Source organism: Neltuma alba, unplaced genomic scaffold (assembly GCF_004799145.2).
Source record: "Neltuma alba isolate B1F8T4 unplaced genomic scaffold, ASM479914v2 tig00001263_pilon, whole genome shotgun sequence".
NCBI lineage: Eukaryota > Viridiplantae > Streptophyta > Magnoliopsida > Fabales > Fabaceae > Neltuma > Neltuma alba.
The window spans coordinates 4,779-76,867 of record NW_021632399.1 but is presented as its reverse complement, the minus strand read 5'-3'; the positions used below and the strand labels follow the sequence as shown (position 1 = coordinate 76,867).

General features: G+C 32.9%; 5 protein-coding genes and 1 pseudogene across 7 annotated transcripts; 5 read left to right on the top strand and 1 right to left on the bottom strand.

Annotated features, from left to right (window-relative positions):
* Nucleotides 1–13,230: 13,230 nt before the first annotated feature.
* On the top strand, nt 13,231–15,353 carry LOC114754488 (cysteine-rich repeat secretory protein 38-like). The gene is made up of 3 exons (XM_028943258.1): nt 13,231–13,293; nt 13,853–14,193; nt 15,023–15,353. The coding sequence occupies exons 1-3, from the start codon at nt 13,231–13,233 to the stop codon at nt 15,351–15,353; spliced, it is 735 nt and encodes a 244-aa protein (XP_028799091.1).
* Nucleotides 15,354–20,771: 5,418 nt separating this feature from the next.
* Nucleotides 20,772–26,211, top strand: LOC114754440 (putative receptor-like protein kinase At4g00960). Of its 3 annotated transcripts, XM_028943205.1 has the most exons (9): nt 20,772–21,028; nt 21,056–21,216; nt 23,086–23,501; nt 23,615–23,749; nt 24,210–24,337; nt 24,454–24,667; nt 24,831–25,062; nt 25,360–25,516; nt 25,675–26,211. In XM_028943205.1, exons 1-9 carry the CDS (start codon nt 20,834–20,836, stop codon nt 25,996–25,998), a joined length of 1,962 nt encoding a protein of 653 aa, XP_028799038.1. In that variant the 5' UTR covers nt 20,772–20,833; the 3' UTR covers nt 25,999–26,211. The 3 variants fall into 3 exon arrangements, with proteins under 3 accessions (XP_028799038.1, XP_028799033.1, XP_028799042.1); XM_028943200.1 differs by having other exon boundaries at nt 20,772–21,216; XM_028943209.1 differs by lacking the exons at nt 24,210–24,337; nt 24,454–24,667 and having other exon boundaries at nt 20,773–21,216.
* Nucleotides 26,212–40,643: 14,432 nt separating this feature from the next.
* On the top strand, nt 40,644–45,086 carry LOC114754481 (cold-responsive protein kinase 1-like; annotated as a pseudogene).
* Nucleotides 45,087–45,951: 865 nt separating this feature from the next.
* On the bottom strand, nt 45,952–47,810 carry LOC114754473 (protein DJ-1 homolog D-like). The gene is made up of 2 exons (XM_028943235.1): nt 47,412–47,810; nt 45,952–46,387 (listed from the first exon to the last, which is right to left on the bottom strand). Exons 1-2 carry the CDS (start codon nt 47,808–47,810, stop codon nt 46,199–46,201), a joined length of 588 nt encoding a protein of 195 aa, XP_028799068.1. The 3' UTR covers nt 45,952–46,198.
* Nucleotides 47,811–50,621: 2,811 nt separating this feature from the next.
* On the top strand, nt 50,622–52,614 carry LOC114754466 (beta-catenin-like protein 1). The gene is made up of 2 exons (XM_028943224.1): nt 50,622–51,831; nt 52,492–52,614. Exons 1-2 carry the CDS (start codon nt 50,719–50,721, stop codon nt 52,612–52,614), a joined length of 1,236 nt encoding a protein of 411 aa, XP_028799057.1. The 5' UTR covers nt 50,622–50,718.
* Nucleotides 52,615–65,854: 13,240 nt separating this feature from the next.
* On the top strand, nt 65,855–69,430 carry LOC114754457 (cysteine-rich receptor-like protein kinase 3). The gene is made up of 5 exons (XM_028943214.1): nt 65,855–65,918; nt 66,476–66,812; nt 67,706–68,124; nt 69,057–69,184; nt 69,323–69,430. Exons 1-5 carry the CDS (start codon nt 65,855–65,857, stop codon nt 69,428–69,430), a joined length of 1,056 nt encoding a protein of 351 aa, XP_028799047.1.
* The last annotated feature ends 2,659 nt before the right edge of the window (nt 69,431–72,089 follow it).

The window sequence follows — 72,089 nt, the reverse complement described above, 5'->3', positions numbered from 1 at the left end:
ACATATAATTGGCAATCACTGCCGCGCATTTAATTGGCAATCACTGCCGCGCAAATAATTGGCAATCACTGCCGCGCATATAATTGGCAATCACTGCCGCGCAAATAATTGGCAATCACTGCCCCATGTTTATAAGCTGCACGTGGTCACGGCTAAAAATCCATGCAAGGAATTAAGGATTACATGTTCTCATGCTTTAGAAAAGTAATATGGCACAAACAGACATGCAGCAATCATACACAAGTGTAAGGTAGGAAAGAACTACTACCTGGACGGCCTCCCTCCAAATCAAACCTTACCGTTCTCCTTTCTTTCTGCTTCTTGGTGGGCTTGAGCAGATATCAAAACCTATTATTTTAGTAAGGGTAGGTTAATGCTTGATCCAACATAATTTATAAATTAAATAACTCTCTTTAAATCCCAAATCTTCTTTAATCTCTACCCTTACGTAGCAGTTGATCATCCTGGACAATTTTTCTTATTCAAACTATGGAGGGTTTCCTTCAATCTTTAAAACTTCCCAATCTAAAACTTCTAGACTTCTATATATCTCCAATCAATACACACTTGTAGCAAACATATATAATATATCAATTATGTTTTAATCACCCATTCTATAAACCTCGCAGCCTAACCTCCTCCTGGAAAACAATTCCATATTCAATATTTTCCATCCCCAACTTCCACGGTCAAAACAGACAACAATCAATTTTATATATATTCGCTTATATAACCCCCAAAATTCTCACTTCGAACGGCCACAAATAAACTACTAAAATTTCCAAATTATAATTATATAACCCAAAGGCCATTCATCTATTAAGACCACATTTAAACATTCTTTAAATCATTATCCTATTACTTCAAACCTTTGTACCCCTTTATTTTATGTCTGAAAATTTTCCAGATTTACTATAACTACATGTTCTAATTCAAGTCCAATTCCCCATGTTCCTAGCTACCTTTATAATTCTCACATTTAACTAATTTAATTTAGACTTTATAATTACTTATTAACTCCATCATTGACTTGAGGCATTCAAATTTAATTCCGTAATCCAAAATCATTGCTCAACCTCTAGAATATTAAAGAATGCTCTCTCCATAACACATTGCCCTGCATATACTCGTATCCCTCAAGCTTCCAAGTTCAAGAATAATTCCTACCCATTATTTAACCATCTGAAATTAGTGTACAGCTCTTGAAAACATGGAATATTCATTTTCAAACCATTTCCAGCTTCCTCAATATGAACCTCAGAAAATGCAATCCCAAATCTTCCAGCAACCACGACATATATATGAATGTATCTCCCAAGTTCTAACAGCAATAATAACCGTGTGTATACATATAATATTATACTCTTCCCAACTTACAGAAACAGAAGCTACATATACCGAAACTATATATATATCAGTTCGGTCTCCTCTCAAAAACCAGTCACCATCTAAACCAGCGACTATCATACACACACACACAAGTTTGGGTTCTCCCCTTTCATACCGATCCAAAAATCACCATCCCACATTTAACACACCTAGCTAGATATACATATATATATATTCAGAAGTCGGCCAACACAGAACATATATATATACTACTCCTGCACGTTACCCTCAAAGTCAATAACACGCATGAATATATATTTTGCATCTTCCTCGATCTCTTCCTCCAAACCAAAACCAACCTTAAACAGAAGATTTCCCCCCGTTTAGAATCAGCAGAACCAGACTCCCCCAAGCCTTTAACCCCTGTTCGGCCAAGTCAAAAACAGAGCAACCATTTGGTACACTCATACACACATATACATACATACATATACTTATTACCTCATACTAGCTTCGTAACTTGACCTTGAAAATTCACTACCCAGATTTGAACAGCCATAACCAGAGGGAAGATGAATCATACAATTCGAAAATCATCACTAAACATTTCCAGACACACACCCCCTGTTCGGACAGCAGCGCAAAGGCAAGGAAAAGCACATGCAAGATCAAAAACTACTTCTACCCACTTCTATCTTACCGACAAACACCATTTCACCGATCCTTTTCTTCCTTTCTTCACTTCCTCTCACTAACCAAATTCTGTCAGTCTACCTTTGCACCTTATTAAGCCACAGACCGGAGAAAACAAGAGTGGAAGGAAGTTCAGGAGGCTCACCTTAATCAAGATCGCCGGTTGCATGCAAGGAAAACTCCTTCGATCACCACCTCCGGCACTACTCCCTCTCTCGAGTTCTCTCACTCGTTCTCCTTCTCTGTTTTTTTTTTTCCTCTTTTAGACACCGAATGAATGAAGCGTAACGCGTGGTGATCAGCTGATACATGGAGAAGTGAATCAGACGCGTGGATGACCAGCTGTTGAATGGAGAAATAATTCAGATGTCTTGAGGAGAAGGCAGCACGTATATTGTATAATTGCTGTACCATTTTGCCCTTCTAAATAATTACTCCTCCAATCCTATCCCTTCTCCTATTTTTCTGAAATATAAGATATATCCAGAAATTAAACCAAAATACTCCTCCGGTCCTTATTATAAGACCCAATTTGACTTTTTATTTGGTCCTAATTATAAGACCCAATCCATTTTCTCTCTTATATTTATGTATTTTTTTCCAAAATAATCCTTCTAATAATGATAGTTTTAGCCAATATACTTAATTAGCAAGGATATTTTAAGAATGACAATACTTATTTATTATAAATAACCAACTTAACTTACTTCCTTAATCTCCTCAAATAAGTCAATTGGGTCTTATAATTAGGACCGGAGGAGTATCATAAATGGATTTTTCTTATCCATTAGCTTCTTTGACCCATAAAATAATTTTCCTAAGAAAATAACCCATTTTGCTATGAAAATAGCTTTAAAATCATTTAAGCCAATTTTTCGGGGAATGAACTTTTCCAAAATATTTCTAAACCTTGAAAAATTAATATTCCATAATTTTTCCTAATTGATTGAACTATTAAATAATTTTAATGAACTTTCTCTTTTCTGCTCATCCTGAGTCAGAAAATTCGGGGTGTTACATTGTGCAAAAGGATTTTAAAAGAGATGTCCAAGGATTACAAAAGTCAAGTCAGCACCAGAGAAAACAGCAACTCGCCCATACAGCAATGCAGAACACTGAGGCGAATGAAAGCAAGAGGACATAGAAACCAGCAGCAAAATTCCCAAGCAAGAATCACTCTCAAATCATGCGATGCAATTCAAAAATCAACCAATAAGGCAAAGAAGAGAGCAATTATAGCAGCAATACTTAGGAAACAGGAGCAAATCCAGAGGCAAAAATTTTTATTATTAAAAAAAAATTCAGCTCAACTCAACAACAATCCCTCCCCCACACTTAAATTTTGCATTGTCCTCAATGCAAAATCCAAGGGCAAGGTAATGACAAGAGAAAAAGAGGATCAATAGGGGAGTAAACAAAAACAAGGTTACTTTTCTACTAGACTAGCTCCCCCACACTTATCCTCTTCAATAATTCAGTTAAGCACAGTTAATTGATGCAAAGTTAAGAGAGAATAGGTGAGGAAAGAGACAACCTTGTGCTTAAAACGCCTTAGACTCTTAAAAGAGAAATTCTCATCAATAATGAGAAACATGAAATTTAGCAAAAAGGATTACTCTTGATGATTGCATTTTCTTGGTGGTGGCTCAAGGTCAATTGAAAGAGGTCCAAGAGCATATGGTGGAATTTGCTGTTGAGGAGCTCCCTTCCAATTATGTGCCTGCACAGAAAACAAGCTAGCAGCAGTACCAAATCCAACAATATAGACTTCGAGTAATTTCAAATAAAGTAAAGACATTTTATGATCTAGGCTCTTCAAGTAGCTACAGCATCCAAGAAAGTCAATGATACTCCCATCAGTAGGAGTCAAACAATCATTTAAAGTTTCAAAACACTTAGGTTCATGTGACGTGGAAACTGAAGAATCCAACTGACAGTTATTGGAGTACAGCACATCACTATCACATTCACAAGAGGTGGGAGGTAAAAGGGTGGATGCAGAAGAAGATTCATGCAAATTGTGATCATGCAATAAAATAGTACTATTTACATAACTAGCTAAGTCAGGAGGTAAGTCACAAGACAAAATTTGTTGAAAAGACTCATCTACATGCATAATTTTGTCAGTCAAAATTTCAAAGTCTTTCTCAACAACACTAGAAGCTACTAACTTAAAGGAATTATCATGCAATTGGTTCTCAAGGCAATGATCATTCTCACATTTGTCATTAATAATTGCACTCAAACAAGATTTAGCAACCTTAATGTTTTCATACTTATCAATAACAGCACTTTCAACACTAGGAAGAGAAACATGGTTGGCATGTGAATCATCACACAAAACAACATCTTCATCCAAATCACTACCACTAAGAGCAACAAGATGAGTATTAGCATGTTCAAAAACATGAGGGGATTCACAGAAAATTTCTTCATCCACCTCAATATCACTCATATTATCAAAAGCTTCAACAGGAATAATAGTTATAGCACAAGGGTCAATATCCTTAGGAAGAGGATCAATATTACCTGATATACGGCACAAATCCTTATGAGTTTGTAGATGTTCCTGCTTCATCTCGGCTTCTTGTATGAGTAAATCCGGGCACTTTGGCTCATTCTTCCCATTCTCAGATTCAATTTGAGCTATATCACTCAAGATCTTCTCCAATGCACTCTTACATTCTCCTAACTCTTCCTCTGATTCCTTTGAGATTCCAGATATCTGTGCTTCTTCAAGTAATCCGTGGTAGTATGAATTTAAGCGGTCATAAGCTTCTCTTAAAAATTGTATCTGGCCCTTCTTAGGAATAATAAGAAATTGGTCAGGTTCATTGAATTGATGTTCATGAGATTGGGGGAGAGAATGGTACTTAGATTGAGATGAGGGTTGGTGATAGTATTCATATGGAAAAGAAGGTGGTTCTTGGTGGTATGTATACGGTGGAGATATATGATTGAAGTATGGTTGGTGAGGTGGGAGTGATGGGTTAGGTGATTGATGTGGAGGATGGTTCATCCAAAAAGGGTTATGGGTAGAGAGGTGATTAGGCATTTGAGACTCTAGCTGAGCTTGGAAGGAGTCTAACTGTTGTAACAACTCTTCAATCTCTTGAGAGCATGTTGAATTAGAAGGTATTTCATTCCATGAACTATTTCCTGCAAAAAAGTGAGAATGCGAGAGTAGATCATGATTGTTATTAAACCAAGCTATGAGTCACACAATCAATTCCTTACAAGAGCCAATCTAAAGAAACTCAAAACAATCCTAAAAAGCTAGAAAAATCAGAAAAATAAAACAAAAAGACACAAAAAGAAAAAAATCTGGAAAAATTCCAGAAAAGAAAGAAAATTAGAAAAAGTAGGGAAAACATTTGAATCTGGCCAAAATTTGTTGGGGCTAATAGCAAAGCTATTAGTCTTGCTTAAAATGCCCAAAATCTTTAGAATACCAATTTTCAGAATTTTCTGGGCGAAAATTTTTTTCAGTTCCAGCAAACTGAATTTTTTGAAAACTCAGATTTTTGCCAAATTTTGGATGTAGATCCAACATTATGATGCAAAGACATGCAAGTGTCTATATCTATATGCAAAAAAAAAAAAATCAAGATATTTGGTTGTATTTTTGAAAAATTTTGATGCAAATGAAGGAAATGCAATGAAAAACTATGAACCAATGCAAACTACCTAAAGATGCTAAAACTAACTACATGCAAAAACTAAAAACTCAAGGACCAAGTCAACCAAAGATTGACACTTAGTTACTTGGGAACCAATTTTTTGGCTCCCCGGCAACGGCGCCACTTGAAGTTAACTACCCTTAATTTGTCGCTTTGGGGTTACTCCAAAAATTAACCGAATAAATGCAATATAGTGCACAATCCGGGTCGTATTCACTTTGAGGAGCCGAAAATGAAATTAAATCCTAGTAAATAAATGCAAGTAACCTAAACTATAAAAAAGGATTTTTTATTTTGAGGAATTGCTAACTAAATGCCTTAAATTAAATTGAAGTTAAAATACCTTTTTTGTGTGTTATTTTTATATAAAAATGATTGAAAAAATGAAGATGAAAAAAATGAAAATGAGCACACGAATAACAATGATAAAAATCAATCCTCCAATTCAACAACGCAGGCAATCGTCACTCTAAAAGATGTGGGAGTTAATATAATGAATTAAGAATTATAATTAAGTTTTTAATCCAACAACCGAGCCACCTCGAATTGCCACAAAATATTTTTCCAAAATTTCAATTTACTAACTGCAACCAGAATAGTAAAATGGAATTAAAGATACTAAAAACCAATGCTTAATTAAACTCTTAAATCCAAAACAATAAGATTAAAGCTAGCAAGAGACAATATGATCCAAAATTCCAAGCCACCTTAGAAAATCACAATATATTAACTCCAAAATCAATATAAATGTCATAACCACAACATTATAATTGAGATCAAAACTATAAACAGCCCAATGTCAAATACTAAGCAATAATCCAGTCACAATAATCCCCAAATATAATCAGATTAAGCAATACAATTATCCCAACAATCAGAAAAACTATCCCAAGACTTAGGAATTGTTAAACAATTATTGAGCAGGAAATTAAAGCAACTAACACTCCCCTTTGATGATCCCAACTCTCGCCATTATTGTTGAATTGGAAGATTATTAAGCTCTAGCCACGGATTGCCATAAGGAATGCCACAATCAGTCTTCTGCTATGGGCTGCCATGGAGAACACAGTGGAGATATCAAAGATAGCGACGGAACAGTACACACGGTGAAGACTGGTCCTTCGTTCTGTCAATCTCCCTTGCCGCTGGTCTCGTTCACGCTGCTGCCACTCTGTTTTACTACCAGGTCCCTCGCGCCGTCCAGCTCGTGAGCTGTGTTTGTCTCAGTCGCACGCCCCTTGCCACCAGGAAGGTACAACGGAGAAGAATGAGGAATGCTCCTTGGACTTGCGCCGTCGGCCCTCTGGTCGCTGGTTCGTGCATGCGCCTCCTCTGTTTTTTTCCTTCTCAGCCGCCGTCCAGCTCGCCTTCTCCCGGATGAAGAAGATGGTAATATTAGATATTAGGGGTGGAGCAAAACGCAGCGTTTTGCTCCCCCTTTTATTATTTTATTATTTTCTTTTTTTTAATTTATTTTTTTCTTTACTTTTTTTTTTCAAAATCTTCCAAAAACCTGCAAGCAAAAATTTAAAGATAAGGTAGCATTAATTATCCTCAAAAATCAATTAGTCACAATTAAACCAAAATATAACAATTTTGCCCCTACAAAATAATAATTCAAAATAAAACATATTAAATCAATTAATCAATAAATTAAGGTCAAAAGTAGGGGTGAGCAAAATCAAACCGTAACCGAAAACCGAACCGAACCGAATTTAATTTCGGTTTTTCGGTTTGGTTATTTTGGTTTTTGGTTATATATTCGGTTTCTATTTTTTAAACAATTCGGTTTCGGTGTTCGGTTCGGTTAGTAGAAAAAAATTTCAGTTATAATCGAATAACCGAAATAAATATATCATATATTTATATTTAATAAATATTATTATAATAAATATATATGTGAGTATATGTGAACTTTTTAAATATATTTATATTCAATAAATATGGTTATAATAAATATTATTATAATAAATCATATTAGATCATGAAATATTTATTAATTAATAGTTCTAATTGTGTTTTATTATTATTTTTAATTTAAAATTATTTTTTATATTTATATATTTCGGTTAATCGGTTAACCGAACCGAAATTTTCGGTTAATTCGGTTTCGGTTAGTTCGGTTAATCGGTTTCGGTTCGATTTTTAAAATTTATTCTATTCGGTTATTCGGTTAGTTCGGTTATCACCGATAACCGAACCGAAAAACCGAATACTCATCCTTAGTAAAAAGGGACTAATTAAGTTGACAAAACCCATATAAAAGATATCAAAATATGTAAAAATAATTGAGTTTATCACTGTTCGCACGGCCGTCACTGGTTCCGCCACTCTGTTCGCGCAGCGGTCACTGGTCCCTGCCCTCAGCTCTGTCTCGTGTGGCCTCCAGCTCGTGGTCTTTTGTGTGCTCTCTGGTTCCGCGTTCAAGGTCAGCCGAGAAGACGAAGGTGAAGTGGCCGATGATGATGATTCTCGTGTTCTCCCTCCCTTGTTGCTCTGTTTTTTCCTTCTCAGCCGCCGTCCAATGTCCGCCTCTCTGTTTCGTCTCCAGCTGCGCCTCCTCCTCTTTGATGGTAATAATAGGTTATTAGTGGGGGAGCAAAACGTTGCGTTTTGCTCCCCCTTTTATTAATATATTATTTTTTTCTTTTTTTTATTTATATTTCTTTTTTTATTTTTAAATCTTCTAAAAACCTGCAATCAAAATTTAAGGATAAGGTAGCATTAATTGTTCTCAAAAATTAATTAGTCACAATTAAATCAAAATATGACAATTTTGCCCCTAAAAAATAATAATACAAAATAAAATATATTAAATCAATTAAAGCAAAAAGGAACCAATTAAGTTGATAAAACCCATATAAAAGATATCAAAATATATAGAAATAATTGAGTTCGTCAATACTTTAAGTTGACTCCATCTAAAACCATTAGTCCCTGTAAGCTCAAAATGACTTTTTGGACCTATCCCACTTAAATTAGAGGACTTACTACACAAAAGGCGGCAAAGATTTTCTGACAAGTATTTAACGTCGTTACATTCCTATGAATCGAACTCAATACCCTTGGTAAAACTGATACAACTTCTGCAAGTTGAACCTGTCACTTTGTGGTTATAACAAAATGACTTTGCTAAGGAAAAATTAAAAAAAAAAAATCCAAGTTCATGAGAGAGCGTTTTTTTCATTCTCATTCTCCTTTCTATTCCCATGTTATACCAAATGAGTCCTAATAAAGCATTATATATTTTATAGAATAATAAAAACTGAGGTGAAAAGTAGAAATTTGCATGATATAGTATGCTTCTAATGTTTGATCATATAAAGAATATTATTATATAAATATGAGAAGTATAAATAAATATGCACCTAGTCTTTTTCAAACACCTTCCCCTCCTTTTTCTATCCTCCATCATTATCAACGACCCCCTTCAGTTCCCCTCTATCATTATTTGATTCATCTTCCTTCTCTCCATGTCACACCCCAATTTTTGGAGGTAACCGGCAAGGAATATGAGAAATCTCACATTCCCGAGCCTTCTCTTTCACTTCAATTAGTTAACAGGCAAAGGTTTCTTGCTAACCCAAAACATACATCTGCTATAAATAAATCATATAATCCAAAATAATAAAGCGTTTGTAGAAATTTTGGCAAAGTCTTCATCGTAAATCAGACTTCCCGAAAGTTCTACAATGGGCTGCAAGTTTAGAACAGTATTTAGAGATCTACTCCTCAGTTCAGGTATATACATAATTACATACCAATTTATCGCAAAAGACTAGGATTTAACTATAGATTTCGTGGAGCATATAACTATAAAATTAAAACATAAGTAACAACTACTCAAAATAGATTCACAGGTTCTGGATCTTCAATGAGACTCTTCACTGCTCAGCTGGAGGGACAAGGTTTGTGGTGCTATCGGAAGCCAAAAATAATCTACCAGTGAATAATATCCCTTTATAATATTTAATAAAATATTAAGAACTGAATAAAATAAATTTAACTTTGAAAGATAAATGGCAAGAATTAAAATTTCTATAGTATAGAATCCTGAATTAAAAGGATAAGCATATACTTGAACTCATTAAACAATTAAATTAAATCGAACTTCATAATAAGACAACTTGATGCATGAAAATGATATAAAACCTTATTCTATTTATTATTATTTTTTCAAATCTTGTCTTTTCGTAGGACCTCGACAGAAGAGATAGCAAGCGCAGCCTGAAACCACAAATACAAGCGTGGACACCCAATCCACGAGGGTGAGTAACAAATCAAGTGCAGCCGAAGCCACAAAACAAGCGTGAGAACGATGCCACGAATATCAAACGAGCTCGAGATTTCCATGGCGCGCCAAGGACTAATTGATGAGAGCCTTTGTCGTTCGCCTTGGGGTTCCCAATCAAAAATAAATCCAAACAATGTAATATAGTGCAAAACTCGAGTTGTTTCACTTTGAGGAGCCTTTATTTGAAATCCTAAGCAAACTAAGTATCAAAAATAAAGAATTGACTTGAAAAGGAATTGATTTTCTTTTTAACTGACTAATTGGCAAAATTTAAAAGGATGCAAAATGAGTAAATAATTTTTGGATTTTTAGTTTATAAAATGGATATGAATAGAATAAGCAAAGTGAGTAAACAAGTGACAGCAAATGGAAAAACAATCCTCTAGCACAATGATTAAGGCTATCATTATTTCGATTAATTTGGGAATTAGCTAAATTCAAAAGACTCTAAGGGCCACCTCCTAGACTCGGTTTAATTAGAATAATCAACACCAAGCCACCTTGCATATTAATTATTCACAATTAAACTGTTTCAGCACAATTAGCCAAAAAGAAAATCAAAGAAAAGAAATTAACATTTTTAGTCCAATAACCAAGTCACCTTGAATTACCACTAAATGTTCACAATAATTTCAAAACATAGTCTGACCCAGTACAATGTAAAGAAATTAAAGCTAATCACAGCATAATGTTAAATGCTAATCAAAGATTCCAACAACTACCGCCAATCTCAATACAAATATAAATCATCACAGCCCATTCAAACATTATAGAATTCATTCTAAGACCTAGAAATCACAATTATAATGAAAGAAGTAAAGATTAGAAGAGTTGAAACTTCCCTTTGAAGCTCTAAGTTCGAGTCATAACCATTGTTCTAGAGAATTGGAAGGATTTAGCTACTCCTAACCATCACCACAGCTCCACCAAAATTCCAATTCGGTTCAGCCATGAAGAACAATGAAGATGGAATCTGGAGGAGTGATTTTGCTGTGAAGCTATGGTCCTTCGTTCTCTCTTCCTCGCCGCTGGTCTCCTTTTTTTTTCCTGCCGCCAGTCCGCCTCGCTTCGCTCCTTCGTGTGCGCTTTTATTTTTCTCTGCCGCCCAGCGTCCCCTGTTTTCGTGAGTTTAGCATCCGGTCCCCTGGTGAATTATAGTATATTAGGGGTGGGAGCAAAACGCGCGTTTTGCTCCCCCTTTTATTATTTTATTATATTTTTTTTTCTTTTTTTTTATTTTTTTTATTTTTAAATCTTCTAAAAACCTGCAAACAAAATTCAAAAATAAAGTAACATTAATTGTCCTCAAAAATCAATTAGTCACAATTAAAACAAAATATGACAATTTTGCCCCTATAAAATAATAATTCAAAATAAAATAAAATAAATCAAAAAACTATCAATTACGGCAAAAAGGGACCAATTAAGTTGACAAAACCCATATAAAAGATACCAAAATATATAAAAATAATTGAGTTTGTCACTAATAGTACTGCTATTAGTTATCAGCATTCTATATCCAATCCTCCAAGAAAAACTCACAGGCAGGCATGAGATCACTTCATCACTAACTTAACAAAGGAAATATATATATATATATATATATATATGTATGTATATTTCTAATAGTGGAATCCTTTAAAAAGTATTTTGTAACAATTGATCCCAGCATGAAGGTTCTCAAATAACATTTTTAAAACTCCTTTTCAAATTCCAAGCATAAATATTTATTAATAACAAAATGCTGATTAACATATCTCAAGTGGCAATTTATTCAACATAAGAAGCGAAAGTATTTCTCTAAACAATAAAACATCAAGACATTAAATAATTAAGATTGAAAAATGATAAAATTTAAATTAAATTACCTAGATAAACTATTTAGTAACGAAAATGATAATTTAACTAGATTAATAACAAGTAGTAAAAGTTTTTTAAAAAAAAAACATAATAATGGGATGCTATTCATTCACCTGACAAGTTCCCAAAATAATACTTAAATTTAATCACGCCCGTATTAGAAACTCTCCTCAATCCCCTAAAGCCCAAAAACAAAAATATTACTACTCAAGTCAAAATTTATGTAAAAGTTTTCACAATAACTAGATAGATAAAAACTTCAAGAACCATCTAAAATGAAAATTCTAACACTAGAACTCACTATTTTGACTCCCAAATTCTAATGGCTCTTATAGGATGGGCATTACACTTTTAAATTTATCTTACAAGATTTACCGTATTGGGTGCCAATTTCAACATAACATCCTCGTCAATTTAAAGCCAAAGGACATGAGAGAAATTTAACTTGGTCCTTAAATGACAAATCAAATGTTTCACGTTGAACTTCAATTCTCCCGTTACTTGGATGCCATCAACATTGCAAGAATAATCTTCAAACTACTCACGTTACAACCCACAATTCACCATTATCATCAATCATTCAATCCATCAAAGACCATGTAATCATTCAAACTCATCCATCAAACAAGCATCTTGGCTCAATAGACAAAGCATGACTTCTGAGCAAACCTTTTTCCTAAACATTTCTACAAACACCTTCTATGCAGTACTACTCCATCCCTTATTATAAAATCCTTTTAACTAGATTGTGTGGTTTAAGAAAACAGTTAAAATTAGTTAAAAGCAATTAATATGTAGCAAATGTAATTTTTTTCCAAATATACCCCTATATATAAATGGGTAGATGTGAAAGAGAAATAGTGAGATAAATGAAGAAAGAGAATGCATTAAATGCATTAAACTAGGGATAAAATAGGTAATAATGTATTAAATATTTAGACAAACTTAAGAGAGATCTTATAAAAAGGGACAAACATATTCAAAAAATTAGATCTTATAATAAGGGACGAAAGGAGTAATAATTAAACATGATGACCACATATATTAATCCGTCGTTCCAACATTAATAAACTTCATAACAGCCACAACAAACCAAAAATTTCACTGCCCAGCACAAATATGAACATTAAATTCCAAAACAGAGGAATAAAATGCAAGAGGACTAACTTATCTCCATTACCGATAGTAGCAAACTAAGAATCTAGAGGAGAGGAAGATAAAGATCGCATCAACAGTCACACAAGAGTAAGAAAAGACAAACTCCAAACCTTCTAACCACCAAAAATCGAACAGAGCAAGCAGGAAAGATGGCACAATGAAGCTGGAAAACTCAGAACCGAAGCAAGCCAAAAGAATTACAATGCTGTGTCGGCGATGGCAACTCTGACAGCAAGGAAGGTGGGGGGAGCGACGAACCAAAGGAGGGAGAGTGGAGAGGTTAGGGTTTAAAGTTCAGGAGTCATTCTCTCCAGTCTCTCATCTCTCTCATTGAACTGAAAGCACCGAAAGAAAAAAAATATCCTGAAAGTCTCTTTTTTTTTCTTTTCTTTTAACATGGGTATTTAAGAAATTTTCTTATAAAACTGGAAAAAGAAATTAAATTCTCCTTTGAACAGGCTGGGGTTTGAACCTGGAACCTCTGACCTTCTTAGCAGCCTTTATTACTATCTATCTCCAAGCTCTACTTAGCATTCAGGCTACAACAATTAATATAAGTATTAATTAATTTATTATGAAAATTTCAAGATTATTACGCTCCATATAAAATCACATTGACCCCACTTGCATGTTAGTGATTGATCAATCATTCCATTGATTTAGAGCCGCTTGACTTGACCTTTGCCATTTCTATCTTCTTCTCTACTTTCTCTTCCCACAGACCTAACCCAATACACACACACACACACATCTCTGATCTCTTTTGCCAAAACTCCACAAAACCATGCTTCAACCTATTACTTTCTTTCCTCCCTTGTTTATTACCTTCATAGTCTAGTCATGCTGCTCCCTTGACGGCGTCGTTTCAGACCCTCAGACCAATCTTCTTGGTCGAGCCTGCCTCCAATATAATAGAGATGAGTACGGTACTAAGTCCTTCAATGACAGTGTAAGCGCAACGTTTCACGATCTCTCATATCAGGTGGTGAATCAGATCAAGTTCTTCGCCACGGCGCAGCAGACCGACGGAAACCTCCCCGTTTACGGTATTTTTCAGTGCAGAAGCTACCTTTCCGTCGCCGACTGTGCCGCCTGCTTTACACATGCCGCCGCACAGATCTTGAACTGCTCCGCCGGCACTAACTTTGCTCGTGTCATCTTTGACGGCTGCTTCCTCAGGTATACGGCCACATCGCTTGGTTTCTTCTTCTTTTTTTTTTTTTTTTTGCAAAATACTACCTTCGGTCTTTAATATAAAACTTTATTTGACTTTTATTTTGATCCTAAATATAAGATCCCAATCTACTTTGTCTCTCATATTTATGTATTTTTTCTAAGGTAGTTCTTCTAATAATATTAGTTCTAGCCAATACACTTGATTAGCAAGAATATTTTAAGAAAGACAATACCTATTTATTACAAATAACTAACCTAATTCATTTACTTAATCTCCTCAAATTAGTCAACTAGCTCTTATAATTAAGATTGGAGGTAGTATGTAACATATTTTTTCATAGAATATTATGTGATAAACTAGATTTATCATAATTAGTTATAAATTAAACATATTATTATTATTTTAAGTAAAATTTTCTTTTAGCTGGTGTTATATATGATTTTTCGATATTAGATTTTCATTTGTTGGTCCAATAATGGGTATGCCTTTCTTTTTCGTGAAATATCACGATACGTCATCTAGATGGATATGATCGACTAGAGAGATTCAAGAACAATTAATGGCTCCTGACGATATTGTGAGAGAGAACTGTTTCTTGTCTTTTACATTGGGTATAATTATTTTTTTTAAAAATGCTTCAAAATGACACTACTAAAAGGGAAAAAAAAAGAAGTACCTCATCAGAAACATATATAATACTCATTAGCTTTTTAAAAAAAAAATTTTAGTTTTTCATACTCAATTGCATTTACTTAAAGTAACAGGACCAACAAAATAACAATATTTCACTTAATCTAAATAAGAATTTTTGTTTCTATGGCATATTATTAGGTATGAGAGTACCAATGTACTTGAGCAGACAACAGGAATTTTCAATACTGCATCGTGTGGGAATCAAAGTGTAAAAGTAGCAGCCGCTGCATTTACTTCAGCTGCACAACAACTCCTGATGGATCTTCAAACCACAACGCCCAAAATCACTGGTTTTTCTGCAGCAACAAAAACTCAAGTCCCTGATAATAATAATGATGATGATGAAACTATTTATGCCTATGCTCAGTGTACTGAAACTATCTCACAAAGTGGGTGTGAGGATTGCTTGAAACAAGGGGTCAACAGAGTACGGACTTGCCTTCCCAATTCAGATGGTAGGGCAATTTGATGCTGGCTGTTTCATCAGATACCCCACAATTTCCTTCTTTCCTGATTAGCACACCATTCATATCAGTAATAATCCCTCCGTTAAACAAGGTGCAGTGAATTCAAATACTTCAATATTTAATTGCAACATAACATTCTGGTTTATTTATGTCTAATTCTGAATCTTATGTTATATATGTCATATTTCAGTGCTTGAGTATTAAAATATATCCTGTAAATATGCATATGTGTCATAGAAAATGACTGAAGCGAGGGGTTTGGCTTATCTACATGAGGAATATCATGTTTGTATTATACATAGAGATATTAAGACTAATAACATCCTTTTGGATCATGATTTACAACCTAGAATTTCTGATTTTGACTTAGCAAGACTTTTACCTAAAGAAAAATCTTATCTTAGCACGAAAATTGCAGGAACATTGTAAGTCTGAATAATTTTATTCTGTAATTTATTAACTTCTATTCTAATTCTTGATTATTGAAAGGCTTCTATTGCACCAATATATTTATATTGCACCAATATATTTAACTACTTTTTTTGCCTTCGTACGAGCATGAATACTTCAGGATATTATTCATAAGTGGAACATCGTACAATAATTTGTGTTGTATATGACAATTTTAGATTTTTCTTTTGTTCTAAATATTTTCATTTATGTTAGCTTGAGTCGTATTCTAGTCAATGACATCATTAATATTATGCATTTTGCAGAGGATATAAAGCTCCAAAGTATATGTTACCCATGGTCAATTGTCAGAAAAGGATGATATCTATAGTTTTAGTGTTGTTATCCTAGAGATTGTTAGCGGCCCAAAAAATAATGAGTTAAAACTTGATGGCGATGCTGAAGGTGAATTCCTCCTTAGAAAGGTGATGAAATTTCCTTGACCATTTACAAACGACTTTTTTTTTTCTTTTCTTTTCTTTTTTCAGGAGATATAAATATATAACTTTCTTATCAATGGAGCTTGACTCCTTTAGGAAAAGCTATTCCTCCTATATCATAATACAATTTCAATAACTATTTAAGAAACAGTAAAATAAGTTTTGCTGTGATCTTTTTTCTAACCTTCTTATTACTCAATTACATTTTAATCCTACTTGGTAGGCTTGGAAACTATATGAAAGAGGCATCCACTTGGAGGTGGTGGATGAGACCCTAAACCCTAATGATTATGATGCAGAGGAAGTGAAACAAATCATAGAAATCGGTTTGCTTTGCACCTAAGCATCTGCGGATTTAAGGCCGTCAATGTCTGAAGTAGTTGTTTTGCTCCAAAAGAAGGGTTTATCCAATAACGTAAAACCCACAATGCCTATTTTGATTGAAGCTAAGTAAAAGTCCATTGGGAGATAATTATGATTTGCAAGAAACTCACAACTAAGTGTGACTTTGGAGTCTCAATCACAAAATTGAAAAAGGCTAAACAGAAGAAGCATAAAACGGGAAACGATCATGTCTTTTATTCCGTTGTTCAACATTTTGTGTAATTATATATCAATCTTAGAAATGCAAAGCATGTTCATGAATTGGTGATTATTGTGGGAGCACCATTTTTAATAAACTTTGTTAATCTCTCTTGAACATTGGTTCGAATAATTAAATCTTATTTGGGCTTTTTTACCAAGATCCTACAAACAGTAAAATAAAATATCAAAAGTGCCATACTTTGAAAAATAATTACAGAGATGCTACATTTACAATCGTTCAGAGGGTGAACAAGTTTACAAAGAAGACATTCCTAGCAAGAACAACTTCCTATGTGTTGTTTTATTTTTACAATCTTGGTTTATGTTTTCCTGCAAAGCAAAAAATAAAAAAATTCTTCTGGTCCTAAATATAAACCTTTTTTACCATACAAACCAAATATACTCCTCTAGCCTTGCTTATAAAGTAGAGAGAAAATATCTTTTATTCTATTTAAGTCATTTCATTTAATTTTTAGCATATTTTGATACTTATTTATGAAAAATAAAGGATAAAATAGTACATCTCTACCAAAAGTTATCTCATTAAATGTTAGCCTATTTTTATACCTATTTATGAAAAATAAAGAATAAAAAAGCAAATATCTGCTAAAAACTATTTCATTAAGTTTTTAGCATAATGAGATAACTCCAATAGGATTAAAAAAAAAACCCAAAGAAGGAAAATGGAAAAGGAAAGGAGAAAATAAGAAAGAAAGCAGGGGCATGCGCGATGCGGGTCCCATGTTAAGGATTGAGCAAGAATAATTTGAGAAGGGGAAGAATGCCACACTGCGCACTTGAGGGTTGGGGCGTGCGAGAGGAAATAAAAAGAAAAAATAAAAGTCGGGGTCAAGATGGGAACATGGGGTTGTGTGATGATGGAAGTTGAAATCCTGTCAAAAAAATAAAATATCATATAGGAAGTTTGTATTTTCAAACTCGTTCACTCTCTGAACGATTTTAAATATAACATCTCCCAATTATTCTTCAAAGCATAGCATACTGGTATTTTATTTTATTGTTTGTAGGATCTTGGTAAAAAATTCATCTTATTTGCTCTTCATTTTAAAATTGAAACCCGACAAATATTCAATTCTGTTTTTAATTTTTAAGTATCAACTATGGATATTTTGTGGGGAAACCTTTCTGTCCCTTGCTTATACTTTTTGTGTGTGTGTGTGTGTGAAAACAATATATGTGTAGTTGGAAGGAATTCATTTCCATTCTCATCATCGTCCGTAAGATTAAATTCGAATAATTCAGATTTAATTTTTTTATTTTAATATTAACGACGATTTCTTATTTTAACAGACGTATGGAATTGGAAAGTCTAAGTTAAAAATATTATTCTAATTATTAATATTTTAAAAAAATGAATTTATTAACCAGGAAGAAATGTAATCATGAAAAAGTTTCATGCATAAAAAGTGAATAACATGCAATAATAAATTCTATGGTTAAGGTACCTTTGGCACGGATGAAACTGGTCCACTTTTAATACATTATGGGTGAAATTGCAAAGAACAAAATAGTTTACAGAACTGGATGTATCCGAAAAGAAGTTCAAAGTGCTAGATCATGCACCTTAACACTAAATTCTACGATAAAAAATAATAACAGATTTATGTGACTCGCTTGTTTTTGGAATTTTTTAATGGCAAATGACAATATGAGCCCTGTGGATTGGTGGGCTCAGTCATTTTCTGGGGTGAAAACATATTACGGGGCTGGGCAATGGTGAAATTATTTATCTCACGGGAAGTTAAAAAAAAAAAAAAAAACAAATTTAGCAATTGGTTTACTTTTGCATCCAAGGCAAACAATCTCTGAAGTTATCAAATAACATAAAATTTACAAATTACAAAGCCTATATTGATTGAAGCTAATTAAAACCGAAAATCATTCTATTCCCCAGTATTTTTGTGTAATTATGCATCAGTCTTATAAATAGAAAGCATGTTCATCAATGGGTGATTATTTTGGGAAAACTTTTTTTTTAAAAAAAAAAAATACAATGGGGGCACCATTTTGAACACTAAAACCAATCCCTATGGGTGGAGAAGTTGGTGGGCTAAAGTTGGACTTAGAGTCTGGATTATGGGCTCGACCCAGTAGAGACATTACTCATCTTTCGGCCCAAATCAACCGCATGGAACAATTGTTCAATTAATGCTGACTATTTCACAATTATAATTTACACTTAGTAATGTAACTATCATTAATGTGCTTCCACGCTGTAAATTATAACTCCCTTCAGCCTCCATGGATTGCAAAAATTATTATTTTTTATTTAATAAGGTGGTTGAAAAATAAAACACTTTTTACATATCCGTTATTTTAAACAAATTTTCTATTTTCTTAATTTTATTATTTGTATTTTATATATAAGACAAGAGAAAGATAATATTTATTGTGATTACCTGTTTTAAGGATGAGCACTGGCAGCTCATAGGTTTATGAAGGTGGGAAACATGCTAACATAATTTTAAAACCATGTTTCCCTCGTCTGGCCAAAAAAAAAAAAAGTCTCCCTCGTATTTAATAATTTGCAAAATTCGACTCTAATTAATTACGACCTAGAGTTACACTCTTAAACTTTTTCTGTCCAATTTTTCGCAAAAGCAAAATCCAAATTTAATGATTAGAGTTGTGGACTAATGCGAGCCGAGCGCGAGCTTCTGTTTCGAAACTAATGGGTTTCTACCGGAATCAAAAAGAAATTTAATTTTAATTCCACCCCCCCCCCCCAATTTCCTAATGTACGTCCTAGTTGGCCGTGGTACAAGTCAATCTCACTTGTTTAATTTTAATCAAGGACCTTATTATTCTACATAGGAAAAATGACAAAAAAACAAAACTGAAAATTATTAAATCCCAAATTATGTTTAGTAACAATACTTTATTTACCGTTGACAACACTGAATTTGTAAATAATAACAAATTTTTTTTAATATTCTTTATTTGGTATCTAGTAATTTTTAGCTTCTTTTTTTTTTGGTTATTTTCCCTTCTACATATCCTAGATTCTACTTTTAAAAAAAAATCTAATGACTGAAATAACTATGATGAAACATATAGGAAATCTAAAAGTCACGCACATGAAGCAATTTATACTCCCACTAGTCGTTATTATAAGGAGTTATCTAGAAGAAAATTTTGGTTCTTTTTATAAGGTATTAACAGGGTCATTAATGAATTTTTTTCTAGTTTACCCCTAGTTACAAATTATTATTACTCATGTAAATAATTTTTCACTAGCTTCCTGAAATTTGTCATAAGGGTAGGATTAAAAAATTTTATACTTTTGAAACACATTTAATAATATAACTGTTATTTCTTGGTCTATGTGAATGAGCTTGTTGACCCAAAAAGTAGTCATATAAAGAATATTCCTTATGTATAAACTTAACACTAGTGCTAAATTTCTCATACATGAGTAAATGGGATAAATTAGTTATCTCATAAATATGTCGGTGATTAATATTACACGTCTTTTTATTTTGAGTAAATCAATGAAAAGTTCTGATTCCAAAATTTTGTTAGTGAGAAGGACCTGGATTTGAATATCTTTATTTTCTGTATTTGAAATCATATATAGTATTGAAACTTTATGTGTGTAAAAACATATCGGGTCTTTCTCACCAACAAAATTTTTAAATAAGAATTTTTTACTGACTTTTTTAATCTTTATTGAAGAATGTTGGTCCTACATGATAATTTTATAAAGAAAGTCCTTATATAAAAACGACTTGTCCTTTCTCCTCCCTAGTCTTGGCACGAAAATGAAGCCTCATTTTAATTAATTAGTCGTTTTCAATCACCTGCTCCTCTAATTCTTTTGCTGAGCTGTAGAAGTAGAACCTTTTTATTTTATTAATATATCATTTCGCCTTTTTCATTAGGAAAAAAAAAAAATGATATTCCTATAGTTAACTGAGAGACCCATTGACTTAAATGACCTCTCTTCATTTCTTTCTTCATCTTCATTCTCTCTCCACAGCAGCACCATGCTCACGCTTCAACCTGTTACTCTCTTTCTTCTCTTATTTACTACCTTCATATCCTGCAACGGCGTCGTTTCCGACCCCCAGACCAATCTTCTCAACTCTGGCTGCTTCCAGTACAACAGATTCGATCCTATAGATGCTAATTCCTTCAATCAAAGCCTAAACGCAGCGTTTGGAGATCTCAGAGATCAGATCGCTAACCAGAGCAAACACGTCGCCAAGGCGCAGCAAGCCAGCGGAGCCACCCCCGTTTTCGCTCTTTTTCAGTGCAGGAGCTATCTCTCCGTCGCCGACTGTGTCGCCTGCTTCACCGTCGCTGTCGCTCAAATCCGCAACTGCTCGGCCAACGCTGCTCGTGTCATCTACGACGGCTGCTTCCTCAGGTACGTATCGCCGGGCCCTCCGCCAAATTCAAGTTTCCCTTGTTTTCAAATGGTTGATTAGAGATATCTTTCGAAGGATAAAATATCTATTTGAATATCAGGTTAATATAATCTTTATACCCACTAAATTTGGTCTCTTTAATCCCTCAAATTTCATAATCATATTTTCATTCCTCAAACAACAAAATGATCCAAATAAAAATTGTAAGAACTAAGGTTTTAAATTAAAAAAAAAAAAGCTTAAGAGACTAAAATCTATAGGTTAAAAACCGGAGAGATCAAAACTAAACTAAAGTGAAAGTAAGGGCTAAAGTTGATATTAACCTTTGAATATTATATATATATATATATATATATCTATATAAAAAGAAGTTAATATTCCCACGGACTCACGGAAAGCCCGTCCACGTGTGGGTAATATAAATATGTGTGTGTGTGTGTGTGTGTGTGTGTGTGTGTGTATTGGGAGCGATGACACAGACATAAATAGGGTCTGGGTCCATTGTGTTTGCCGTCATTGTTGAAAAATAAAACTGGTGCCCACAAGATTATTACAGTGCGTCGTGCTGATGGGGTGGTGGGGAGGCCACAGATGCAAGTTGTATTGTATGTGAAAGATAAGAAGACAATTAGTGAAAAAATTGCAGCCAATGACCACAAATTCGCAGACACTATTATTTTTTTGTGTGATTTGACAAACTACTCAGATTTATTAGTTCAGTATTTCAGTTGCACAGTGATTAGTTTTGCTATTTACTGTTTTTATCTATGAAACTGTAGTAATTATTTTTATACAGCTACTGATTGATGACTAGTCTAGATTCTTTATTAACTACTTTTGTTAGTTTCAAAAACTTGAAAAATATACTAGGAGTTGCCGAAGATTTAGTGACTATTTTCGTTTAATTATTTACTACTCTAGTTTCACTATTTGCTATTTTCATTTCAAAAACTTGAAGAAAAAAACATATATTAGCAGCTTCTATTACTACTTTTGTTAATATCGTTGTTTTTTTTTTCCACCCATTTTATTTTAATACCACACTTTACCCTGCAAATATATTCGCTGAGAGTAGTTTATTGTCACACTTCAGGTATAAGAGTAGTATAGCTAAACAGGAGTAGTAACTGAAGTTCTAAAAATAAAAGCTGTAAACAACAAAACTAGAATAGTTACTAGAGCTCTAGAACCAAAAGTAATTACTATTAAAACTGGTGTAATCACTAGTTAAACAATAGTAGTCACCAAAGCTCTACAAACAAAAATAGTAAATAGTGAAATTTGAGAAGCCACTGAAGCTCCAGTGGGCAGCTGCCAGCCAAAGGTGCTTAAGTGACCTTCGAACAAAAAAAAAAAAAAAATGAAAGTAATTATGATTGAGAGAGTATCACTAAAAAAAATTTAAGAAGAATTTATAAATATGAGAAATAAGTCTTATATTTAGTATCAAAATTAATACAATAATTAGATCCTATATTAAGAATCAAAGGAGTACTATTGAGAAGCCATAAACATGTCAGCGAAATCAAACGATAAAATTTAGAGAAAATTGGTAAAAAGTTTCTGATTTAGAAAATTAATGTGCAAAGCTACCTAATGATCCAAATCCTTAAGCGGGTCGCATTTTAGTCATGTGCAATATATTTTCAGATATTTTTATATCTCTTTTATTTTGGTGCACACAGTTAAGGAAAAGTTGCACCCATTTAAGACAGGTTGCACCAATTAATTTTATAAGCATGGACTTCTTGACCATTTTCCCCTAAAATTTGTGCTCTCAAATAAAGGTTCATTATAGTTGATAGCAAAACCCATACCGAGCTTCTTAATACTGACATGGGATATAATACTTTGTGGTGTCCGTTGAGGTATGAGAGCAGCAATTTCTTTGAGCAAGCAACAGGGTCTTTCAATTCTGCATCATGTGGAAATCAGACTCCAGAAGTAGCCACAACAACATTTAACTCAATTATTCGACAAGTGCTAATGAATCTTCAAACAGAAACACCCAGAATCACTGGTTTCTCTGCAGCCACAAAGACGCCAGAAGTGCCTGACAATAATAATATCAACACAACCATTTATGCCTATGCACAATGTACTGAAACTATCTCACAGAGTGGCTGCGAGGGTTGCTTGAAGCAAGGCTACGACACTATGCAGACTTGCCTTCCCAATTCAGATGGGAGGGCTTTTGATGCCGGCTGTTTCATCAGATACTCCACCACTTCCTTCTTTCCTGATAACCTCACCATTATTAATACCACACCCTTATCCAAACAAGGTATATACAGTGAATTGAAAGGTTTGAGAGGTGTGGTTCTATTTTAGATGTAGTAATGGTTCTTCGTGAGTGACTCATTTCAAAATGAGGTGTCTGGTTTCTTGTACTTGCAGGTTCCAGAAGCAACAAAGCGGCCATTATTGGTGGAGTTGCTGGTGGAGGTGTGGCTCTTTTTTTGGTTCTTCTTTCATTATTTGCCTGGATGCAGCGTGTTAGACGGTCAGAAAAGATTGAAAGGGTTCCTAGAGGTAACTAGTTAATTTGATGAGTCTTCACTCTAGTCCCAAACGTAATAGCTAGATGGTTAATTTGCCGACATTAAATGCTAAATACTTAAATTAGTTATTTATAAAAACTATGTGTTGATTTTCCTTAAAAAAAAAACACCATCTAATCAGGAAACTATCCTCATTAGTAGACAAGATTCTATCTATATACGCAATCATTAGGGCTAGAAACTATAAATTTAGGGGAAATTTTGTTAATTAAGATCTCACATTTAGAACTAAAGCAAATTTCTCAATTAGCTCTTATATTTAAGACCAGAAAGAGTATTATATGTTGGCAAGTTGCTTATTGATCCCCTTCCATTTTCACTTTTTTATAATGAGAATGTTATGAACTTTCGTATGTATAGCTGGATAAATATTACTGACTAGTTTTTTAAACATTTAAAGAGATCACTTTAAAATGTCCTTGCCTTAACAGGTGAGATAACGGGAGAATCCAAGTTGAAAGGTTCAATCAATTATAGTTATAAGGAGTTGAAGTCTGCTACCAAGAATTTCAGTGAAAAGAATAAATTAGGAGAAGGAGGATTTGGTACCGTATACAAGGTAACTTTTATTAATTGGGTTTTATATAGTGTCATAGAAATCTATATATTCAAAAAGACAAATGTATAACTTTTAATAACACTTCCATCATTAAAACTATTAATCATTTTGAACAGGGAACTTTGAAAAATGGAAAAACAATTGCAGTCAAGAAACTTATTATGCGACAGTCCAACAGTATGGATGAAGAATTTGAGAGTGAAGTGAGGCTAATAACTAATGTTCACCACCGAAATCTTGTTCGACTTCTAGGATGCTGCAGCAAAGGCAATGAGAGAATTCTCGTTTATGAATACATGAAAAACAACAGTCTCAACAGATACTTATTTGGTATATTATATGACCCAGTAAAGTTTGTGTGTGTGTTTCTTTAAGGATCACCTCATGCTTCTTATTAATGCATGACATATTTCACTTTTATTGAGGCATTTTAAGAGAATTATTTTAATTTGCTTCCCTCTTCTTTCACTTATCATTTAGAGTTTTGTGATAGGTAGCAACAAAGGTTCTCTCAGTTGGAAGCAACGATATGATATAATCTTAGGCATAGCAAGGGGTTTGACCTATCTACATGAGGAATTCCATATTTGCATTATACATAGAGATATAAAGACTAACAACATTCTCCTTGATGATGATTTTCAACCTAAAATTGCTGATTTTGGGTTGGCAAGACTTTTACCTCAGGATCAAACTCATCTTAGCACTAGATTTGCCGGAACACTGTAAGTAAAACCTATTGCACTTTTTATTTATTTCCTTTAACGGTTATCACAGTACATTTGTTGCTCAAGACATCAATAAAATCAGTGTTTAGGTTAGTGGAAAATTTTAACATTTTCTATATCTTTCTTTCTTTGTTTGACAGCATGATGAATACTTCAAGGAAAAGTTCTTTTATATGTGTATGTTGGACATGACACGGTCTTTAAGATTTGCCACATCTTGATATTCATAATCATGTGTATCCATGTTAATTTGTATAACTAATCAAATATGCCATAAATATATGTATTTGTTAGGGGATACACAGCACCTGAATATACAATTCATGGCCAGTTATCAGAGAAAGCTGATACTTACAGTTATGGTATTATAGTCTTAGAAATCATTAGTGGCCAGAAGAACAGTGAACTAAAGATTGATGATCATGCTGATGGCGAATTCCTCCTTCAACAAGTAAGAAAATTTACCCACCCATCTAGAAAGTCAATTTTCCTAGCAAAAACAATTTAATTGATTCATTGGTAAAAGTTATGTATAACAAAACATTAGCCCAAGTTTTGCTTTCTTTTATCTATCCCTCTGATACATGTCCCGCTCTGCTGATATGATAGGCTTGGAAACTATACGAGAAAGGCATGCACTTAGAGTTGGTGGACAATACCTTAAACCCTAACGAGTATGATACAGAAGAAGTGAAGAAAATCATCGAGATTAGTTTGCTTTGCACGCAAGCATCTCCTGCAGTAAGGCCAACAATGTCCGAGGTTGTTGTTTTGCTCCAAAGTAAAGGCTTGTCAAAGAATAAAATCAGACCTACCATGCCTTTCTTTGTTGAAACCGATTCAGGGTTCAAGGCAGACACTTCTAGCTATACTGCTTCCTCAAAATCTAACGCTACTATCTCTACTTCCACCATGATATCAGCAAGATCATGACTTTATTTTATAGGAATAATGTACAGTGTTAGAAGATAGAAATGCAAGCAATTTTGGGATCATTTTAGATATCCTTTTTTATCTGATTATTATCGAAAAGTAGGATCATCAGCCATGTAATTCAGTTTGTTCAAAAAGTTTATGTGAACTGGGTTGTAAATAGCTCATTCAGATTTTATAAAAGCAAATATATATCACAAATTAAACAGACAATCCCAAGCCACAACCTATGAGATTTTACAGAACAAAAGGCGAAGAGAAGATGATAGAGCACCTTTGAACTTGACTCAGCTCTTCACCTTCATACTGCCGTCGGCCGCCGTCAAACACTGGCCTCTGCTTCTCGCGCCGTGAAAACACTTCAAAATCGCATGTTGGAGATTAAAATTCATGAAATCGAATAAAGTTTACTTGAAATAACATCTACTCCTGCTTCGCTAAAATTTTGATAATTTTTAATTATAATAACTAAATTATTCTTATCTATCTTGATATCACATGGCGCCTCAGCTCCTAAATATAAGAGATTTTTAAAAGACAAAACTTAGGTAAAATTACTTATATCCATTAGGTTAAGTTTTTCAATCAAACTTGTTATTGTTAGTTGTTAAAATACATATGTACACTTATAGATTTACCTGGCTATTATGAATGCTTGTAAATTTTTGTATTGAAAATTAGGATTTGCAAACATATGGAGAGTCATTTTATACTATTGTTAATTATTAAAATGTAAATGCGCTCTTGTAAATAATTCACTTATGAACCTAATAAATATAAGCAATTTGACTTATGTTTTATCATAAAGAAAATTAATTGAATTAGTTTTGTTTTCTTGTAATTAATGTGTCAAATATTTGTGCTGCTCTTACACGATTAATTATCTCCGAAATTTAATGGGTTTCTTTATTAGTAATGAATTTCTACTCGAAAAAATTGAGTATTAATAAAGTCAAATAATTGTGCTACTCTTACAAAATTAAATATCTCTAAAATTTAATGTGTATATTTATTAGTAATGAATTTCTACTAGAAAAAGTTGAGTATTAATTAGATTTATTTTCAGTGAAAGAAACATCAAAATTCACATCGAACCTTGTGCCAATTTTAATAGTATTTAATTTGAACAAGGATTGATAAACTCGACCGATTAAGATATGAATGTCCGGAAAAAAAAAAAAAGGTCAAGAAGCTATTAATAATATCAAATACTCCTTCAATTCTTAATCTAGAACTAGAGAGTTAATACTGGTTCTATATATAAGATATATTTTACGTGTTTATTATTATTTTTAAATTAATCCTTTTGATATTCTCTTAACAATAATCAAGTAAGAGAGGAATTAAGGAAAATGTTTAGGGTGTTTTAGGAAAAAAAATATATCATGTTAATTAATTTAATTAACATATTTAATATACTCAAATTAATTACTTAGTTCTTATATGACAAGAGAACTATCAGCCATTAAATTCATTCCATAGAACAAAGTCCAAAATGTTAAATTTTATTAATGAGGGATTAAAAAACCCATGCGCTGCTGCTAGCTTCAAAACATCGAACTTGGAAGTAAAAATAAATATTGGTTTTAAAGCTTTACTGAACACAAAATTCTTGTTGGCCAAAAAAAAAACACAAAATCCTTACTTGAAAGTTAAAACTCTATTTATGCACATCTCAACTTTCACCCAAAATGATAGCTCTTTTACTATCAATGCAGTGTTAGAAATCCAACTCCTTTGTTTTTGGGCCATCCAAATACTCCAAGCTAAAAAATCACCATGGACTGAATTATACAGGTTTTTTTGTGTGCCGACCTGTGGTTTTTAATCTGACATGAATTACAAATTCCCAGCTGAAGCCGATTTAAATAAAACTTATATACCTCTAAATGAGATCTAAGGTTTGAACGCAATCAAAATTATATTGAAAGAGCGAGCTCAGTTCAATGCCCAATAAAATTAAATTTATGCTCTTCAATCCTTAAATTTAGAAGCTAGATAAACAATTTATACAATTTAAGAAAATTTATTAAGTTAATTATTCATAAAAAAATGTGTCAATTTCTCTAAAATGGCCCTCATTTTAGTCATTTACACTGGATAATACTCCTATCGGTTGTGCACATTAATATGTGCAATCAACATGAGTATGTGGAAAAAATAAAATAAATGTGACAGATAAAGGAAATTAGGCTTTTACTTTTAAAACAAAAACAATTTTTCAACTAGATGTTACATTTAGGGTCAGGAGAAGTGTTAAATAGGTGAAAAAAAATCTATAAGGCCCCTTTTGCATCTATTTACGCACATCACTTCAACTTCTATCAATATTACCTCTAGTTCTAGATATAAGATCTATTTTGTAATGCAATTTGTACTATTAACTAGATATTATATTTGGGACCAGAGATAGTAATTAATAAGGGATTGAATATTTGCTCAAAAAAGGGGTTGAAAAACAGAATACAATAAGCAGAAAGGAACCGGGGGAAGTTGACTAAAATAAACAGTAAAGGCTCTCTCATAAATGCATGAAGAAACCCCTCTTTTCCAGCTATTTATGCTCATATCATCTTCTCCATATCCCCCACAGAATTCCATTTCAATCTCATCAAACCCTTCATTGTTCTTCATTTCTGAGACTTCTCAATCTCACTTATCTTCCTCTCTTCAATCTCTTCATTTGAATCCAGAAACCTGTTCTCTCAGTTTAACTGTCAAATAGCTTTTTAGCTTCATCGATGGCTGACAACGTTTCTTCCTGCAACCCAACCTCACTAGTGTCAGGGCAAGGGCAAGAAACACAACCCCGTTTGATCAGCCAAGACCAAATTGAACAAATTTATCAAAATTTGATGAACCAAATCTCAGTATGTGATTTTTATTTTTCTCAATTAACTTCTGATGCTCTTCGAGATTGCATATTCCAACGCTAACCGTCGTCGGGGATGATTGTGTATTTAAATTAAAATTACTAGTATATTTGTATTAAATCCCCCTCAATTCTAAAAACAATTAAGCTACTATCAATTAGCTGGATACCGTTTGGTCTCTTATGAGCAGAATTTTCTTAGCTATTCATCTCTCTCTTAATCACACGGCATATACTAACGTACATTATCTAATTAGTTTTGCCAATCTTTGATTTTATTTAGTTATTATAACTATTTTTTTTCAATTGTAGAAATCAATCAAGGATATGAAGGTGTTGAGCAGTGAAGTAACTTCCGAATCACAAGATGCCGAACTCTTTGTGCCCCTATCATCATTAACTGAAGAGGTTAATGCTATACTCGATGAAGCAAGATTGTTCTGTGATTGTGGGTGAACATCTAATAATTCAAACCAAATTATTACATGCTAGATATATATGAAGCACAATTATGTGTAACTGGTTTTTGTTGTGCCAAATCGCATTTCTTTCCTGTGTGTGTGTGTGTTATAATTTTGCTTTGGATCTAGATTAGTTTTTCTGTGCTTATCATTTGTGTCATGTCATGATGATATACGATATGGTTTCATTGCTCGATCTCATACATTTGATAAGATTGTGTTATGCCTATAATATATCTCACGCGACCTTAATTATACGGTTTTGTTGTGCCCACAGTATTAATTGGTTTGGTTGTTCACACATTTTTAGTCCTTTGATTTGTTCAATCTGGTTTTATTGTGTTCACAGTATTTGTCTCACATGAATTTGATCTGGTTTTGTTGTGTTCGATCATAGTAACTGATGTATCCTCTGTGTGTGTGTGTGTGTGTGTGTATTAGCATGTTTTAACGTGCCAACAGTATTTGTCTTCACTGTAATTATCTCGTATATTATCTGATTTTGTTGTGCCCACAGTGTTTTATCTGTTACCTATTATCTCATGTATATTATTTCATTTTGTCATGTCCATGATTTATGTACTCCTCCGGTTCTAAATGTAAAACCCATTTTGTAATATAAGTTACATTATAAAAGAGGTCTTATATTTAGAATTGAAAGAGTATCACTTATCATATCATGTATGTCATGGTAGCTGTTATTCATTTTCCCCAAATATAAACAAGATCAATGTGGGAGGCATATATATAAGAGAGAAAAACGGAGTGAAAATAAGATATAAACAGAGAACTATTCAAATAAAATTTTCCTACACTTCATATCTCTCTTATTCTCTTCAATTCAAACTTAAACTTGTTGTGTTGAAAATTATAGATGTTACCCATTTTAATTTAATTTATAAAGAACAAGGTGTACAACAAGATGATTTTTATTCACGCAACTAATTAATTTCCATCGTTTTGTTTACAGACTCCGAAGAAAAGAGGAAAACGTCATACTACAAAAGTTGTAGGAGAGTTTTCGTTATCATATGAAATTCCTCCTATATGTATTCAAAACAACTTTGACATGGACAACGTATGTTACTTGGCATTAGATCTTACTTTTCACATATATAATTCCATTATATATACATACCCACGCGTTTATATGTTTGAGCTCAAATAATTAATCTCTTTTGTGACAAAATGAAATTATGTGCAGCTGCTTTTAGGTGACGAAAGTGCGAGCGACCCCAGTAAGTGTCATCAGTTTTCCTTCATTGAAAGACTTCAGAATTGGACTCTTCGACTAAGGGAGCGCACCAAGGGGAAGCATTGTGATGTTGTGAGTTTTTCTTTATATTTCATAGAAAGTTTTTATTTAATTAAAGTGTATGAGTATATTTATGTATATACTCGTTTTATGCAGTATTATAATCATATGATGTCTGGATATTTATTTCGATCGAAGAAGGAAGTGGTGAACTTCATGATCTATGAAAAGTACCCAGCAAAGCCAAGTAACAAAAAACCCAAGAAGCTTGGAATTATGGTGAGTAAACCTTATACATTAATCTTGTATAGTTTTTCTTTGTATCATAAAAATAAAGTTATTACAATTAGGTTAAGTAACAATTAGAATTGAAATAATAATAAGGATTTTGAGAAGCATTGTTATGTAAATTATTGCCGTTTTTTGCTTTGTTTTGTTCTTCTTGTAGGAGGAAGCAAGTGTTGCAAGCAACAATGAACCATTAGGGGAAGAAAAGGAAAAGTGTGAAAATGAAGAAATTGATCAAATGACTATAAAGCAAGAAAGGGTTGTCAAATTTCTCACTGAATCATATGAAAATTTGATGAATTGTGATTCTCATGGCCCTAAATGATTCGATCCAGTTGTTGTGGGGCCCGTGGAGACAATATATTTTAATTTTCTTTAAATTTCATGTGAGCAATATAGTTTTTATGAAAGAGTTATATATATATATATGCTTCTAGTTTATATGTCATATATGTTTTGTTTTTTCTAAGTCTAGAAAAGTTTGACAAACCTCAGTATAAATCATATGATATTGATGGGTCATGTGAATTAATATTATCGTATGTTTATAATATTTTACCATATCTTACCTTGGCTTTTTTTTGTCAATGTCAAAATCATGAAAAATTTATTGAATTTAGGGGACAAAATCTATGTACTATAGAATTATTAATCAGTAATTATTATTATCTAAAAATTCAGACATACAATACAAGAACATGAATTATCCTATTTATACGGTAACTAAGCACCAACTTAAATAGTTTCTGAATGAACATTGATTAACTCAACTCATTAGGCAACCCAAGACGTACATATAGATACACACACACACACAATGTTTAGGTCTAATCTAACGTTTAATCATTAATTTGAAAGCCAAAAGTTTAATACTCATCAAATTATTGTATCACACAATTGCCAATTCACACAATTTCTAGAGGATCTATGGGACACACACAAACACACACACACACACACACGTAATTATTGAATATAACATACAAAGTTAGGGGGGAAAAAATTTCACGGACTACATTTTTGAGCTAAAATGTTTTTCGTTTTGTTTTCTTTCTTATTACCTTTTTCATTTCTTTGCTTCACTTTTTTGACTTGAAGAGAAAAAACTGTATTTTCTATAGTGATCATAACAAGCGCAAACTTGAATAGTACGTGTATATTTTTTTCCCAAGACGTGCATCAGCTAATTTGGAAATCCAAGACAACTGGCTAATCATATTATTTTTAATAAAATTAAAGGAAAATGGGTAATTGCTAGCCAATGGATCGCTAAAAAAAATACTCACAAGTCTATATGCATGATATTACAAAACTAATTGTGAAGTAATCACATATACCGACAAAATGAGAGGAATTAAAAAGGATTACAGCAAATCTAATTGTGAAAATTTTTTATAAAATATTTTCGATATAAACAACTAAAGAAATTTATGGTCTATTATTTTATTACAAAGTGCTATTTTATTAATAAATTTAAACTTTAAAGTATTGGCCAGTGAAATTATAAAAAAGAAAACAGTCCAGATATTGGAAATTATAATTTTCAAGTATAAGGAAATAAGTTAAAGAAAACCTCAAATACAAATAAAATGTGCATTGAACTTTGTGGCAATTTAAATACCAGTTTTGAATTAGTATCGGTAAACTCAATTAGCTAAGAAAAGGATGAAAAGAAAGACAAAATAAGAAATAGCAAATAATTACGAGCCTTTAAATTCTTTCCATATAACAAAATCCAAAATGTTAAAGCTTGGCGTTAACGCAATGTTTGATTAATTAACCCTTATGATTTGTTCTGAATTTGATTTTATTTCATATAGTTTCAAATCATAGATTTTGATTTCTCAAAAAAAAAACCGTACAGATTTTTTTCTTGGTGACAGAATGGCACAAATTTTTATTAAAATATAGAAACTAATATTATTAACAAAGCACTAAAAATATATCCACATACCCCAAGCGAAAAGTTCATAAAAACCAGGGACTACAATAATTTTTCAAGTCCCTAGGTTTAAACTTTGTAGAAGGAAAAAATTATATAAAAAAAGTTACCTCAGTTTATAGATAAATAAAGTAAAAAATCTATATTAATTAATACCACCATACAATAAATTAAATAGTTTCCAAAAGAAAAAAGAATGTACAAAAACTCAGCTACAATTTACAAGTATTTGTACACGTCTATTCAACTTCAACCTCTATCAAAAATGATAAATTTTTTTGATAACTTGTTAAAATAAAAATGGTAAAACTGTTTCCAGCTATTTATCCTCATCTCTTCGTCTTCTTATCCTCCACATTACTTCATTTGAATCCAATAATCTGTTCTTTCAATTTAACTTTCAAAGACTCTTTTAGCTTTATCGATGGCTAACAACAATGTTCTTCCTTCCGATCATCCAAATTTCCAAGAACTACAACCTCGCCGTTTGATCAGTCAAGATCAGATTCAACAAATTTCTCAAAATTTAACAGAGCAAATCTTAGTGTGTGGATTTTTTTCTCTCTCTTAATCACACAAACCAACCTTATTATCTAGCTAGTTAGTTAGTTTTGCCCACCATTAATATTATAACTATTTTCTTTATCAAATGTAGAAATCAATCAAAGATGTGAAGGTGATGAGCAATAATGAACGAACTTCATCAGAATCACATCACCCACAACTCGTGCCATTATCTTCCATATCACCTGAAGAGGTTATTAATGCTATATGTATATGCTTGTTGAAGATCTGGTTTCATTGTTCTCATAGTATATGTTTCTTAGAATTGATATGTTTTTGTTATGCTTATAGTATTTCTACCTCGTATACATATTATTTAGTTTGGTTGTTCGTATAATATTTGTCTCCTGTCGGTTTTATTGTGTCCATAGTATTGATCTCAAAGCCCGCAACCATATTATGTTCATTTATACAACTAATTTCCACTCTCTTTTTTGGTTTTTTCTTTACAGACACCAAAGAAGAGAGGAAAAAAGAGAACTACGAAAGTTACAGGGGAATTCTCTCTTTCATATGAGGTTCCTCCTATTTGCATTGATAATAACATTGACCTGGATAATGTACGTACTTTGGTTGGCTTTATTATATATATTCGACCTCACTTTTTATAGATCTTCCATTTTCTTTTATGTTTGATCTCATTGTATTTGGATACAGATTCCTAAATAATCCCTGTTCATCAACAACAAGAGCTCAAATAATGTCACGCATGTGACAAATAATAATTAATTATTTGCAGATAATTTTATATGATGAAAGTGGAAGCAATACCAATAAGTGTCTTCATCATCAGTTTTCCTTCATCGAAAGACTTCAAAATTGGACTCTTCAACAAAGAGAACGCATCAATGGAACTTGTGACGTTGTAAGTTTTCTTTCTATGATATATTATTATCTCCAATCCTAAATATAATATCTAACATATTATTTTATAAATATTAAGAAAATTAGTTAAGTGGATTATTTATATTAAATGTGCATCGGTTTTTTTAAATGTGCGTGTCTATATATATTCGTTTTCATGCAGTATTATAATCACATGAGATCTGGAAGTTCACTTCGATCAAAGATGGAAGTTGTGAACTTCTTGATCTATGAAAAATACCCATCAAAGCCAAATTGCAACAAAAAAGACAAGAAGCCTGATGTTGTGGTGAGTGATTTTATATACAATCCTTTATAGTTTTTCTTAGTATCATAAAATTATTATTATTGATCCTTTTTTGTTTTGATTTATTTATATAGGAAGCAAGTGATGCAACCAATAATGAATTGTATGGTGGCAAAGAGAAGAAAAGGTGTGATATATGAGGAAATGGAAAGAGAAAGGGTCGTCAAATTTCTCACTGAATCATATGAAAATTTGATGAATTATGATTTTGGTGATGACTGAGGAACCTAATGATTTGGACGATATGAAATGAAATGAAATGAATCATCATCTTTATTTTATCTCTTTGGACTTCATGTAGACAATATATTTTTGTGAAAGGGTTGTGCTTTAAAATTCATCTTTATTGTACGCTGAATCATTCAACTAATCATATAAACAAATATGATACGTGTGTGTTCTTCATATTTTAATAACAGATTAATTAGAAGAAGATCATTAATTGTATTACAATACGTCAATATCCATTGTCAATTGCCCCTTCACTCCTCTATATATATGAGTGTGCGCGCGTGCGAAATCTAGATTATGAACATAAATCTAGTTTGCTAATTATAAAATATTTAAATACTTGAATGTATCAAAAAAATCAAATCTGCTAATGATTCTAACAAAAATCCATTTTGTGGGTACAACAAGAATTTGTATTCTCAAATAATATCATAGGGCTTGCCATGAGTATGGAAATTTCATTTTCTCTACAACTAATCTCTTCCTTAGAGAAGGCAAAAATTATAAAATCCAATGATTTACTATGAATTCATTCAATTTTTTTTGAGGAAAATTTTTCATAGTTAAATTATGCATCAGATGTACAAATACTCTATCCTATCCATTTTGTTTGGGCCAAACCTACTCTATCCATTTGAAAATCTTGATTTAGAGCCTTCGATATTGGGTGAAAAATGCCTACTCCTTTAATTTATTAAAAATTTGTCACATGATTATGTATTAAAAAAAAAGCCCATGATTAACTTCTTAGCAAGAACTACGAACATTCTTACCTTAGCAGTTTTTTTTTTTTTTTTTTAATGACATAAGCAAGTCATAGTTTGAGGATAAGAGCTAGGATGAAATCTAAATCACAGATGGAAAGAAATAAGCACCCAGCACTCATCCCATTTTTAATTAATTACTTTTAAATAAAAAAATTAATTTTTAGAAAAGTAATAATAAAAAAAGTATTTTAGTTTAGATTCTATATTTATTAAAATAATTATTTAAAAAATTAAACATCAACCGTCCAAATTAGATTTAAATAGTCCAGAGGATGAAGACTAGGTGCTTACGTTTAAGATGAGCTAAAGATAAGCACCCTAACTGGATCTACTTACCCATCCACGCTTTGGCAGCACAAATATGTTAAAAAAATATTTTTTACTTGGAGAAAAAGCCTTTTTCTAAAATTATTTCTCACTTTAAAGAGAATGCCAGTGAAAGAAAGAAAATGAAAAGGGAAGAAAAGTGGGATTCATTGCATGAGATCATTGAAAGTATAGTACGTGCTCAATCATTTAATTTATTTCTTTATTAATATGTATAAAATCGGATACGCAATAAATGTGTTCTTTTTTTGAAATTACACACTGAATTTGAAACTACAGTATATTATACATGCATGATAATAATGATACTTTTAATTTGTTACTTTTCTCATCTCATTAATTATTTATTTTATTATTATAGTACGTATCGCCTTAATTCATAAAAATTAAAAAGAACATGAGTTTATAATTTTTTTCTCAATTTTTCATATACCAAATCGAAATAAATACTTTCTCTGGTCCTTAATATAAGACCTCATTAGATTTTTATTTTGGTCTTAAATATAAGACCCCAATTCATTTTGTCTCTCATATTTATTCATTTTTTCCAAGATAGTCCTTCTAATAATGATAGTTCTAACCAACAAATTTGATTAACAAGGATATTTTAGAAAGACAATACCTATTTATTACAAATAATTAACTCAACTTATTTTCTTAATTTACTCAAATTAGTCAACTAGCTCTTATATTTAAGACCCGAGATAGTACATTTTTCTGACTAAAAATTTTAAAACAAAATATGCCTATAGTGGATATCTGGACTTTTGATTACATTCGTGCTTAATTTTCATTAGCATTGCCCTTTTTTTTTTTGGCTGAAGCATAGATATCTTCCTATTGGAGGCAATCCTATTCGAGGTACTGTCGGGTGCTAAATGTGGGTATCTCTTTCAATGGGGATTCAAATTTTGATTCGCCATAACAAAAGGACTGGTTCCTTCCACTAAACCCAACCCCTGTTGGTCATTGCCCTTGTTAATACTTCTTATAAACGATACTATCAAAAATTGCAAAGTCTAGCAGGAATGTTCATCGCATTATGAGGCCTGGTCTAAACAAGTTAGGCCCAATACACTACCTAGGCCCACCAATAGGTAATCAATGACTTATTTCCCAAGAAATAAATGGGTATATTGTGTGGTCATCTATAGATTATTTTTGTTGTTGGGAAACAATTTGGTGATATTTTCTTCTGATTTTAAGATAGATATAAATTTTTCATTAAAAAAAATGCTACAGAAGAACTATTATGAGACAAGAATATGTATACATAATTTCTAGATAAGGAAATTGTATATATATATAGATGTCAGGAAAAAAAAAAGATTCATATTTATAAGTCAAACTTGTATATTCGCAGGTCCAATTTAAAAATTTATGTTTACAAGTTAAACTTTCATATTAGTGTATTATTTACAAATTTGTAAAAAAAAATTGAATTCTTTAGAGTCTCGATATTTAATTCTTTTTTACTTGGCATCTGTGGGTAACCTTTTATAGAAGATAATACAAATAGGCCAAGCCCAACACATTACCCATGTCCACAAATAGGAATGCGCAGGAGTGCGCATACGTGTGTGAACATGTACTACATTCGATTTTTAATATAAGAGGTTATTTCATTTTTATTTTGTCTTAAATATAAGACCTCAATTTTTTTTTATTAGTTACATATTTTTTGTCCAAAATAGTCATTGTAATAATAGTAGTTCTAGCCAATACACTTAATTAATAAGGATATTTTAAAAAAGATAATACTTATTTGTTATAAATAATTAATTTAACTAATTTTTTTAATATATTAAGGACCGAAGAAGGTAGTATTTGTTTTTATCTTGTTTTTTTTGGTGACATTTGTTTTCATCTTTTTTGATGCAACATTGCTATTATTAATTGGATCCAGATGGGCCAGGCCCAAGTTATCGTTGAAGCCCAACACCAAAAGCTAAACAACACCTTAATCATCATATTATTGGCTCTATACAATTCAGGGGAGACGCTCTTCTCCTGCCTTCATATTAGTTGAATAAACAAGAGTTTGGAGATGTGAAAGACGGATTGAAATTTTGCGGCAAAGCAAATTTCTTGTCTAACTTCTATATTTAGAGCCAGAGGAAATATATTATCATCGACTTTTAATATAAGAACTATTTTGATATTTAATTTGGTCATAAATATAAGACCTCTATCATATTTATTTTTTTATTTTTTAAGGTATTCTTTTTATTAGTTACACATGTTAAATATTTTATCAAAAACACATACGATTAGCAAAGGTATTTTTAAAAAAAATAATATCTATTTATTATAAATAACCAAACTAATTTTTTTAATTTATTCAAATTAGTCAATCAACCTTTATATTAAAAATATAAAATAGTATTTAATAGTTTTATATAGTTATTAACTAACAAAATTGCACGTAACTATTGTTAAATTTGGGGTTCTCTCCGACCTTCAAAACTGATATAGAAGCATTGAGCATACATTTTTAATAATGACCTGGAACTTAAACTATCAAATTTGTAGAAATAAATCTGTATTATTAAATATTCAAGCGAAAATTCTCTATTATTGATTTCAATTAATCCATTATGTTCTCCTAAAATGTGCAATATGTAGAGATTTAGGAGTTATTAAGGAGATTATTCCTATAATCTATATAATTTGATATATACTTTTAAAATTTTTGGTGACTGAAAATTCCATTATGTTTTTATGGTCCATATTAATCCAGTTTATCTCTTTTAAATGCCCGGGAAATTCTCATCTTGTTTGTTCCATCGTTTCGAAATTTGATAGCACTAACGTTCAGCCATAGAAAGTTACGCTTCTAGTCTCTAGAATTGTTAATAAACATGATGTAATCCTAAAGCTGACTTTACATTAGATGGTCAAATAAATTATGTAAATATTTTATTGATATTTGAGAAAAAATGGAAGTAGGTAGTATATATTTTGATATCAGCTATAAGACTTGGCACCCCTGAAGATTCCCTCCCCCCTCCCCCCAAAATGTAATATTTTAATTTAAGCACAATTTGAATTCATCATCCCAAAAACTCTAATTTTTTTTAAGTTGGTCAAAAAATATATTTTTAATAAGAAATGTACTCTTTAATTTCATTTTAAATACATTTTATGAATTATTATATATATTTATAGAATTTTCTATAGATGAATAATATCATACTTTCTTAAGGTAATATGCTCTGATTTGTTTCTGGAAAAAAAAAATCTAAGTATTGTGCGAAATGTATAGATTTTGAATGCAAAACCACATCAAATAAATGCAACAGCTCAAGTTAGTGCCATTGACAGCAACTCTTGTTGGGGTTAGGGGGCAATTTTGATGCTATTTTTATTTTTCAGCTGTAATTTTATTCTTAATATTATTTTTCAAGTGCAATTTTGCCTCTCATGGATAAAATTGTACACACAAAAAATTATAGTTAAAATTGCATTTAAAAAATAAGATCAATGTCAAAATTACATGTTGACCTTTTTTATTATTTAAGTAGATGGTTAAATACAAGGAACAAAAAACCATACTGAATACTAAATCGGTCAAAACTGTGGGTCAAGGGTTAATAGGTTAGATGAAGGTTAGACCAGTCATATTAAAATAATATAATTGAATCAATAATAACAAAATACGATAACATTCAGAAATAATAATCACTCAACAAAATATAAAAAAATACAAAAATATATTAAATGTTTAATTGTACCAAACTAACATTAATAAAAAGTTGAGAGGATGTTGAGAGATTATATATTTAATTATATATATAATTATATATCATATAATGTTTGATTATGTTAAATTAGTAGAAATCATATAGATTAATTGGTTGAAATTCAAAATATTATTTGTGTGCGTATAATACTTTTAATTAAAATGTATAAAAACATTTATATTTAATCCTATTTAATATAAACAACACATGGACTCTTGTTAAATGTGTAAATATATAAAATCTAGTATTTCTTCATTCTGTGTAACTTCTCTTTCTCGTGATGTAATTCAAATTTTTCTTTTGTTTTTTTTTTTTTTGCTTTTTTTATTTTCTTTAATTGACAATTAACACTCTTCTGCCTTTACTCTTCCCTCTGCATTTTGGGTTGTTTGCTGGCGTGGGGAAATTATCTCTGCCCCAACTCGAAACACTGCATCCAAGAGTGAAGCAGGACATCGCTTGAAGAAGACATGCTCTCTTCCTCCTTATCATCTTTGCACGCATTGTATCTTAAACATCCGGCTATGCCCATGGTTTAACAGATCTGGTCGACTATGATTAAAGCAAACCTGACTAATAACCGGTTCACTAGTTTTCGGTCTGAACCAGTTGGTCCGATCTGATTTTTTGAATCTCGGTTAAATGTGATTTTCAACCTTTCTAATTTCTCTCAATATCCGAAGAAAAATTAAATCAACGCTAATTGATATGAAATACACTCCATGCATCTAAAAAAAAAAGTTACAGCTGCACAAATTTGTATTTTATTTTATAATTTTTTATGTTTAAAAAAAATTACAAGCCCCCTTCCATCACAAGTACAATTAATAGCTACATGCATCTAGAGGTTTATTCTTTTATTTCTAAACTTTTTTTTTGGTGTGAAAAAAAGGGAAGACAGCAAATACCTTCCCTTCCTATTTCCTATATACTCCACACTCCAAAAATACTTCTTCTTCTTCTCTCTCCCTCTCTCCCCCTCCTTTTCTTCATCTTCTTCCTCACCACACAGAGCTCACACGAGATGCTTCAACGTCGTCGTATTCTCCTTCCCTTGGCCACCTTCATATTCTGGTCATGTTTCGACGGCGTCGTTTCCGACCCCCAGACCCATCTCCTGAACAGAGGGTGCAGCCAGTACAACGTCTCCAACTTGGCCAGCTTCAACGACAACCTGAACGCAACGTTTCGAGACCTCAGAGATCAGGTCGTCGCCCAGAGGAAGCTCTTCGCCACGGCACAGCAAGCCAAGGGAGGCAGCCCCGTCTACGCTCTTTTCCAATGCAGAAACTATCTCTCCGCCGCTGACTGTACCGCTTGCTTCAACATCGCCGCCGCACAGATACGGAACTGCTCCGCCGGAGCCAACGGTGCCCGCGTTATCTACGACGGCTGCTTCCTCAGGTGCGGTCTCTAAGTTTGACTTTTCTTTGTCATAAATAGTAAGGCCGATAGATAAGATATTTATTACGAATTTATTTCAATATTTTATTTGATAAAACATTGATATTATTATATGATATCCCACCTCCATAGATGTGTGGGCATGTTGATTATTTAAAGACAAAGGAATACAAAAAATTTAGACGTTTTTGATAAATATTCATACTCTAATGATGTTGAAATTTGGTCTTAAACATCCAAACAAAATATGGAGTAAATTATTTAAAATTAAAAGGAGGATATTATTTGTAGTCCCTAAATTTTGATTTTATTTTCGTTGTGATCTCTAAAGTTAAAATCTGTCTCCTGTTTAATTTGCTTTCATGCGTACAACAGTAGAATAATTAATCCGTTATTCCATTCGTCGACCAAATATAATGCTTAATTATGTGTAATGCTTCTCCATTATTAATTCTTATCTTTGTTATTATATTCTCTTTTTTATACCTTGTCTCTGCCAACTGCCGGCGCCAACGATTCATACCCATCTATATAAAATGCTCTTTAATTTCAAACCGGTCTCGTATTATTATTATCATAATAATAATAATAATCGTCATCATCATCATTTACATTCCTCAGGTAAGGCCTGTTCCGCCTCTTTTTTTTAAAAAAAAAAAAATACGTGCAGCCATCTTTTATTGGAAGCCTGAATATGACCACTTCTTCATTACAAAATTATGCTTTTCTTATTTTATTTACAAGTCATTGTCAATATATTTTATCTTAATAAAAACAGTCTTTAAATCTTATTGTCTTTACCTGAAAATTCAACAAATTTTCTACTTTAAACATGTTTAATATATGTACTTTTCAACAAAATAACAATTTATATAATAATGAACTAATGATGAAATAGTATATTTATACTAAAATTAAAATTAATATAATTTTTAATCTATTAAGTTTGTCATCATTTTACTTATGATCTCTTAAGTTTCAAATCTTATAAGATTCAATCTCTTATCATCTCTTACATTAACTATTTCTTTCCCGTAATACCCCTATTTATTCTAGCATTTTTATTCCTATGCATTAAATTTTAGTAATTAAATGGCAGGTTATTTTTTCGAAGGGAAAAAAAAGAGTACAGCTGCATCTAGCACTGTGATCTTATTTCTCAAATGCATCCAACACCTTTATATTAATCTTTTGTTACACCCAACATTTTAAAATCAGGGTGCTTGATGCACTATGAATAAAATCAAGGTGCACACCTAAAATACAAAATTAGAGTAACGTATAAATCTTTATCCGAAAAAGATGTATACAAAAACATATTACAAGTTATCTAATATCTACATATTAATTACAAATAATCATCTTAATTACTTTTGAATTCTACCAATTAGTCAAAAGACCTTGTATTTAGAATCAAGAGGAGTATCTTGTTCCATGCGACTTAAATGGAGGCAATACTCGTTAGGTATGAGAGCAGTAGTTTCTATGATCAGACAACGCAGCCTGGCAACAGCATGGCTTGCGGGAATCAAACTTATGGAGATAACACAACGTTTGACTCAACAGCTCAACAAATGCTAGTCAATCTGCAAACGGCAACACCCAGAATTACTGGTTTCTTTGCAGCCACAAAGACTCGGATACCTAACAATGGTCCTACTTTCTATGCCATTGCTCAGTGTGTTGATACTGTCACACACAGTGGCTGCCTTGATTGCTTGAAGGTTGGCTACAACAATCTGCTGACTTGTCTTCCCACTTTGGAGGATAGGGCTTTTGATGCTGGGTGCTTCATGAGATACTCCACCACTTCCTTCTTTCCTAATAACCGGACCATTGATATAACACCCTTCTTGAAACAAGGTTCAGTTCATTTGAAGGATTCAATATCTGCCTTTTTTATTTATAACGTTCAAGTGTAAGAAGCGGAAAATGAGATTGTATTTTACTATTTTTCTGTATTGTAGGTTCAAGCAAGAGGGGAGCTATTATTGGTGGGGTTGCAGGAGGAGTGGCTTTTGTTTTGATTGTCCTTGCAGTGTTTCTTTTGATCATGCAACCCAAGAGGCCAAAGAAGGTTCCCAGAGGTAAGAATACTTGGAATGTCTTCAGTTACTTAAGTAGTGAAGGTTTAATATAATGCTTAAGAGAAAAAGTCAAGCTTTCATCTCTACGAAGGCATGAATCACTGATTGATTTGTTCGTTTGTTAAGATGTTTTAACTTGTGTCTTCCCTGACAGATGACATACTGGGAGCAACAGAGTTGAAAGGCCCTGTTAAGTACAGATATAAGGATTTGAAGATTGCAACAAAAAATTTTAGTGAAGAAAATAAACTGGGAGGAGGAGGATTTGGTGATGTATACAAGGTAAAACTTCTGATTTTCTTCATTATTCAGTCTAGTCTTACGCAAGGATATTTCTAAATGAGCCTGTAAAAGGTTATATTTCCAAAGACAAAACATTAACTATTGAATTATTTCAATGACTGAAATTCTTAATCACCATGGACAGGGCACTCTTAAGAATGGGAAAATAGTTGCAGTCAAGAAATTAGCTTTAGGTAACAGCAAGAGGATAGATGAAGATTTTGAGAGTGAAGTGAAGCTTATAAGTAATGTTCATCATCGGAATCTTGTTCGCCTTTTGGGATGCTGCAGTAAAGGCCAAGAGAAGATCCTTGTTTATGAATACATGAAAAACAATAGTCTTGACAGATTCTTATTTGGTAACTCATATTAACCATCAAGTTCTTCAAGTATTAGCTACCATTAATTATTTGTAATGTGTGAATATATTTTCTATTTAGCAATATATCCTTAACTTCTCCAACAAACACTTAACCATATGTTACGGTTTTATACATTTATTGAAAAACTTAACAAACGTTTTTGTTGGTTTGCTACTGAAGCGTTTTGAGAATAAATTTCATGCTTCATTCTTCCTTTTTCCTTAACGTTCAATGTGAAACAGGCCAAAACAAAGGTTCTCTCAATTGGAAGCAACGGTATGAAATAATTTTAGGCACAGCAAGGGGTTTGGCCTATTTACATGAGGAATTCTATGTTTGTGTCATACATAGAGATATAAAGACCAACAACATCCTCTTAGACAATGATCTTGAGCCTAGAATTTCTGATTTTGGGTTGGCAAGACTTCTGCCTAAGGACTAATCTCATCTTAGCACAAAGTTTGCAGGAACATTGTAAGTTGCAACACTGCATTTGTTTAATCTTCCATAACTTCTAATATATCACATGTATTACATAAGACATAAATAAAATCTATACATCAGTGAATGGACCAGTCTTGCTGCATTAGTCTATATTACAACACTTTTTTTTGGTTTACCCAAAAAAAAAAATTTGTATGTTTGTGTCTATGTCATTGTCCTTATGATTGTACCAAACAATATGCATTTGTTAGGGGATACATAGCATCTGAGTATGCAATTCAAGGTCAATTATCAGAGAAGGCCGATACCTATAGTTATGGAGTTGTAGTCCTAGAAATCATCAGCGGCCAAAAAAGCATTGAATTAAAGGTTGATCCTAATGCCGAGGGCGAATTCCTCCTTCAGCAAGTAAGAAATTTCTGTTTGAAGACTGATGCAATTTTGAGATATTTTTAACAGCTCATCACCGCATAATTAATTCTTTCTAAGAAATTACTCCTTTGTAACCCCGCCCTAGGTTTTGTTATGCTGCTTTCCCCCATGCTCTAAGACACTTTGATTTCACCTGGCAGGCCTGGAAACTATATGAGAAAGACATGCACTTGAAATTGGTGGACGAGACCTTAGAGCCTAATGACTATGATCCAGAAGAAGTGAAAAAAAATCATAGAGATTGGTTTGCTTTGTACTCAAGCATCTCCTGCAATAAGGCCAACAATGTCTGAAGTTGTTCTTATGCTTAGAAGCAAGGGCTTAATGGAGCACATGAAACCCACTATGCCAGTCTTCATTGAAACTAACTTGACGTCTAGGGAAGGCACCTTAACCTCAACTTCTTTCCTTAATACCAATGCTACAGCCTCCACGATTACACTATCAGCAAGATGATAGTACTATACAAGAATTTACAGCCGGAAGTGACTTAGACAGTTGAAGTTTCAACCTAATAATGTAAAAAGTAAAAATGTGAAGTCCTTTAATTAGTTTTACTATCATATTAAGGATCAAATTTTATTCTTATTTTAAAGCTTAAAATAAGAATAACTGCAAAAATAACACAAAGATACTTTATCCAACAGTATATAAGAGATACTCCTCCGGCTCTTAATACAGGACCCAATTACTGAGTTGGTTTTGGTCCTAAATATAAGACCTATTTCTCATATTTATCAATATTCTCTAAATTACCCCCATGGATACTCTCTCAACGATAATCAAGTAGAAGAGAAAGAGGAGGTATTACAAAAAATGATTATGGTATAGCAAAACGTGTCACATTTCTTATAATTAACAAACTTACCTAACTTCCATAATCAAATCAAATTAATTAAATGGGTATTATATTAAGCATTGAAAGAGTACTTCTTATCCATAAAATAAGCATTCATTACCATTTTGTTTATCCAACAGTACAGGAGATGCTTCTTATCCATAAAATCATTTCTTATTGCATTATCTTTTCCATCACATTCTATTCTACGTAACAAATGGGCTCCTTGGTTTGATAGCTATTATATCATATATTCATGCTTGGTCATTAAAATTTTTTAATTCAGATTTTTTCTGACTCTTAAATGATGGTTACTTTTTTATTATTTTCTAATAAATAATTTCAAAAACTCTCAGAAACGCATTTTTCTATGTCATATTCTTGACAAAGCTACATCATGGATATTAGAAATAGCCTATCATACACACCAAACCAACATTCAACCTAGAGACATTTATTTTATGCTATGATGGGAAAATGTTGTTCAGCAAACCATCCAAATAGCCATCTAAAAATATTACTTCTAGCCAAGGCAACGGATTGTACAGAAAGAAAGATGGCGACTTTATTCCATTATATACAACTCAATTATTCTCAAAGCCACATAACATTAGCCTCACGTAGCACACACTTCACAAGACTTTTGTGGACATCTGAACATGCATGCATAGATAGTAACAAGTTGAAAGATAGTCAGTACCAAGTATACACTCATGGTACAAAAATACAACTAGAAAGATACAAGAATACCAAGGAGAACCATCAGCTGAGAAATGAACTCAGGATGCCCTGGCCATGCAGTTCCAGTTACTAAATTTCCATCAGTGAAGCAGCGGTGTATTGGATCAGGTTCCAACCAAGTCGCTGCTGATAGAACCACATTAAGCTTCACAGCCGGATATGCCGTACATTTTCTTCCCTGAAAAAGTAATAAAAGCGTGTCATTTTAGCAGTGCATATATGAAACAATGCACAACCTGAAAATTTTTCAATTCTGCATTAACAACTACAATAGGGGTACAATGAGACTTCGAAATATTCAATGACACATTCAGTGTTTTTCAACCAGCTTGCACCATTGAATGTTCCATAAGAAATAGGAGAATATGACTAACAAACAAGGGATCACCAGCTGGGTATAAAAACTCAACTAAATTTACCATTCCCATAGTCAACTAGAACCTACAAGCCTTTCAAAAGACAGCAGAATTGATCAAACAAGAGATATTGATGTTTAGAATAGCTACAGAACAACACAATTAGAAGAGCCAGTGTTCACGTTAACATCTGTCCATTCCCAGATATTTCCATGTATATATCACTCACTCTGACTTTCATAATACTGCCTGTTTTTGACGAGTGAAACCAAGGTATCTAAAAACAACAGGATAACTGAGCCTGTATAAGTTGAACATAAAGGAGAGATTACTTAACCAGAAAACAACAATAACAAGAACAACTAAAATACTAAAGTAATGAGACCAGAATCATCGGCCAGCCATAAAATCCAAATAAACCAGATGAAGCTACAGTAAATCTGACTGCAGATTTTGAAGCAGCAGAAAATCCACGCCAAGCAGGAACAAGCATGAGAGGGAGATGCTGCGATTCTCAATGTATAACCTTTATGCTTCAATCAACATAATGCAAAATATCAAGCACTTCAAGAATGAAGATAAGGCAAGAAATCGGAAATAAATAAACTCAGAAGCATCTCCACTCGAGATAGCAGTAGAAGCAGCAAATAAGGAGGACGCATACAGCTCAATCAGAAATCTTTTGCCTTGAGTACATGAAAGGCTTAATATTCAAACTTTTAATTCTTTAAGCGCATAGGAAAAAAGTACCTAGGATGATAAATATCACATCTTCCTACAGCTGAAACTTGACAGCATATACTAAGTTAATCAGAGAGCTCCAAATAAGTGAATCAGTAATCATACCTTCAGAACATCAGCAGCAGCTAAAATCTGTTGCCCATGGCAAATAGATGCCACTGGCTTCTTCTTTTCCATGAAATGCTTCACCAAGGCAATAACTGACTCGTTCAATGCCAAATACTCGGGGGATCGGCCTCCAGGTATGACAAGAGCATCATAGCTCGAGGCATCCACATCATCATAGGTTGCATTTAAGGCAAAGTCATGTCCTGGCTTCTCACTGTAAGTTTGATCGCCTTCAAAGTCATGAATGGCAGTCGGGCAAGTATCACCAGCCTTTTTCTTGGGGCAAACTGCATCAACCACGCATCCTAGAGCCTGAAGAGATTGAAAAGGTACAGCTACCTCATAATCTTCCATGAAATCCTGCAATGAAAATTTTCCAATGAAAAATATCTCCATCAATCCACACCAGCAAAAGTGAACTTTTGTATTTACGTACAAATCTAGGTACAAAATCCATCAATCCAAACGGCATCGACGGCTACGCCATAGGCTTGCAATGCTTGAAATGGAACCATCGCCTGCAAAACACAAATCAAAGAACCAAGTAGAGTTACAGAAAGTATGAAACCACCATAGAAGAAACTGAACTACAGAAAAAAGGAATAATCCAGGAAGGAAGTGAAGGTGAAGATACTTCATAGTCTTCCATGTAATCACCGCAGAGAAGCAGAACCCGTTTCTGACCCATGGCGGGTATCGATAGGGATGCGGAGAACAAAAGAAAGCCTCAACCTTCAAAGGCCAGCAACACAGTGAAGAAGCTCTGGAAGAGTGCAGGGATGCGGGTGACGCATATATAATGGGGATTGAAATTGCGGGTTTTAAAGAAAGAGAAATTTCGAGTCCAGGGGATCCATGATCCCTTATTGGTTGTCGTGTTGGAGGGGCTTTTCTGTAAAAATGGTCAGATATTAAAATGCGGCTGAAGAGAGAAGAATTACGGAGAAATGAGCGTTTTGTGCGTGAGATCAACCGGGGAATGGGCTTTATCGTGTACTTCGGGTCAGCATTTTTCTGACATTTCCGTGTTTTTTATTTATTAGAAATATTTATTTTTTTGGAGTAATTAAAAATATTTAAAATGAGTATATAGATTACATTTTCCATTGAAAACACAAGACCACATAAGCAATGCAAAAAATTCCGGGAAAAAAAAATACAGGCAATTCACGAAATGGCCTGATACTAAAAAAGGTTTCAAGAGATTCAAACGAAAACAAAATTTTGCCACAATAACATAAATGCTCATAATCCTTTTTTTTTTTTTGGGTAAAAAAAATTCTCTTCCACCTTCGTTCTGGCCGACCGTAGCTCTGCACCAACGGGTAAATTATTTAAAAAAGTGGTGTTGGATGTGAGAATTGCTCCTGGCCTTTTGGTATCTGAAAAAATATTTTGATCATTGGGTCACTAATTATCCTTAATTATATAAAAAATATGATATGAGAATAATAGTTGTAGAATAAGGACAACAAGTTTTGTCATAGGAAATAACAAATAATAAATCTAATCCTTAATATAAAAACTAAATAACTAATGTGAAGATATTAAGACATTCGTTAAATTAATTATTTATCACAAATGTGTGTTGATCTCTCTAAATTTTTCTCTTTAATCATTTATATTAGAATACCCTTTAATAAGAATATCTTACAATCAATAGCAATATTTTAAGAAGAATGGAGACAAAATAAATTACAGTTGTATATTTAGAACGAAATTCAATTAACAGCTAAGTTTTATATTAAAGACTATGGGGGTGTTTGGCAACCTCCAAACCATGATTTTAGAAGCACTTTTCCGCAAAACGAGACAAATTCCTTCACATATTTACTTCATAAACTGTAAAAGTACTTCTAAAACCATAGTTTGATTTCTATCCAAACACCTCCTATACATGTTACTTAGGAATAAAAACTTTGTCTATGTGTGATAACAAGTGCACTCATAAACAAATGACTAGTATCATACAAATAATTCTAGTTGGGGATTTCAGTTTGGTGGCAACCAGGAGCTATAAAACATCTTCCTGTCATAAATGACAACACTGCTTATGTGTAACTAGTACAGTATATACCTGGCAAAAACACCAGTACATGCTTGACAATTACTATTCAAAAGTTGTATTGGAAATGTAAAGGATACAAGAATGATGTGGCATGAAGTTTTTATTGGTGAGATTATACATGAGCTGTTGCTATTATTGAAGTAGTGGTCATTTTGATCTTCACGGGCATATCGGCAGAGTTTTTTTTTTTTTTTTTTTTAATCAAAACATAATTTCATTCTAACAAGTTCCTTAATACCCTGTCATGGGAGAATCCAAGGAAAAATGAAGGCGTTTTTGGTCGTATACTCATATGCCGTTAACACAAAATTTCAATAATAAATTTTGGGTTTAACTTGAAATATAATGGCTACACGCAATGTTGTCAGACTTATGAGTCCAAAGTCAAATTCATAATTCATAAGTCCAAACAAATTCATAATAGGGATGTACACCGGTAAGAATTTATTTTTATCAATAAATAATCATTAAAAATATATAATTAAAATATTAAAATAAGAACAATTTTGTTTAAATATATTTCAAATCTAAATAATTAAAATTAAATCTATCAATATTCATAGTGTGTCATACTTAACAAAATTTTTCTTATAAGGTTCAAATGTAAATTTACTAATCATAATCAAATTCACAAAAGTTAGTACTCCTTCTATTCTTAATATAAGACCTATTTAACTAATTTGATTAGATTAAAGAAGTTAGTACTCCTCCTATCCTTAATATAAGACCTATTTAACTAATTTGATTAGATTAAAGAAGTTAAATAAGTTAGCTAATTATTAAAAAATATGACATATTTTTTCTAAAACACCATAATCATTTTTCTTAATATCCTTTCTTTCTTATTTATTTGATTATAGCTAAATGAGTATTTATATGAGTAATTTAAAAAAAATTAATGAATATGAGACATATGTATGATATTTAGAATCAAAATTAACTTAACAATTATATTTTATATTAAAAAGCAGGGGAATATAAATTTAAGGGAGGGTAAAGATAATTTTGTAAAATAAAAATATATATATTTATTTTGTATATTATAAAAATACTTTTAAAATCATCTGCCACGGCGAGTTTAAGAGTAATGAGTTATAATTGAAGAAAAAAATCGGAAAGTCGACGATCCCGAGTTCGAGTAAGAAATCGCGAACTTTCTTCCCCCAAACCGAAGAGAGTAGCGTTGTGGTAGGGTTAAGCGCCTCACCGGTTCATCGTAGCTTGTCTCCGGCGACGATGGAAGTTGCAAATGCGCGTAGCCACGCCTCCAAACGAAAGTTTGACGACATCGTTTCACCATCCTCGCCGCCGCCTGCAGCAGCCTCCTCCAATGGCTTCAACGATGACAACAACATCAACGGCATCGACCTCTCGCTGCTCGAAGCCGTTGAGAAATCCCAGAGCTCCGTTGAAGTGCTTGACCTCAAAGCCCTCAAGAAACTTGTCCTCTCCTTTGAACGCCGCTTGAAGGACAACATCGAAGCTCGCCTCAAGTACCCGAACCAACCTGATCGTTTTGCCGATTCAGAGATTGAGCTCCATGAAGAGCTTCAGAAGCTCAAGGTCCTTGCAGGAGCTCCAGAACTGTACCCTGACCTCGTCAATCTTAACGTCGTGCCATCCATTGTAGATTTGTTGAACCATGACAACACTGACATTGCCATAGACGTTGTCCAATTGCTTCAGGACTTGACCGATGAAGATGTACTCGAAGATAACGATGAGCCTGCGAAGGTTTTAGTCGATACTTTGATTGAAAACAGCGTGCTTGAGTTGCTCGTTCAAAATTTGCATAGATTGTCGGATTCTGACGCGGATGAGATGGCTGCGGTTTATAATACGCTGGCCACGATAGAGAATTTGATTGAGGTAAAGCCAGCAGTGGCAGAATTGGTTTGTGAGAAAACCAAGTTGTTGAAATGGTTGTTGGGGAAGATTAAAGTGAGAGAATTCGATAGTAACAAGCAGTATGCTTCAGAGATATTGGCGATTTTGTTGCAGAACAGCACCGCTAATCAGAAAAGGTTAGGGCAGATGAATGGAGTAGATGTGGTGCTTCAGGCTGTAGCCATGTACAAGTCTAAGGACCCCAAGAGTTCGGATGAGGCAGAGATGGTGGAGAACCTGTTTGATTGTCTGTGCTGTTTATTGATGCCATTGGAGAACAAGGAAAGATTTGTGAAGGCTGAAGGAGTCGAACTGATGATAATTATTATGAAACAAAAGAAATTGGCTTATGGGTCAGCTATAAGGGCGCTTGATTTTGCAATGACCAAGTATCCTCCTGCCTGCGAACGGTTTGTGGATGTTTTAGGCTTGAAGACAGCATTTGCAGCTTTTATGGGTAAGGCAAGTGATACAACCTTCCTTTATGTGCATGGCTTATCTTTGTTACAGTTATACGTTACAAATTGCCTGTTTTATGTCTTATCATTAACTCACAAATAATAATTGCTACTACATTGTATTTATATACTACGGAAGTCTATTTCATAAGTTCGCTTCGATTTTATGTGCAAGTCATGTTCTCGATTATATTTGTCCACCACCATATCTAACTAATAAAACAAGCTTTTGTGACGGAGTCTCTGACAACGGCAAGTCTGCTATTTTCCAAAATTGGTAGTGTTAAAGTTTACCATGTCGGCCTTCTTCATGTAACCAAAACAAGTGAAAGTTTATCTGAGTGGCAAATATAAAAGTAAGAGTAGCATTAGTATTCCTTCTGGAGTCAAGACCTTTGGGGGTAAAACTACCTTTTTTCCTTGTCCATGGCGCATATTAGACTTCCATTGAATATTGGCACTTATGATATTTTGACGATCATTTCTAAGTTCAAGATTGTGTAAAGCCAAATTCTCAATCCATATCTACCGAAAAAAGTCAGTTATTAAAAGCATCACATGGTGTCCTCTTTCCGACCATTTCCATTCTGAAGTTTGAAGATGTGATGTCATAGGCATTTTATAGATTGACCAACGCTGACAAGTTGTGTGTTGTACTGCATAGATTCCTATCAACAAGAAGAATAAGAAAGAACGCTACCAGGAGGAATTGGAGGAGCGCATTGTGTCACTGATTTCTTCATTATTTGGTAAGCAGGCAAGTGAAGTTGATTTAAGTTTTGACTAGGATGTATGAATTGATTTAAGAATACTACTATTGACACAGCTAACTAAATCAGGAGGCAAATCACAAGACAAAACTTGTTGGAAAGACTCATCAACATGCATAATTTTGTCAATCAAAATTTCAGAGTCTTTCTCAACAACACTAGAAGCTACTAACTCAAAGGAATTATCATGCATTTGGTTCTCAAGGCAATAATCATTCTCACATTTGTCATTAATAATTGCACTCAAACAAGATTTAGCAACCTTAATGTTCTCATACTTATCAATAACAGCACTTCCAACACTAGGAAGAGAAACATGGTTGGCATGTAAATCATCACACAAAACCGCATCTTCATCCAAATCACTACCACTAAAACCAACAGATTGAGTATTAGCATGTTCAAAAACATGAGGGGATTCACAGACAATTTCTTCATCCACCTCATCATTACTCACATCATCAATAGTTTCAACAAGAATAGTAGTTATAGCATAAGAATCAATCTCCTCAAGAAGAGGATCAATATTACCTGATGTAGGGCACAAGTCTTTATGAGTTTGTAGATGTTCCTGCTTCATCTCGGCTTCTTGTATGAGTAAATCTGGGCACTTTGGCTCATCCTTTCCATTCTCAGATTCAATTTGAGCTATATCACTCAAGATCTTCTCCAATGCAGTCTTACATTCTCTTAACTCTTCCTCTGATTCCTTTGAGATTCCAAATATTCGTGCTTCTTCAAGTAATCTATGGTAGTATGAATTTAAGCGGTCATAAGCTTCTCTTAAAAATTGTATCTGGTCCTTCTTAGGAATAATAAGAAATGGGTCAGGTTCATTGAATTGATGTTCATGAGATTGGGGGAGAGAATGGTACTTGGATTGAGATGAGGGTTGGTGGTAGTATTCATGTGGAAAAGGAGGTGATTCTTGGTGGTGTGCATATGGTAGAGATATATGATTAAAGTATGGTTGGTGAGGTGGGAGTGATAGGTTAGGTGATTGATGTGGAGGATGGTTCATCCAAAAAGGGTCATGGGTAGAGAGGCGATTAGGCATTTGAGACTCTAGCTGAGTTTGGAAGGAGTCTAACTGTTGTAACAACTCTTCAATCTCTTGAGAACATGTTGAATTAGAAGGTGCTTCATTCCATGTACTATTTTCTGCAAAAAAAAAGTGAGAATGTGAGGGTAGATCATGATTGCTATTAAACCAAGCCATGAGTTACACAATCAATTCCTAACAAAAGCCAATTTAAAGAAACTCAAAACAATCCTAAAAAGCTAGAAAAATCAGAAAAATAACACAAAAACACACAAACAGAAAAAATCTGGAAAAATTCCAGAAAAGAAAGAAAATTAGAAAAAGTAGGGAAAATGTTTGAATTTGGCCAAAATTTGCTAGGCTATTAGTCTTGCTTAAAATGCCCAAAATCTTTAGAATACCAATTTTCAGAATTTTCTAGGCAAAACATTTTTTTAGTTCCAACAAACTGAATTTTTTGAAAACTCAAATTTTTACCAAATTTTGGATGTAAATTTGACATTATGATGCAAAGACAGGCAAGTGTCTATATCTATATGCAAAACAAAGAAAAATCAAGATATTTGGTTGTATTTTTAAAAAATTTTGATGCCAAGGAAAGAAATGCTATGAAAAATCAAAAGAAACAAATGCAAATTACTAAAGAAAATGTAAAAACTAATAAAAATGAAAACTAAAAAGGCTCAATAAATGAACTCCAATCAAGGCTACTTGACACTTAATTACTAGGGAATCAATTTCTTGGCTTCCCGGCAACGGCGTCACTTGAAGTTAACTTGCCCTTAATTTGTCGCTTTGGGGTTACTCCAAAAATTAACCGAATTAATGCAATATAATGCACAATCCAGGTCGTATTCACTTTAAGAAGCTGAAAATGAAATTAAATCCTAGTAAATAAATGCAAGTAACCTAAACTATAAAAAGGGATTTTTGATTTTGAAAAACTGTTAATTAAATACTACGAATCAAATTGAAATTGAAATACTTTTTTTTTGTTTTTATATAAAAGTGATTAAAATGAATGAAGATTAAAGAAATGAAAATGAGACATATAAATAACAATGATAAAAATCAATTCTCCAATTCAACAACGCACGCAATCCTTACTCCAAAAGATACGGGAGTTAAAACAATGAATTAAGAATTATAATCAAGCTTTTAATCCAACAACCGAGCCATCTCGAATTGCCACAAAATATTTTCCCAAAATCCTAATTTACTAACTGCAACCAGAATAGTAAAATAGAATTAAGGATGCTAAAAACCAATGCTTAATTAAAATTCTTAAATCCAAAATAATAGAATTAAAGCTAGCAAGAGACAATATGATCCAAAATTCTAAGTCACCTTAGAAAATCACAATATATTAACTCCAAAATCAATACAAATGTCATAACCACAACATTATAATTGAAATTAAAGTTATAAATAACCCAATGTCAAATGCTAAACAATAATTCAGTCACAATAATCTCCAAATATAATCAGATTAAACAATAGAAATTTTCTAATAATCAGAATAACTATCCTAAGACCTAAGAATTGTTAAACAATTATTAGACAGGAAATTAAAGCAACTAAAATTCCCCTTTGATGATCTAAGCTCCTGTCATTATTGTTGAATTAGAGAATTGTGAAGCTAGCCACGGTTTGCCATAAAGAATGCTGCAATCAATGCTCTGTTACGGTTTGCCATGGAAGAAGACGGTGACGGAACTGATTTCGTTGTCTCACTCCTTCTGGTTCACTCGCCGTCGACCTCCTCTGGCACCAGAAACAAATCGTGGAGAAGAATGAGGAAGGTGCCTCGAGCTCTGGACCCCTCTTGCTATCTGCTCGTGTGCGTATCAGTTCACGCCACTGGTCTTGCCTCTCAGCTCGTGTTGCTGGTCTCTGTGTTTCACGCCGCCCCTCAGCTCTGTCTCTTCCAGCTCGTCTGCTCATGGGTTCTGTGGTCGCGCTAAAAAGAAGAAGAGATGAAGCCGATGGTGATGAAGGGTGGTTCCCCCTCTACCGTCGCTCACTCCTCTGGTGCCGTCGGCTAGCTCCTGTTTTATTTCTCTCTGCCGCCGCTCAACTCATGGGTCGCGTCTTCTCGTTTTTTCTTTTCTTTTTTTGTCGGCCGCCCAGCTTGCTCAGCGTGTTCTCCCCCCGCAAGATGAAGATGTGAATAATAGGTTATTAGTGGGGTGGGGCAAAACGTCCTTCTTTTTAATTATCTTTTTATTTTTTTTTTATTTTTTTAATTTTAATTTTTATTTCTTCCAAAAACCTGTAAGCAAAATTCAAAGATAAGGTAGCATTAATTGTCCTAAAAAATCAATTAGTCACAATTAAACCAAAATATGACAATTTTGCCCCAATAAAATAATAATTCAAAATAAAATATATTAAAATCAATTACCAATCAATTAAGGCCAAAAAAACTAATTAAGTTGACAAAACCCATATAAAAGATATCAAAATATATAAAAATAATTGAATTTGTCAGAGACATAACTGGAGCAAGCAAGTTGAAAGGCCCAGTTAATTATAATTATGGGGATTTAAAGTATGCAACAAAAAATTTCAGTATAGAAAATAAACTCGGAGAAGGAGGATTTGGCGTCGTATATAAGGTAAATATATTTAGATTTCCAATATTTCGATATATTTCAGAATCCAAAGCAACTGTATTCTAAAAATAATTTACACACACATATATATATAGACACACACATTAACAATGTGATGACTAAAATTTTTTATTATCATGAACAGGGCACTCTAAAGAATGGAAAAGTAGTTGCAGTCAAGAAATTAACTTTACGACGTCACTCCAAGAGAGTGGAGGAAGAATTTGAGAGTGAAGTAAAGCTTATAAGTAATGTTCATCATCGAAATCTTGTTCGGCTTCTTGGATGTTGCAATAAAGGCGATGAGAGAATACTTGTTTATCAATACATGAAGAACACCAGTTTGGACAGATTCTTATTTGGTATCCCTTTTATCAACCAAGCTCTTTTTGTGTATAATTTAATCGTTAGCAACTATATATCTGAATAACATTAACGCGAGGACACATATTTTCAACTTTTTTTTTTTTGCCAACCACATATTTTCAACTTGACAACATATAACTTCTTTAATAAACATTCATTCATATGTCATAATTTTATTAAAGATCTTATAATATCCATATATGTCAATTTTTCGTATATGGAAACATTTGTTGATGAATTGCTTTTATATTTCATCGTCCTTTCCTTCTTATCTCTAACCTATAATGTATTGCCTCGGAAAATAGGTAAAAAGAAGGGTTCTCTTGATTGGAAGCAGCGGTATGATATAATTTTAAGAACAGCGAGGGGTTTGACTTATCTGCATGAGGAATTTCATGTTCGTATCATACATAGAGATATTAAAACTAACAACATCTTTTTAGATGATGATTTACAACCTAGAATTTCTTATTTTGGCTTGGCAAGACTTTTACCTGAAGAAAAATCTCATCTTAGTACAAAAGTTGCAGGAACGCTGTGAGTCTGAGTAATTTTATTTAGTAATTTCTTAACTTCTGTTCTAATTCTTGATTATGAAAGGTCTCTAATAATATATTGGCACACTCATATTACACCAAAAATTTAAATACTTTTTTGGGCCTTTGTACGATCACAAATTCTCCAAGATATTGTTCATAAGTGGAACATGGTGCAATACTTTGTGTTGTAGATAACAGTTTTGGATTTTTTTTTGCTCTAAATATTTTTCATTTATGTTAGCTTGAGTCATTATTGTTTTAGTCAATAACATCATTAACATTATACATTTTGTAGATGATATACAGCTCCAGAGTATGCAATTCATGGTCAGTTGTCAGAAAAGATTGATATCTATAGTTTTGGTGTTGTTGTCCTGGAGATCATTAATGGCCAAACAAATAGTGAATTGAAAGTTGATGGTGATGCTGAAGGTGAATTTCTCCTTAGAAAGGTGAGAAAATTTCCTTAACTATTTGCAAATAACTTTTTTGCTTTCTTTTCTCAGAAGATATAAATATATGACTTTCTCACCAATTGAGCATAACTCCTTTAGGAAAAGCTATTCTCCTATATCATAATACAATTTCAATAAGTATTTAAGAAACATTAACCTAAGTTTTGCTGTGATCTTTTTTCTAACCTTCTTGTTACTCAATTACACTTTAATCCCACTTGGTAGGCTTGGAAACTGTATGAAGGAGGCATCCACTTGGAGTTGGTGGATGAGACCCTACATGCTAATGATTATGATGCAGAGGAAGTGAAACAAATCATAGAAATCGGTTTGCTTTGCACCCAAGCATCTGTTGAATTAAGGCCATCAATGTCTGAAGTAGTTGTTTTGCTCCAGAAGAAGGGTTTATCAAATAACGTAAAACCCACAATGCTATTTTGATCGAAGCTAAGTAAAGGTCTATTGGGAGATAATTGTGATTTGCAAGAAACTCGCAGCTAAGTGTGACTTTGGAGTCTCAATCACAAAATTGAAGAAGGCTACGACAGAAGAAGGATAAAACGGGAAATGATCATGTTCTTCATTCCGTTGTTCAACATTTTTGTGTAATTATACATCAATCTTAGAAATGTAAAGTATGTTCATGGGTTGGTGATTATTGTGGAAGCATGAGTTTTAATGAACCATGTTGATATCTCTTGAACTCTGGTTAGATTAATTATGTATCATTTGCCGTTCATTTTAAAATTGAAATCCGGCAAATATTATTTTTAAAGTAATGACTATGGATTTGTCGAAAACGTTTTTGTCTCTAGCTTATACTTTATGTATAGATGAAATGAATGTGTAGTTGGAAGGAACTCATAATTTCCATGCTCGTCATCGTCCATATGATTACATTTGAATAATTCAGATTCAATTTTTATTTTAATGCTAGTGATAATTTTTTTAATTGACAGATGTAAAGTCTAAGTTGAAGATATTATCCTAGTTGTTTTTTTTTAAAGAAAATGAATTTACAAAATTTTAAATGTTGACTCTGCAAGTTGGTGGCCTCTGTTTCTGTGGGGTGAAAACGGATTGACGTGTTAAACTTTATCTTTCACTTGTGTCATTTTATAGTGAACCAAAATACTATGAGAGTCTCGCCCCCTATCATCGTCTGCCTATTGTTTAATAGGTGGAGGGTGACTAAGGATAAAAAAAATAAAATAAAAGATGACACGTCTATTGGTAACAGTCATCAACTGTCAAGTACGACCAAAATTAACCAATATATATAGGCAATTCTATAATAGTGTCGGCTCCATATTATGGGAGAACCTAGCTGGAAAATCACCATAAACAAGATCCTCCCTAAGCCAGTCACGACAAATTAATGGCTTTTGTACAACCAGAAAAAAAGAATCCAATACACTTTAGACAATAGGAGAAGGAACCGCCGTGAGCTTGCAGCTAAAACCACACTTCCAATTTCCATTCTTAATCTGAATGACTCACAAAGCCATCTACTCCAAGCCGAACGTGTTCCCCGGCCCCTGTAACCTGTGCAAATCTAAATGCATCCGCATGAGCGATTCTGATTACTTCAAAGTTACAGGGAGGATCAAGTTATAATTTTTTATAATTTAAAATTACGGACCATGAAATTAGTAATGGCAACGAAATGTACGTACAAATCCTTATAAAGCATTGCCCTTCATGATATGGTAGGACTTTTCAGTGTATTAAAGCTGAACTTTTAATTTTATGAAACTAAAAAGTATATGTAACCCATGAATGACGTACCTGGTACCTAACCGGCGAGCCTGTTTACTGAATAAAGAATGGAGGCACCACATAGAGGGATGAACGATCTTAAAAAGAGAAGGAAGAAGAAGAAGAAAATAAAATTCCCCTTTTTTTGTTATTATAAAGCATGAATATTTCAAATCAAGCATAAGGCAATACGTTACTCGTCCAATGTCTATATTCCAGATTTTAATGGAACCCAAAATTTATTCATTCATAGACATTACTAATATAATCCATTACATGTTATATATTTTACGGGATATACAAAACCTAAATATGCAATTCATGGCGAATGATAACCTCTCAAAATTCCTACTTATTCAACTTGTTTTAGCGCTCTTTTATTTGGTTTGGAAGTCAATTTTGCAGGAAAAAAGCCTGAAGCGAGTAAGGAATAGAGACCAGAAGTGGAGAGCTGAAAAGAGACCATCTGCTACGGCTCATGGGAACAAACGCCATGGTGGTTCTAATAGAGAGGAAGGAGTGCACTTTTGTGTGAGGTGCCGCGGCTCATGACCAAATCCAAAGTGATGCCCAAGCTGTCCCGGAGGAGTCTCTGTTTGGTGTAATCCGCTACAACCGATGATTACATGCGCCGCAGCGCCAAAGCTGCTCGCAGCAAAGCCATTCTGTGTAATCCGCCGCAGCGAATGACCACATCCACCGCAATGCTTGACCCCTCTCAGCTATGCGTTTTAGGATGTAACTTAAAAATTAGGGCATATAGAGGGGGATACTCGGTTTTTTTGGGACACTTCGACTTGGGGGCGATTTTGGAGGCTTGCTCTGCTAGGGTTTGGAGCTTTGGAGGCTTAGAATCTTTGGGCTCGAAGCTAGAAGAGATTTACAGCTTGTTACTCAATTTTTCTGGGTTTCCTTCTTCTTCCCTTCTTGTTTTTGCAATGACTACTGGCTATTCTTATAGTTATAGTTTTTTACTCAACATGTATAGCTAAAGCAGTTTTTCTAGGGTTATTTTGATCTATTGTATGGATTGAGACTTGGTTTTACTATCTCTTGAGTATTAATGATAATGTTCAGTTTGTTTTTTACCTTGAGCTTAATGCGTCCTTATGTCTAGCCATCATTTGGATTGATTGTTTGATTAGTTTAACTTGAGAAAGTTGAGTTAATCTGTGAACTTTGGTAAAAACATGCTAGTCCAAAAATTTAATTAAGTAAATAGACGGTTTGTTGATGGAACAGAGATGTATCTGTTAACCTAGCATAGATTAAATGGGTTTTGGTTTTCAAAGTGCAATCTTTTCAAACAAATGCAAGAGATTGCTATGTTTTATTATGATTGCAAACATTTGGTTTTGACTTGAGAAAGCTTAATCAATTTTGCGAACCCCGGCTAACTGAACTTATTGTTAAGCACTACTTGAGAAGTGATTAATCTAGTTTTATGAAGTATTTTAGTGAAGAATAACCCTAATCTCTTAATTGTTTCAAAGTCAAGTTGATTTTATGCTGCATTAAATCATTACTTTCCTAATTTCATTTCACAAACTCTTTTATAACATTTGTCTCACTTAACCTAATCAAGAACACAATTATGATTTTTCAACTCATCTAGCCTTAGTCTCTGAGGGAACGATACTTTTTATATTACTTGCAACCCGTCTGCTTGCGGTTTAGCTAATCGGCGAACAACCAATTATCAAAAAAAGCTGATGTTTTCAACTATGACGTTGTAGTCTTGGAAATCATCAGTGGTAAGAGAAGTGAAGAATTGAGGGTCCATGGCCATGATGAAGGCGAATTCCTCCTTCAAAAAGTAAGAAAATTCCCACAATTATTTTAAGACGTATTTTTATTTTTCAAAAACAAATGGAGGCCTTATTTAACAACCCAGTATTCACACGGTTAATTCTCGTATAAAAAGTAGTGAATCAAATAAAGCATTTAATAAAAAAAATACAATATATGTTAACTTATGTTTTTCCTTTGTTCGCCCCTTTTATATTCCATTCACTTTAATCCCACTTGACAGGCTTGGAAACTATATGAGAAAAACATGCACTTAGAGTTGGTAGACAAAACCTTAGACCCTAATGACTATGATGAAGAAGAAGTGAAGAAAGTGCTCGAGATTGGTTTGCTTTGCACTCAAGCATATGCTGACATAAGGCCAACGATGTCTGAAATAGTTGTTTTGCCCCAAAACAAGGACTTATCAGAGAACAGAAAACCCATCATGCCTCTCTTGATTGAAGCTCATTAATTAGAGTTCCATCATCATGGAGACGTACAGCTTAGTGTGACTTGGGAGTCCTAATCACAGAAGAAAGAGAAAATGGAAAGTGATTTTCACAATTGTTATGAACTTTGGTTAGGTTGTATTTTGTTTTGCTTTCATTGTGTAGATGTTTATGAGGTGATGTAGATTCATGGAACTTTATTGCAATAACTCTGATGGTATTGTTGGTGGGCGCAATCTTCTTCTGATGAAATGTAAGCGGAGTCTTAAACTTCATCTTCTTGTTCATCTATTTTACTTTTTCAAAATCTGATGTTGCATTATTTTTTAATGAAATTTTATTTTTCGTTTTATCTAATTGTTTATCTTACAGCGGCAAGTTTATTTTAAGAATTTCTGCACAATTAATAACTTCTAGCTGCAAGAGGCTCGATTTTGCGCTTGAGAGTTGGTTTGCATTACTACGGAAGGAAAACCCATATAAATTTTAGTAGGCTTTTAAAATGGAAGAATGATAATTAAGAATCTTGTAAGAAGATTAATGTAAAATGTCGATCTTCAAGTTTTAGATATAAAAATTTGATGACTCGTAAATTTTGATTGCAAACAGATTCTCGGTTTGTATTAATTTCCTTAGAGAACCCTCGATTGTCATTCTCCCTTTTAAAATTCACTTTACTTTAAGTGGAATCAAAATTAAAGTGCTGATATATACGATCATCAATACGTATGATAAATTTATCATAAATCACACTATTATTAAAAAAAACACACACACACACACATACAAATAATTCGTTTTGCTTGGTGGGAAGAGTAACATTTGCCAAATATCCAATTTTTAGTTGATCATCAGCCTTCCTAACACCTTATTAATTAATATCATCCCTTAGTATAGAAGTTTCATCATTTGATAGATGTGGTTTGGTTTTAAATATAAGACTTTGATCCATTTTATTTTCTTGTTTCTATCTAACATTTAATGCTCTCACTAAAAGAGGAGTGTTTTAGGAAAAATGAGGCACAAGTTAAGAATAACAAGAGTTAATATCTTTGTTGGTCCAAACAATTTGTCTTCATTTTGGTTTTAATCACTGAAATTTGAAACCATTGTTTTTGACACTTTAAGTTTACTCACTCTAAAACCAGTAGTCCCTGTAAGCTCAAAATGACTTTTTCGACCTATCCCACTTAAATTAGAGAACTTACTCCACAAAAGGCGGCAAAGATTTTCTGACAAGTATTTAACGTCGTTACATTCCTATGAATCGAACTCAATACCCTTGGTAAAACTGATACAACTTCTGCAAGTTGAACCTGTCACTTTGTGGTTATAACAAAATGACTTTGCTAAGGAAAAAAAAAAAAATCCATGTTTATGAGAGAGCGTTTTTTTTCATTCTCATTCTCCTTTCTATTCCCATGTTATACCAAATGAGTCCTAATAATTAAAAGCATTATATATTTTATAGAATAATAAAAACTGAAGTGAAAAATAGAAATTTGCATGATATAGTATGCTTCTAATGTTTGATCATATAAAGAACATTATTATATAAAATATGAGAAGTATAAATAAATATGCACCTAGTCTTTTTCAAACACCTTCCCCTCCTTTTTCTATCCTCCATCATTATCAAAGACCCCCTTCAGTTCCCCTCTATCATTATTTGACTCATCTTCCTTCTCTCCATGTCACACCCCAATTTTTGAAGGTAATCGGCAAGGAATATGAGAAATCTCACATTCCCGAGCCTTCTCTTTCACAACAATTAGTTAACAGGCAAAGGTATCTTGCTAACCCAAAACATACATCTACTATAAATAAATCATATAATCCAAAATAATAAACCGTTTTTAGAAATTTTAGCAAAGTCTTCGTAGTAAATTAGACTTCTCAAAAGTTCTACAATGGCCTGCAAGTTTAGAACAGTATTTAGAGATCTACTCCTCAGCACAGGTATATATATAATTACATACCAATTTATCGCAAAAGACTAGGATCTAACTATAGATTTCGTGGAGCATATAGCTATAAAATTAAATACATAAGTAACAACTACTCAAAATAGATTCATAGGTTCTGGATCTTCAATGAGACTCTTCACTGCTCAGTTGGAGGGACAAGGTCTGCGGTGCTATCTGAAGCCAAAAATAATCTACCAATGAATAACGTCCCTTTATAATATTTAATAAAATATTAAGAACTGAATAAAATAAATTTAACTTTGAAAGATAAATGGCAAGAATTAAAATTTCTATAGTATACAATCCTAAATTAAAAGGATAAGTATATACTTGAACTCATTAAACAATTAAATCAAATCGAACTTCATAATAAGATAACTTGATACATGAAAATGATATAAAACCTTATTCTATTTATTTATTTATTTTTCAAATCTTGACTTTTCGTAGGACCTCAACAGAAGGGGATAGCAAGCGTGGCTTGAAACCACAAATACAAACATGGACACACAATCCACAAGGGTGAGTAACAAATCAAGCGCAGCCGAAGCCACAAAACAAGCGCAAGAGCGATGCCACAAATATCAAGCGAGCTCGAGATTTCCATGGCGCACCAAGAACTAATAGTACTGCTGTTAGTAATCAGCATTCTGTATCTAGTCCTCCAAGAAATACTCACGGGTAGGCATGAGATCACTTCATCACTAACTTAACAGAGGAAATATATATATATATATATTTCTAATAATGGAATCCTTTAAAAAGTATTTTGTAACAAATGATCTCAGCATGAAGGTTCTCAAATAACATTTTTAAAACTCCTTTTCAAATTCCAAGCATAAATATTTATTAATAACAAAATGCTGATTAACATATCTCAAGTGGCAATTTATTCAACATAAGAAGCAAAAGTATTTCTTTAAACAATAAAACATTAAGACATTAAATAATTAAGATTGAAAAATGATAAAATTTAAATTAAATTACCTGGATAAACTATTTAGTAGCGAAAATGATAATTTAACTAGATTAATAACAAGTAGTAAAAGCTTTTTTTTTAAAAAAAAAAAAACCATAATAATGGGATGCTATTCACTTACCTGACAAGTTCCCAAAATAATACTTAAATTTATTTACGTTCGTATTAGGAACTCTCCTCAATCCCCTAAAGCCCAAAACAAAAATATTACTACTCAAGTCAAAATTTATGTAAAAGTTTTCACAATAACTAGATAGATAAAAACTTCGAGAACCATCTAAAATGAAAATCCTAACATTAGAACTCACTATTTTGACTTTCAAATTCCAATGGCTCTTATAGGATGGGCATTACACTTTTAAATTTATCTTACAAGATTTACCGTATTGGGTGCCATTTTCAACATAACATCCTCGTCAATTTAAACCCAAAGGGCATGAGAGAAATTTAACTTGGTCCTTAAATGACAAATCAAATGTTTTACGTTGAACTTCAATTCTCCCGTTACTTGGATGCCATCAACATTGCAAGAGTAATCTTCAAACTGCTCACGTCACAAACCACAATTCACCATTATCATCAATCATTCAATCCATCAGAAATCATTCAAACTCATCCATCGAACAAGCATCTTGGTTCAATTGACAAAGCATGACTTCTGAGCAAACCTTTTTCTAAACATTTCTACAAACACCTTGTATGCAGTACTACTCCGTCCCTTATTATAAAATTCTTTTAATTAAATTGCACAGTTTAAGAAAACAGTTAAAATTAGTTAAAAGCAATTAATATGTAGCAAATGCAATTTTTTTCCAAATATACCCCTATATATAAATGGTAGATGTGAAAGAGTAATAGTGAGATAAATGAAGAAAGAGAATGTATTAAATGCATTAAACTAAGGATAAAAATTGGATCTTATAATAAGGGACGGAGGGAGTAATAATTAAACATGATGACCACGTATATTAATCCATCGTTCCAACCTTAATAAACTTCATAACAAGCACAACAAACCAAAAATTTCACCGCCCAGCACAAATATGAACATTAAATCCCAAAACAGAGGAAAAATGCAAGAGGACTAACTTATCTCCATTACCGACAGTGGCAAACTAAGAATCTAGAGGAGAGGAAGATAAAGATCGCATCAACAGTCACACAAGAGTAAGAAAAGACGAACTCCAAACCTTCTAACCACCAAAAATCGAACAGAGCAAGCGGGAAAGATGGCACAATGAAGCTGGAAAACTCAGAACCAAAGCAAGCCAAAAGAATTACAATGCTGCGTCGGCGATGGCAACTCTGACAGCAAGGAACAGTGGGAGGAGAGACGAACCAAAGGAGGGAGAGTGGAGAGGTTAGGGTTTAAAGTTCAGGAGTCATCCTCTCCAGTCTCTCCTCCCTCTCGTTGAACTGAAAGCACCGAAAGAAAAAAATATCCTGAAAGTCTCTCTGTTTTTTTTTTTTTTTAAACATGGGTATTTAAGAAATTTTCTCATAAAACTGGGAAAAAAATTAAATTCTCCTTGAACAGGGCTGGGGTTCGAACCTGGAACCTCTGACCTTCTTGGCAACCTTTACTAACATCTATCTCTAAGCTCTATTTAGAATTCAGGCTACAACAATTAATATAAATATTAATTAATTTATTATGAAAATTTCAAGATTATTACGCTCCATATAAAATCACATTGACCCCACTTGCATGTTAGTGATTGATCAATCATTCCATTGATTTAGAGCCGCTTGACTTGACCTTTGCCATTTCTATCTTCTTCTCTTTTTCTCTTCTTTCTCTTCCCACAGACCTAACCCAACACACACACACACATCTCTGATCTCTCCCGCCAAAACTCCACAAAACCATGCTTCAACCTATTACTTTCTTTCCTCCCTTGTTTATTACCTTCATAGTCCAGTCATGCTGCTCCCTTGACGGCGTCGTTTCAGACCCTCAGACCAATCTTCTTGGTCGAGCCTGCCTCCAATATAGTAGAGATGAGTACGATACTAAGTCCTTCAATGACAGTGTAAGCGCAACGTTTCGCGATCTCTCATATCAGGTGGTGAATCAGAGCAGGTTCTTCGCCACGGCGCACGGAAACCTCCCCGTTTACGGTATTTTTCAGTGCAGAAGCTACCTCTCCGTCGCCGACTGCGCCGCCTGCTTTACCCATGCCGCCGCACAGATCTTGAACTGCTCCGCCGGCAATAACTTTGCTCGTGTCATCTTTGACGGCTGCTTCCTCAGGTACGGCCACATCCCTTGCTTTCTTAATTTTTTTGGCAAAATACTACCTCCGGTCTTTAATATAAGACCTTGTTTGACTTTTATTTTGGTCCTAAATATAATACCTCAATTTACTTTGTCTCTCATATTTATGTATTTTTTTTTTTCTAAGGTAGTCCTTCTAATATGGTAGTTCTAGCCAATAGACTTGATTAGCAAGAATATTTTAAGAAAGATAACACCTATTTATTACAAATAACTAACTTAACTCATTTACTTAATATCCTCACATTAGTCAATTAGTTCTTATAATTAGGACTGAAGGTAGTATGTAATATATTTTTTCATAGAATATTATGTGATAAACTAGATTTATCATAATTAGTTATAAATTAAACATATTATTATTATTATTTACATAAAATTTTCTTTTAGCTGGTGTTATATATGATTTTTCGATATTATATTTTCATTTGTTGGTCAATAATGGGTATGCCTTTCTTTTTTGTGAAATATGTAACCAAAAAAATGGCGCGATGAAGATCTCTCTGTTTTTTTTTTTTTTTTTTAATTGTTCCACAATCAAGATTATCACGATACGTCATCTTGGTGGATATGATCGACTAGAGAGATTCAAGAACAATTAATGGCTCCTGACGACATTGTGAGAAGAACTGTTTCTTGTCTTTTACATTGGGTATAATTATTTTTTTTAAAAATGCTTCAAAATGACACTACTAGGGGGGGACAAGTACCTCATCAGAAACATATATAATACTCATTAACCCTTTTTTTTTAAAATTTTTTTTAGTTTTTCATACTCAATTGCATTTACTTAAAGTAACAGGACCAACAAAATAACAATATTTCACTTAATCTAAATAAGAATTTTTGTTTCTATGGCATGTTATTAGGTATGAGAGTACCAATATACTTGAGCAGACAACAGGAATTTTCAATACTGCATCGTGTGGGAATCAAAGTGTGGAAGTAGCAGCCACTGCATTTACTTCAGCGGCACAACAACTCCTAATGAATCTTCAAACCACAACGCCCACAGTCACTGGTTTTTCTGCAGCAACAAAAACTCAAGTCCCTGATAATAATAATGATGATGAAGAAACTATTTATGCCTATGCTCAGTGTACTGAAACTATCTCACAAAGTGGGTGTGAGGATTGCTTGAAACAAGGGGTCAACACAGTTCAGACTTGCCTTCCCAATTCAGATGGTAGGGCTTTTGATGCTGGCTGTTTCATCAGATACCCCACAATTTCCTTCTTTCCTGATAACCACACCATTCATATCAGTAATAATCCATCAGTTAAACAAGGTGCAGTGAATTCAAATACTTCAATATTTAATTACAACATAACATTCTGGTTTATTTATGTGTAATTCTGGATCTTATGTTATATATGTCATATTTCAGTGCTTGAGTATTAAAACATATCCTGTAAATATGCATATGTGTCATAGAAAATGACTGAAGCATTATGTTGGCATTGTCACATTGTTATGTTATATAGGACCGGCGTGATATTTGAAATGACTATTTCTTATTTTAATTCATGTGTGCCTGTGATGTTATGTATGAATATATATAGTACGCGGTAATTATGACATTTTTTAAAATGAATCAGTAGTTAATACTCCTTTTAAGAAGGGGTGTATCCATTTTATAACTTTAATTTGGGTTTTGTCTTAACATTTAAGACATTTTTTCCAATGACTCTTAATTATTTCTCTCCTGTCACATTTCTCTACACATTCTCTTTTATCTTTTTTCTCGTTTACTATAAGGACATATTTGAAACAAAAGTATATCTCTAACTTATTTATTGTTTTTAACTAATTTTAACTAATTGTTTGTTATCTGAGAATTAATTATTTGAGCTTATAATAAAGACTAGAGGGAGTAGTTATTACTGGTTTGAAAAGGAGTTCTTTTTATTTTACCATCTTGCTGGTTCAAGCAAGAAAGGGATCATTATTGGGGTAACTGTTGGAGGGGTGGCTTTTGTTTTGCTCCTTCTTACTCTACTGGCTTATATCAGACGACCAAAAAGGCGTGAGAGAGTTCCTAGAGGTAATAACCAGTTTAAAAAGGTCTTCAACTATAATAATGGGATGCTTTACCTTTCACATTTCCTCCTTGATATAAAAGATTCTAGACTTTCGTTTTAATTTTCATCTCTTCGAAGAACAACGGAATTCCTGATGAGTAGTACTGAAGCGACCTTTGATAAATCTTTTCCTTAACAGGAGACATAACTGGAGCAAGCAAGTTGAAAGGCCCAGTTACTTATAATTATGGGGATTTGAAGTATGCAACAAAAAATTTCAGTGTAGAAAATAAACTTGGAGAAGGAGGATTTGGCGTTGTATATAAGGTAAATATATTTAGATTTCCAATATTTCGATATATTTCATAATCCAAAGCGAGTATGTTCTAAAAGTGATTTACACACACATATATAGATACGCACATTTACAATGTGAGGACTAAAATTTTTTATTATCATTAACAGGGCACTCTAAAGAATGAAAAAGTAGTTGCAGTCAAGAAGTTAACTTTACGACGTCACTCCAAGAGAGTGGAGGAAGAATTTGAGAGTGAAGTAAAAGCTTATAAGTAATGTTCATCATCGAAATCTGGTTCGGCTTCTTGGATGTTGCAGTAAAGGCGATGAGAGAATACTTGTTTATGAATACATGAAAAACACCAGTTTGGACAGATTCCTATTTGGTATCCCTTTTATCAACCAAGCTTTCTTGTATATAATTTAATCATTAGCCACTATGTATCTGAATAACATTCTCACATGGACACATTTTCAACTTGACAATATAACATCTTTAACAAACATTCATTCATATGTCATAATTTTATTAAAGATCTTATAAGTAATGGCGATGAGAGAATACTTGTTTATGAATACATGAAAAACACCAGTTTGGACAGATTCCTATTTGGTATCCCTTTTATCAACCAGCTTTCTTGTATATAATTTAATCATTAGCCACTATGTATCTGAATAACATTCTCCACATGGACACATTTTCAACTTGACAATATATAACATCTTTAACAAACATTCATTCATATGTCATAATTTTATTAAAGATCTTATAATATCTATATATGTCCATTTTTCGTATATGGAAACATTTGTTGATGAATTGCTTTTTATATTTCATCGTCCTTTCCTTTTTATCTCTAACCTATAATGTGTTGCCTTGAAAATAGGTAAAAAGAAGGGTTCTCTTGATTGGAAGCAGCGGTATAATAAATTTTAGGAGCAGCGAGTGATTTGGCTTATCTACATGAGGAATATCATGTTTGTATTATACATAGAGATATTAAGACTAATAACATCCCTTTGGATGATGATTTACAACCTAGAATCTCTGATTTTGGATTAGCAAGACTTTTACCTAAAGAAAAATCTTATCTTAGCACGAAAGTTGCAGGAACAATGTAAGTCTGAATAATTTTATTCTGTAATTTATTAACTTCTATTCTAATTCTTGATTATTGAAAGGTTTCTATTGCACCAATATATTTAACTACTTTTTTTGCCTTCGTACGAGCATGAATACTTCAGGATATTATTCATAAGTGGAACATCGTACGATAATTTGTGTTGTATATGACAATTTTAGATTTTTCTTTTGTTCTAAATATTTTCATTTATGTTAGCTTGAGTCGTATTCTAGTCAATGACATCATTATTAATATTATGCATTTTGCAGAGGATATACAGCTCCAAATATGTAACCCATGGTCAATTGTCAGAAAAGGATGATATCTATAGTTTTAGTGTTGTTATCCTAGAGATTTTTAGCGGCCCAAAAAATAATGAGTTAAAACTTGATGGCGATGCTGAATGTGAATTCCTCTTAGAAAGGTGATGAAATTTCCTTGACTATTTACAAAAACTTTTTTTTTTTTTTTCAGGCGATATAATATATAACTTTCTTATCAATGGAGACTCCTTTAGGAAAAGCTATTCCTCCTATATCATAATACAATTTCAATAACTATTTAAGAAACATTAAAATAAGTTTTGCTGTGATCTTTTTTCTAACCTTCTTATTACTCAATTACATTTTAATCCCACTTGGTAGGCTTGGAAACTATATGAAGAGGCATCCACTTGGAGGTGGTGGATGAGACCCTAAACCCTAATGATTATGATGCAGAGGAAGTGAAACAAATCATAGAAATCGGTTTGCTTTGCACCCAAGCATCTGCGGATTTAAGGCCGTCAATGTTTGAAGTAGTTGTTTTGCTCCAAAAGAAGGGTTTATCCAATAACGTAAAACCCACAATGCCTATTTTGATTGAAGCTAAGTAAAAGTCCATTGGGAGATAATTATGATTTGCAAGAAACTCACAACTAAGTGTGACTTTGGAGTCTCAATCACAAAATTGAAAAAGGCTAAACAGAAGAAGCATAAAACGGGAAACGATCATGTCTTTTATTCCGTTGTTCAACATTTTTGTGTAATTATATATCAATCTTAGAAATGCAAAGCATGTTCATGAATTGGTGATTATTGTGGGAGCACCATTTTTAATAAACTTTGTTAATCTCTCTTGAACATTGGTTCGAATAATTAAATCTTATTTGGGCTTTTTTACCAAGATCCTACAAACAGTAAAATAAAATATCAAAAGTGCCATACTTTGAAAAATAATTACAGAGATGCTACATTTACAATCGTTCAGAGGGTGAACAAGTTTACAAAGAAGACATTCCTAGCAAGAACAACTTCCTATGTGTTGTTTTATTTTACAATCTTGGTTTATGTTTTCCTGCAAAGCAAAAAATAAAAAAATTCTTCTGGTCCTAAATATAAACCTTTTTTACCATACAAACCAAATATACTCCTCTAGCCTTGCTTATAAAGTAGAGAGAAAATATCTTTTATTCTATTTAAGTCATTTCATTTAATTTTTAGCATATTTTGATACTTATTTATGAAAAATAAAGGATAAAATAGTACATCTCTACCAAAAGTTATCTCATTAAATGTTAGCCTATTTTTATACCTATTTATGAAAAATAAAGAATAAAAAAGCAAATATCTGCTAAAAACTATTTCATTAAGTTTTTAGCATAATGAGATAACTCCAATAGGATTAAAAAAAAAACCCAAAGGAAAATGGAAAAGGAAAGGAGAAAATAAGAAAGAAAGCAGGGGCATGCGCGATGCGGGTCCCATGTTAAGGATTGAGCAAGAATAATTTGAGAAGGGGAAGAATGCCACACTGCGCACTTGAGGGTTGGG

Excerpts from the sequence above, each read along its gene's own strand:
- LOC114754488 (XM_028943258.1), top strand. The coding sequence starts at position 13,231 with ATGGCAACTCTGACAGCAAGGAAGGTGGGGGGAGCGACGAACCAAAGG. Across the intron at positions 13,294-13,852 it reads AAAGGAGGGAGAGTGGAGAG|TCATGCTGCTCCCTTGACGG; the intron begins GTTAGGGTTTAA and ends TTCATAGTCTAG. Across the intron at positions 14,194-15,022 it reads TTTGACGGCTGCTTCCTCAG|GTATGAGAGTACCAATGTAC; the intron begins GTATACGGCCAC and ends GCATATTATTAG.
- LOC114754440 (XM_028943200.1), top strand. The coding sequence starts at position 20,834 with ATGCTCACGCTTCAACCTGTTACTCTCTTTCTTCTCTTATTTACTACC. Across the intron at positions 23,750-24,209 it reads GATTGAAAGGGTTCCTAGAG|GTGAGATAACGGGAGAATCC; the intron begins GTAACTAGTTAA and ends TTGCCTTAACAG. Across the intron at positions 24,668-24,830 it reads TCTCAACAGATACTTATTTG|GTAGCAACAAAGGTTCTCTC; the intron begins GTATATTATATG and ends GTTTTGTGATAG.
- LOC114754473 (XM_028943235.1), bottom strand. The coding sequence starts at position 47,810 with ATGGAGATATTTTTCATTGGAAAATTTTCATTGCAGGATTTCATGGAA. Across the intron at positions 46,388-47,411 it reads CTGCTGCTGATGTTCTGAAG|GGAAGAAAATGTACGGCATA; the intron begins GTATGATTACTG and ends TTACTTTTTCAG.
- LOC114754466 (XM_028943224.1), top strand. The coding sequence starts at position 50,719 with ATGGAAGTTGCAAATGCGCGTAGCCACGCCTCCAAACGAAAGTTTGAC. Across the intron at positions 51,832-52,491 it reads TTGCAGCTTTTATGGGTAAG|ATTCCTATCAACAAGAAGAA; the intron begins GCAAGTGATACA and ends TGTACTGCATAG.
- LOC114754457 (XM_028943214.1), top strand. The coding sequence starts at position 65,855 with ATGGCAACTCTGACAGCAAGGAACAGTGGGAGGAGAGACGAACCAAAG. Across the intron at positions 65,919-66,475 it reads AAAGGAGGGAGAGTGGAGAG|TCCAGTCATGCTGCTCCCTT; the intron begins GTTAGGGTTTAA and ends TTACCTTCATAG. Across the intron at positions 68,125-69,056 it reads TAATCCATCAGTTAAACAAG|GAGACATAACTGGAGCAAGC; the intron begins GTGCAGTGAATT and ends TTTCCTTAACAG.